The 72,089-nt window shown below is 37.3% G+C and overlaps 2 protein-coding genes across 2 annotated transcripts; both read right to left on the bottom strand.

Moving 5' to 3' along the window:
* Nucleotides 1-16,614: 16,614 nt before the first annotated feature.
* LOC102806871 (mitochondrial S-adenosylmethionine carrier protein-like) lies at nt 16,615-38,016 on the bottom strand. The gene is made up of 10 exons (XM_085501633.1): nt 37,821-38,016; nt 34,667-34,823; nt 25,352-25,458; nt 24,754-24,858; nt 24,424-24,471; nt 24,152-24,196; nt 23,237-23,306; nt 21,696-21,760; nt 21,174-21,247; nt 16,615-18,463 (listed from the first exon to the last, which is right to left on the bottom strand). The coding sequence occupies exons 1-10, from the start codon at nt 37,893-37,895 to the stop codon at nt 18,367-18,369; spliced, it is 843 nt and encodes a 280-aa protein (XP_085357759.1). The 5' UTR covers nt 37,896-38,016; the 3' UTR covers nt 16,615-18,366.
* Nucleotides 38,017-44,454: 6,438 nt separating this feature from the next.
* Nucleotides 44,455-53,993, bottom strand: LOC100376589 (membrane progestin receptor gamma-B-like). The gene is made up of 2 exons (XM_002738816.4): nt 53,803-53,993; nt 44,455-45,857 (listed from the first exon to the last, which is right to left on the bottom strand). The coding sequence occupies exon 2, from the start codon at nt 45,822-45,824 to the stop codon at nt 44,784-44,786; it is 1,041 nt and encodes a 346-aa protein (XP_002738862.4). The 5' UTR covers nt 45,825-45,857; nt 53,803-53,993; the 3' UTR covers nt 44,455-44,783.
* Between the last annotated feature and the right edge of the window lie 18,096 nt (nt 53,994-72,089).

The raw sequence follows: 72,089 nt of genomic DNA, 5'->3' as shown, positions 1-72,089 counted from the left end.
CGCAACAGTGGTTCAGCATTGGTGGCTAAGTTACTAGGAGGAAGTAAACATAGGTTGGCAGCAGCAGTGACTACATTATCAGATGATTGCATGGGCGCAGCAGCGGTGGCAAGACGTAACAGTGGTTCAGTATCGGTGGCTAAGTTATTAGGAGGAGGTAAACATAGGTTGGCAGTAGCAGTGGCTACATCATCGGATGAGTGCATAGGAGTAGCATCAGTGGCATTATGTAATGGTTGTCTAGCAACAGTGGCTATGTCATTGTGCGGTGGTAAACATAAGTGGGCAACAACGGTGGCAGAATAAATTTCTTTAACTGTAGTAATGTTAATGTCATTGGATGGGGAAATAAAGTGGGCAGCATAGTCTAGACTGGGGAGTCGGTCATGCTTTGGATGGTGTGGGCAGTCTTTAGCCGGGCGAGATGATTGAATGGAGCGAATTTTTAAACATGGACGACAGATGTGCTTTTCCAGCTCACCACTGTAATTCTTGTGGTCTTTGACCATTGAACACTTGCCTTCCTGATATGCAGCACAATATCGGACTGTGGCAGATTTGGGTTTCTTTGTGAGCTTGCTATGTAAACTTCTTGCCCTTTCTTTTTCAAGTATATCATCCCTTGACCTTCGACCTCGCTCAATGGCATGCAAAACTTCAGCATGGAATTAGCGAATTTCATCCCAGGCAAAGGTTTCAGAAAGGTGTAAAAGTTCCATCAAGTGCTCTGTGCGTTCTTGTTTATGTTTCTTATTTTCGATGTAGCTGATTATATACAATTCACCTCTTTTTAAAGCTGCCAGGCTGAATTGAGCATAAGGAATTTCATCTAACAGCTCATCTCATCTCATCTTGACTGGATGTATTCGTTGTGCTGGAAGAGTCACTGCTGCTGTCTGATTATGAGTTATGATCGTTTTGGAGATGGAGTCGTTATATTCAGAACGGGTGGTTTTATCTTGGATGGATTTGGTGGGAGCACCGGTTGATGTTAACGCTGATTTCAAATTGCTGTTTGTTAGTAGCATTTGTCGTTGTAATTGGATTTCCAGTTCTAGATTGTCATTTTCATGTCGTATAGAATCAAGCATTACCTTCTGTTCTCGGATGGTGGACCGAGAGGTGTGTTTGTTGGTTTTGAGGGCCGACATTCGTGGAGTCAAATCACGAGATTCTGACGCCGCCATGTTTTTTCGTGGTCGTTCCTCAGAGCTGGCGGTCTTTTCAAAATCGAAGATAAAAGAACTTTCACTGTTGAGTCGGCAAAATCTTCCTGTCGGACCATTGTTAAGAACGCAGTTCTGACTGACTGCTTATACCATTTATTTAACCACGCATTTTCAACGTAAAACTGCAACAAGAAATATAACAATACAATGAAATACAATATAGGAAAATCGAAATTACATCGGATAACAAAACGTATCAAAGTATACAAAATCAGTCTATCGCGATGATAATACCATAGTGTATATAATATGTTGATTAAAATAACGTCTATGACACCAAACCAAATATACTCCCTCACAGTACTAAACAGTAACCACAAAATACTGACTAATGTCAAAATAAGCTCAGTAGATGTAAGGAAATCATATGGCTAAATATTACCAATAGCACGACAATACTGTACACATACGCTGGTAATAGCAAGTACACAATGTCAGATTAATACTACAAATGTCTAACAAAATGCTGTGCATAGATCTACAAAATCACTATAATAGGAAATACGAATAGAACATGCTCGGTGGCTAGCTACTATTTATACCACAGGGAGACCAGGAACTATAATCAACTGTAATACGCAGTCTCTATGAGCGTGCGGGGGGGGGTGTATCGGCTGGTATCTAGTGTAAGAAATAGACAAGGGATGAAGGCTCCAGCCAGCTCACATTTTTTAAACTCGAAAAAACAGACGTAAAGAATGAAAAATGTAGGTAGGGCTTTGGCGAAATTTGAAGAAGCAACTAATATTCTTCAACCTGGTATTTTTTTTAAATTTTATTTTTCATTCTGGAGCCTTCATCCCTTGTCTATTTCTTACACTAGATACCAGCCGATACCCCCCCCCCCCGCGCTCATAGAGACTGCGTATTACAGTTGATTATAGTTCCTGGGCTCCCTGTGTTTATACAGGCATAGGAAATACGTGTACTTTTGACAAATGCGTCATACCACGGGCGCTTGCAACAGGATTTATGGTTAAGGGAGATAGGCTTGGGTAGGGTTATATACTAGTATAGAAATAAAGACAGGGTATGAAACGTCCGTACTTGGAATCGCTGTACACCAAACGAATACGGCTGGTTTGTGAATAAACTCGCACACTACACTCACCAAAAAAGCAACCCACTTGACTATCAGACTCTTATATATCCAATTTTGTCATACGTTTGTAATAATTTGTCTGTAAATTCGCAAAAAATGATAATTTCTGGCGCTATGGAGCGTCGCGGCGTGAAAAACACAACTACTCCCTGACAAGCTCCGCCCATCGAACGCTCATTGGTAGAAAGGGCTCAATGGGGGATATCACCCTATATAATCAAAAGGTGACTCGTTTCGTTGACAGTGGTTGGTGCTCTCTCCGCTTCGTCGCAAGTCTGGCATCTCGCCGTTGATGCTTAATGATGTCAATGTCATTGAATTCTTCGCCCAGGTCAATTTCACCGACATATTGATTTTTGCCGCCCTTATTTTCAAGCTGCAAATCTTCTTGTATGCTAATTTCATCCATTATTATATTGTCGTACATCCACCTAAACACATCTGGGTTGAATCCAGGCCTTTGATTGATGACATTTTTATACATCATTAACAATCTCGTGGACGGCAGAATCAAGTACTTGTTGTCAATGATATCCTAGTAACCTTTGAACTCCTGCACCAAAGTTGAATTGCAAACTGGATTACTGCCCTGTCCCAACTACGTTCTTTGGGTTGCACTTTACTATTATTGATTATTGAAGTCAATAACGAAAGCATGTTTGAATCATCGTTCGGTGCTATTATGTTTAACACATCCCTTACATTAATTTCCGAAAAGACACATTTCTTCCTATCAGGGCTAGGCTCATCTAAAGTTTTTGGCTGGTAGCTCTTCTGATAGCAGAACTTTGCTGACAGCTTCGACAAAAATCGGAAGCAGAAGCCTATGATAGTATGCGACAACACTTTATATCACGCACACTTTGAACAGTTTTACCATTTACTGGATTAGATTCAATTAATAGGTTGTGTGTGGCAATAATATTACATGGTTTGGTCACACCAGTGCATAGTTTTATCCTGTCTAAGAAGAGTACTAGAATATCTAAGTTATATTCTGTAGAAAACATGGCTGTTGGAAACCCGTCATACAGTCTACCGATCGACGACTCATAGAACGATCATACGGCTACAAATTACACTGTGAAAGTAAGAATGGCTCGGAATAACAGACAATACACTAGTTCTACTAACCTCAGTTCCCGAGTACGTAAAAACATGGTAAAAGATACAAATACGTGTAGTTTCGATCTCGCGCTGCATTCACTGTTTATAAACAAACCGCCATAACGAATCTCACTGAAGTCTCTTCGAAATCTCGTTAAAGTCACGTCCGTACAAGGTCACGCAAAACTACGCGAGAGTTGAGCGAGAGTTAGCTTAAAATAAATTTAGAACTGTGTTCGTTACAACCATTGTGTGAGCTTATGGTAACTGAGCAGGTGGAACAACTACGCATAGGACGGGCTGCCGTCGCCGTAAATGGACTTCTAGAACAGAAAAAATATAAAGCAGCCGGGAAAACAAAAATACTGAAACAGACTGAGAATCTGCTGCCACTAGGTGGCGCTATATACTGGTGGCTACGACAGCGAAAACTTAACATGCAAGTCTATATGTGCAGCAATTAACCAAATTTATACTGAAAACAAATTTAACACAATTAAACAATAATGAACGATCAGCCAACCCATTGTCACACGCACTGTAATATTCCCGTAATTGGTATAGTACAGGTGTGATGGTTCAAATACCAAAATGGCAACAGTAACATAAAGACTTCACTGGCGGCGATGATAACATACGAACACGGAGCCAACAGATGAGGTTTCAACTGGTACTGGTATTATTATACTCTGCAAACATCAATTACAATAACGCGGTAAAACTCCAAACCTCCGATAACTAGATACTTAAACTCCAACATAATTCAACGAGATCTCCGATCTGAACTCAGTGCTGAACAACTCCCCTATATATACCCACACTGTCTATAAATAGACCATTACATCAGCATACATAATGAGTCTGGAATTTACTACAAAATTTCTAGAATGTTCCATTACCTTCTATTGCCTCCTACAGTGTTCTATTACCTATTCAACCAGTTTCTAAAAAAACTAGAATATTCCACCCAGACACAGTACGGTTCTAGAACATTCTCAGTGACACGGAAGTGGTAAACAAGTCGTATGCGACACACATAATGGGAGAATGCTATATATATACCGTCGCCTCGTACATATATGTCGCATAAAGTGTGCTTGAGTCCAGTATGGGTTGTCGGGGAGTTTATTATTGTTATTATTTTGTAGCGTTGTCAATACCAGTGGATTTGCTGCATCTAAAAAGCGGGAAAATTTGGAGAAAAATCCACAGTGAACGGAATAGTTTCACAGTCACTGGCCGTGAATCTGAATAATTTAAAATGTCTTTCTGGAAATTGTTTCCACAATCTCATACAGGCCCCTTTATACTTTTTTCGTTATCCGTTATGTGAGCTTTTTAATTCCTGGTGATTCGTTCTCAGCTAATTCCTCGTTCTTCGTTATTGGGTGTAATGAATTCCCGGTGATACGTTCTCGCAACTTTTAATTTCGCGTTATGCGTTCTTTGACTTTCCCGTTCTCTGTATTGTACGCTGAATTGCGCCACCTATAGTTTAAAATCGGTACACCTGAGCATTTTTTATACACTCGTGTACTTGTAGTATGAGAGAGTTCTTCCCATTGGTCAATTCTTCGAAGTGTATGGTGATCTTTTGCCAATCAAATCTACTGTTCTTTAATGATTACAGAAAGTCTCCGAAGTATTAGGGCAGCCAATTTGCAAACTCGCTAGCAAATTGGCTAACTGCCTGGGTTTTGACTAAACAGTTGGCTTTCGAATTTCGCTGGCGCCGTCTTGTTATTATATGAGTGGTAGGCGAATGTACCGGCGACTGACTAATTATGCCGACCCTACTTTAGGCCACTTTTTATTATCCAAGAAACGTTCCGAGCGCCTGTGGTTTACTGGTGTGTCTAGGAAATACTTGAGGTTTCATGTACGTCTTTTAATGCTGACACGCTTTATTACATGATAAATTGTAGTTTTCTTCTAAATTGTCCTATTGTTTATTGATTCCTTATTACGTCATAGTTTTCCAATGGAACATTAAAAGGTTCACAACTTTTAATAATGTATAGTAGATAAGGAAAAAATGTCAAAGCGTTTTTCCTCTGTTCTACAGGGACGTATATTATTAGAATTAATTTTGAATTATTCATTTGAGAACAATTTTTAATGTGCAAATTATTTTCATACTTATGAACTCCCTTCCCCTCATATTTACTAATTTCTAAATTTAAGTTAAAGTCATTATTTGGCTATATATGCAATTTACAAACCTGATTAGTTTTAGGTTAAAATATGTTGATATTAATTCCCTGAGTCGGGTTTTAATCTCATTTAAATGAAACTTGCTACATGGATGATCTGTTACATTGCACAGACCTTATTAGTTTTACACTGAAATCTGTTCATATTAATTCTCTGTTTTGCATAATTAGTTTTAAGCTTTTCCATCAATATCTTAAGTACAAGTAATTTTGAATTAATTTTTAATTTTTCTCCATTACTCAGCACACAAGAGTTTTTCTAAGCTTTCTTTGATATTATATTTATTTGACAAACTATTTTTCATCATCTTTACCTAATTTAGTTGTTTATTTTGTATCGGTCTGCCAGATCATTTGGGAACACAATTAAAGAAAGTTTGAAAAGATCATATAATTGGTCAGTCTGTTACTTCACCAGTCCGTCATCGTTTTATCCACCAGCCACAAACCAAACTTCATTTTGAGACAGTCCAAAGCTCCAACCATTACCAGTTGTACCACGAGAAAAGAAGATCAAGAGAAAATGAGAAATTGGGCTGTTGACAATGGGAAAGTAGCTAGACAAAGATCCGACAAGAAAACACAAAGTATAAGGCCACTGAATCTATACGAGAAGGAGATACCAATTGGTGAAATGTCATGAATTTGTTTTTGCGTATCTGTTAACCGACTTAATTAACTGATTATTAGCTGAATTGCTGTGTTACGTCTGTCATCGTTTAGGTCTATTTGAAGTTTTGGACGGAACTTGGCTCAGTGATTTGGAACTAATTACAAGATACCGTCGCTATTCTGACATCCGTAGTTATTAATGTAGTGAACAATTAATCAAAAGATATGACGTATTCAGTACTTAGTGTGATTGGCTTTATGATTGAAGTTTACGCCTTAGAGTATTTTTACTGCTCTGTAATTGGTTAGAGTTTTGAAAATGAATAAAGAGAGTTTGAGTTGGTCTTGGCGAATACTCCACGACAGACGCAGTCGAGGCCAGTCCTGGGCAGTCGAGAGTCTGAGAGAGTCCAGGGGCGAGCCTTGAGGCAGTCCAGTCTTGGGCGAGTCTTGGTTCAGCCTTGTGTGAGTCTTGGGGACTTTTCCCCAGGGCGCTGTGTCTTATAGAGTGCTCCAAAAGACCGACTAAGACGAGAGTTGAAACGTATTTCGTTGTGTGTGCCTTATTTGACTGTAAAGTTAAAGTGACTTTCCCGATCCCGTACCTCAAGGGGACGAGATAGAGAGACGAGACGAGATTCCCCCCTGACAAGTGTGGAGAACCCGAGAGAGGAGATTTTCCCCCGTGATACGTGAGTGGAGATCCCGGGCAGGTGTTTAACACACATTGACATCCTGTGAAGAGAAGTGAAATGACGAAGAGGTGTCTTTCTTGTGAACTGAACTAACAGCTCCATGGCAGAGACGACTCAGAAACCGCGCGTGACGACTAACACCGTTACCAGTATGGCACCGATGAACGACGCTGAAGAGATGAAGACCTCTGAACCTCTTATGAAGGACGAGTACCGGATAGGACTGTATAATTAAGAATTGAGCGACATTAAAGACAAGAAGATGATAAAGAACGACCCGGACTAACGCGACAAGAGAAGAGACGCTTATAGACTTTGATTAGAACTTTAGCTATCTGTGTATTGCTTAGAGAACCGCTGGTTGGACACTGTAACTGACACTGTATAACTCAGGACGTTGAACCCTTTTCCAGAATCCTAACCCTATTGTTCAGTAATGTAATGTATTGTTTGCCTTTTCTATCTTTTTTCTTACCTTTTTTTGTGATGTTGAATTGTATGTATGTGAGCGCCCAGATCTTTGTTTTAAACTGATATTTAGTGACGTTCGAGGTCCTTTATAACGATTTAAGCGCGCTTCAGTGGAGGAGTATTTGCAACACAGTGTTTTGAGTTGTGTGATGTTTTATGGAGTTTTAATGAGTTTATGAGTACGGAATATGATGGGGAAAGTAATGCCCCAATGAGTTTTTTTTAAGAGTTTTGAGATTTGTCGAGTACAGAGATATCGACGTTTTAAGAGTTGTTTTTGTTTACGTGTTGTTCCGGAATACTTCTGATGCTTTTTGAAGTGAGAGCGCCTTTGTAACGTTTTTTAATGTCTTTTTGGGATGAGAGTTTGGTGCGCTTATATATGTATTGTTTGATAACGCAAGCTTTTGTTCATGATTGACAGGATTATATGTAACTCAGTAGTTTCTATCGTTTTGCCTTTCCCGTCTTCTTGCCAGAGGAGTAATGTGTTATGAAAGCGAATTTGTCTTTGCATTCTGTTTCCACGCCGTATGGCTTTTGTTTAGATTAACGACTTTTGAGTTCAGTTGAAGTTTATAAGCGTATGTGACAGGAGTTTGATCAATAGCTTTTTATTCATTGTTTATTAGTTACCGCTTTGCAATGCTTTAACCGAGAGACGCATCCCTGGTAATCACGTGATCATGCTGTCGACTGCAGCGATTGGCTGATCGCTTGGTTACACCGCCACGCCTTAGTTTTTTTGACTTTTTGATATAGAGTTTGTAACCTTAGTAACGGAGACAGTGCAGCGAAGGGTCACCTCAGCGAACCGTTTTGAGAAAAGTGAGTCGTTTGGTAGCCTTTCCCTTGTTTTTGATTTATAACCATTGATATTTGTGAATTTATAACCATTGTATTTAGACTTTATAATCATTGTACTTAATTAGTGTGTTTTACTCTTTTTGATTTATTCCTTTTCTTAGTATTGTATTTAACCCGTATGACGATGAGTGGCTGACGGTATCTTTGATTTGTGAATGTGCAATGCCGAGAGGCATATCTCAGTTTGGGTGAAGGGATGTGTCATGAATTTGTTTTTGCGTATCTGTTAACCGACTTAATTAACTGATTATTAGCTGAATTGCTGTGTTACGTCTGTCATCGTTTAGGTCTATTTGAAGTTTTGAACGGAACTTGGCTCAGTGATTTGGAACTAATTACAAGATACCGTCGCTATTCTGACATCCGTAGTTATTAATGTAGTGAACGATTAATCAAAAGATATGACGTATTCAGTACTTAGTGTGATTGGCTTTATGATTGAAGTTTACGCCTTAGAGTATTTTTACTGCTCTGTAATTGGTTAGAGTTTTGAAAATGAATAAAGAGAGTTTGAGTTGGTCTTGGCGAATACTCCACGACAGACGCAGTCGAGGCCAGTCCTGGGCAGTCGAGAGTCTGAGAGAGTCCAGGGGCGAGCCTTGAGGCAGTCCAGTCTTGGGCGAGTCTTGGTTCAGCCTTGTGTGAGTCTTGGGGACTTTTCCCCAGGGCGCTGTGTCTTATAGAGTGCTCCAAAAGACCGACTAAGACGAGAGTTGAAACGTATTTCGTTGTGTGTGCCTTATTTGACTGTAAAGTTAAAGTGACTTTCCCGATCCCGTACCTCAAGGGGACGAGATAGAGAGACGAGACGAGATTCCCCCCTGACAAGTGTGGAGAACCCGAGAGAGGAGATTTTCCCCCGTGATAGAAACATTGCATAGAGAGAGACATGATTTGTCAGATGGGTCAGCTGTTGAGAAGAACGCATCTGAGAAAACTGATGAGCAAAGAGAAGAATATAGTAGTGATGAAAACTAGTGAAATTGAGTAAGTTGATAACACGAAAGAAGTGACATTTCATGAATTGCTGAACAAAGAGAAGCAATGTGTGCAAGATAGGTTGGCTCCTGAACAGAAAGCAACTAGAGAAACTGTTGCACAAAGGGACGACTACAGTAATGACGAGAACAGCAGTTTAGAAACCGAGGAGATAGATAGTTTCAAACAGAAAGATCAGTTAAGAAATGTATGTCTAACTACTATGTCTGACCAGCAATCAAAGTTAATGTCAAATATCTTTTATAAATGCTTTTATATTCAACAACAATCCCTGGTGATTGGTGAATAGGTAATTGGAATTCCTGGTGATTGGTGAATAGGTAATTGGAATTCCTGGTGATTGGTGAATAGGTAATTGGAATTCCTGGTGATTGGTGAATAGGTAATTGGAATTCCTGGTGATTGGTGAATAGGTAATTGGAATTCCTGGTGATTGGTGATTTCCCTCTTTTAATCTTGGTGATTGGTGATTGGGAGAGGGTATAAATGGGCCTGCTCATATGGCAAACTAAGAAAGAAACTAGTTTTAATCGATCAAATATTATTGTATTGAACTCATTTACATTGCGAATGAATGAGTGACTTGTGTGTGGTGTGGTGTGGAGTAGCATTGCAGTGATCGCCCGAGCGAACGGCACAACGTAACTGGTACGCCGTATCGGTGTTCGTCGCGGCCTTGCACTACGCTACGCTAGATCGTTACAGTGGTCCAGCTGGATCGACTGTTCGTAGGGGTGCGTACTCGGGGTATATGTACGTAATTGTATCGTTACCCCATCCAACTAGTGTTTTCAAACCATCAAGGTAGATGTTATTGGCAACTGTCCTGTCTGTGTAATACTGTAGTTGTTTTAAATTCCCTGGGAGGGCGGTGATTAAGAATACTGAGCTGGATAAATCATCCTCGGTCAACCTCAGCGATAGGGCGAACTAATCAGGATGCCGCCAGGACCACCCCAGGACAGTGGCATCAGTCACGGAATCAGCGTGCTTACTAGATGGAACGCTTCGACCGAACGCGCGATATTGAAATCCGCTGTTATCCTTTGGGCGGACATCCGGGCATTTTCACCGCCTGGCAATCATCGCGGTGAAAACAAAGGCCAAAAACTCGCAGAAAACGGTACTTTGGGATGGTTGTTGAAACTCCCCTGAACAGTGTAACACGATTAGCCCTGCGCGTGTAACATATATAAATTTGGTTGTTCAGGATTACTTCTAAGTTAAGTTTGTGTTGTTTTCTCGAATTTTCACCGGCTCGACCGGCGTTCCACAGCAGCGCGCACAGAGCCCATAGAAATGCATGGTACAGTTGTGCGAGTCTTAGCAACGTGGAACGTCTGTGACGTAGCTCCGCCCCCGAGGATAGGTAATGGACCGTTTTATTTGATGCCGATTTTGGTACTAAATACTTGTTATCTAACAATTTCTCTTCTTTTTCAATAGTTTCTTCGTTATTCGTTTTCGAAAACAACATTGTATTCATATCCATGGCACAATGTAATACATTATCGCGATTAATCTGCTGCAATGACATAAAAAAATCCACTGGTGTTGATAATGCTATAATATAATAACATATATTTACTTAGCTTTGAGAGAGTTAATAAACAAATCGGGTATTAAACAATAATCACCAAAATAATCAACCAATAGTAATGTTAAATGAAATCAAAGCATTAAAAAAAATAAAAGGAGACAATCTTTTGGGAAATTTTTGAGACGTTACTACTGTCAAAGCAATTTCAAAATGTTTGTGAAAGGAAATTGTCTATAGGCGAAGTATTTGATGTATTAAAACGTGTGAAAGAAAACATAGGCCCAGGAAATGTTATAAAGCATATTGACCGATAGTGTGGAAATTGATGGTTGATTCTTTTAATTGTGCATTTGAACGGGTGAATTTTCTATAACGCAGAAACAAAGTATGATTTAATTGAGAGACGGGGCTATCTCTGAAAAATCGGTCTTTAATTCATTAATGAATGTAGATGTGAAACAAAATGCCAGGCAAAACGCATGGGAATAGTTCTTCCTGGGCGGATAACCCTTACACAGAATTTCTACAAGACAATAATATTCATGTCTATGTTAGACTGATAGACGATTTACCAAGGAAGCAGATATAAAGGCTATACTATTGGTCATTCTTATCTTATTCAACGTTTTGAATAAATTTAAAATCTGGCATAATTTTTAAACTTGCATTAAAACAGTTCATAACAACATCGGTGCTGTGTAACGAATACAGGTTTTAGCACTGGATATTTTAAATCACAAAGAGATGTACGATAAGATCCCCTCCCCATCTCACCAATGCTATTTTATTTTTTAAAATATTATTAATAGCTAATAGGACCAACAAAAATATTTCAGGCATTACTGTTTTGGGAGCAGAAATCAAAGTCGCTGCTTTTGCAGATGATATGACATTGATGAGTAATGTCAAATAACTGCAATGGTCCAAAAACAGTACCAGGTACTGAAAACGAAAATAGGTTACCATCATTGGTATTAGCTGGCCTCGTCCAGAGACTGGAAGTGACTGCAGTTGGTTGTGGCACAGGCGCGGTAATTCTTACTACATTAGATTATGTGTCTTCATAAAATAATAGACTGTCCCGTTCTATTTAAATAAATGAACAAGTTAATGGTTTAAATGTAACACTTGCAATTAAATTAGGCCATATCCCTTTCTTGTACGACCCACATAAATCAAAACGATGTTGAAATCCAACTTTTACCAACACATAATAATGCCTTCATCATTTAGAGAGAAAAAAAATAGATTTAATATTCATCGTGGGCGATTTTTAAAAACGCGTTGTATCACATTTTGTGTACATTGTTAAACTTTCATTAGTTGAAATCATGCTATATTACTGCCATATTCCAGGCAAAATGTTTGTAAACAGTACATTTCATGTTTCACTCTGAGGTAGTAAAAGACATTAATAAATTATTTATGTATTTAGAGAAACAAACAATACTTAGAAAAATGGTTCTAAAATATACTTGCACGTTTTTGTACTGCCTCCTGTAAAAACAAAAAGTATTTTTCAAAAATGTTAAAATGTTCTTCATTTCATATTAAGTTTACAATGAGATTTTATAGAATATTGTGCTTTTCATACCGTAACGTATCATTGATGAGTCTAGTGGTGAGATTTTGACGATTAAGGATGATAATGACATGTATTTGTCTGTTCGATGTTTAAATTAGGTCTAATCATTAGATTATTATGTAGTATCAAAATAGTCCTATATTTAGGTCAAATACTGTGTGACTTGCACTTCGATATTGTTTGGGATGGGCCAACATATATTACTTCCACCAATATTAAAATTGCTGTTCAGTGTATTATAATTATCTTAATTAATTTGTTTAGGTTTAATGTAATTAGTCGATAATTGTCCACATGCCTAACACTGGATATATATTTACCTTATTCTCAAGTGTTATGCAATACAATAAATACATCTACATCCTGAAATTCAACAAATAAAATGTACATAAATAACATTGTAAGAAATGAGTTGGGAAAATGTCCACAATGCAATGATTGAAAAAGAAGTGATCACAGTGATGCTGAACAGGTGATAGAATGAAAAGGGATTGATTTTGATGATCAGTAAACGTGGCTCGGACGGGGTGGACAGGCACTGTTAAACCATAGTGCATTTGCATTAAATGTCATCATTTCGCGTTCTCGTACATTGCGTCTTATCACATAATAACGTAATCGCAGTCCGATGAAGCCAAACACACTATCAGGGGGAAATTCTTCTACTGGGGTTCTCCACACTTGTCAGGGGGGAATCTCGTCTCGTCTCTCTATCGCGTCCCCTTGAGGTATGGGATCGGGAAAGTCACTTGAGCCTTACAGTCAAATAAGACACACACAACGAAATACGTTTCAACTTTCGTCTTAGTCGATCAGTCGAGCACTCTATAAGACACAGCGCCCTGGGGAAAAATCCCAAGACTATCGCAAGGCTGACCCAAGACTCGCCCGAGACTGCGTCAAGGCTCGCCCCAAGTCTCTCCAGGACTGCCCTGCGTCTGTTCTGGAGTACTCGCCAAGACCAACTCAAACTCTCTTTATTCATTTTCAAAACTTTAAAAAATTACAAAACAGTAAACAAATTCTAGGGCGTAATCTTCAATCATAAAGCCAATCAAACTAAGTACTGAATACGTCATATCTTTTGATTAATCGTTCACTACATTAATAACTACGGATACCAACTGTCAGAAATCGTAGTCAGAATAGCGACGGTTATCTCGTAATTAGTTCCAAATCACTGAGCCAAGTTCCGTCCAAAACTTCAAATAGGCTAATTCGCTAATAATCAACTAATTAAGTCGGTCAACAGATACGCGTAAACAAATTCATGACAACACCATGAATGAATTTATATACATTGTCATATTTCAGTTGTTAAACACTTAAACACTCAAAAGCAAAATATAAAAACATGTACAAACTGGAACGAATCTTAGGTGACATACAATACAATGAGCCTACCTTACTCGGTACGTTGTGTCGAGATATTCATGACACAGCGCGTATTATATCTTGTTCATATGTGACAATCCTATAAACTCGAAATGTCATGAATGCGAAATATTTTAAAACTAAAATACTTAATTACTAATTCTGTCAATTAATACTCGTTTCTGTGGACGTCGATTGTGTAAAATTGTGAGTTAGTGCACGTAACATACTTTGGTACAATACTAATACTCCAAAAAATAAAATAGTTTCACGTGCATACACATTCATAATAGTAACATTAAATCGAAAGAATACATAATATAACGAATTGAGCTGAAATGCAGAGGATATGAAGACAGTAGTTACTTTTCAGTGGTGTGTGTTAATTTCTAAATTAAAATTATACAAATGTGCAAAACGGGAATATATACATTTCATTTTCTCATATATTTCTTTCATCATGGGTGCGACAGAATGTAACATTACTATTTGTGTGAGACGTTATACTATAGAAAAATATTTGCATGTAAAGATCCATTATTATGATTATGGTTCCACTTATGTTTGAATGAATTTCTTGAAAATGGAAAGAAACTAAGATCACTGAATATTTTTTTCTGATTTACAGGACTGTAAAGCTAGTCAAGAATGCACACATAACATGCGTTGCGTAACACAGAATGGAGAAACGATCGTTGCAGAAAAATGTATATTCTCGATTATTATAATTATGCCATAGGCATGCATGGTCTAGTAGTAGTTTTTGTCCATGTGAATCTGTTGGCGAGGGCGCAATAACTATCGCCGATCATATCATTCTGACATGTGCCACCAACGTGGCAACATCTTTCCTGCAATACAGGGCAATGATAACCGTCAAATTAGTTTAACAATAGAACACTCACGACTCAAATGTATGGATTATTGGTATTTTATTGATTAAAATGATTCGTGTTATTCACGCTTATAGGTAAAACGGGGTACAACTGCGCCACCATGTGATGCGAAAACAGTGCATGGAATCGGAGTAGAGTTAACTCACGATATTCTGGGTATTGTAAGTCTTTGAGTTACTTTTAGTTAGGTTTGCTCTATAGAGACTTGGTTAAACTTAGCTATGAATATAATAACCCAGTTAGGTCACTATACAAACTTTAGAAGCTGTTTAGCCAGCAACTTTTTCCTGCACTGAAATTACTACTTTAGACAAAAGTCTCTTACATTACGAGTACCCCCAATGGCATACAGGAGGTTACCCTGGGACATGATTCAATCATACAAATAAAATATTCAACCTAGCAGGATATTATACCTTTAAATGGTCGATCCAAAACTCAAAGTCACATGACCTTAACTTTAGGTCATGATTGGATGCGAGAAAAAAATATATATATAATTACCAAGACAATAATCTATTGCTATCATTTTATGCGCTTTCACAATTAGTCGGAATTTTACGCCAACAAAAAATAGGCCTGTATGCCTTGACATTGTAACAAATAGTATAGTTCTAATATTCTGTTTTTTTTTTAATTTTACTTTGCAATATAATTGTCAGCTGAGAGCTAATCAAGATAATCAAATAAACACAATATGTTGAACAATTATAATTATTTTCTAGTATACAGTGCATCTTGTTGTACAGCCCACACATTTTTTTTAATTTTAACAAAATTATCTTATTCTACTGAATCTTCTTTCAGATACAGTGATATTGTACAGAGCCGTCCGTAGATGACATCTTTTCGGAAGCTCACTTCTTCGAAATAATCAAGTGTTAATGGTTATATTCTATGTTCAATTTCAACTTAGTTATCCGTTGTGTAATTTGTAAAATTAATTAAGACATGCTTAAAACTATTAAAACACTAAGTTACCAATCTGTACCAGGTGACAGATCTGTGGTCAAATACAACCAATATAATATAGTATAATATAATATAACCTAGAAAGACATTATTATAAATGAATGTGCTAATGGTGCTGAAGGTATGAAGAAGAAATATTAACTGCATTTACTATATTAAAAGCACATCTCTAATTCATGTAAACCAAAAATTGTATTTATTGCATGGGAACTCATTAAAATGTCTTATTTTGACCACAGACTTGCTTTTGTCTGAGATATTACAGTTATGCATATTAATGAGGTCAAATGACCATACATGGACATGTGATGTGTTAGTTATTTCTCTTGTCAAATGCCTTTATTATATCACTAATTGCATGTCATTATCTGCAGCCTTGCTTAATACATTAGTTATGAATATTAGGTCACATGACTACATATGGTCATTTTATATGTTAGGCATCTCTTGTAGCATTAGTTGCATGTCCTTGTCTGCAACAGTGCTATATTACACTTATGTATATTAATGAGGTCACATGTAAACAAGGTGGATAATTAATATAAATCGTATATTAATCAGATCTGAGAATTATTCAAAAATATCTATGTACCAATTTTTATTGAAATTTGACAAGTGGTACTCAAAATAACTGTAGAACACTTATAAATTGGTTAATTTATGTAAGTTAATTAGGTAATCAGTATGCACATAATTTAACCCTGAACTAAATATGTATATGGCTTATTCCAGAGCACCTATGTACCAAGTTTCATTGAAATCTGGTAAATGGTACTTGAGATAACAGTCATACCCCCCCCCCCCCCCCACACACACACAGATAAACTAACTAAAAAGACTGTCATTGTGTTCTTCGCACAGAGGAGTCAATAATGTGACTTGAGGCATCGTAGCATTGTGTGGTCACAATGGACAGTCACAGACTAAAGAAACAATAACCACACTGAGTAAATTTCGAATAATTATAAATATTACATATATTTATTGTGTGTAGCTGCAACTTTTATTAGTAGGTTGCAAAAATTGTTAGCCGACACTGGTGCTTTGAAAATATTCTTAAGTGGTGCAATGTTATGTTTTTACGAAACAAGCATGATATTCACTGACACAAATATGTGTACACGAACATGTAAAAAAATAAAATAGAAATCCCCTAATGCATGCATACCACTTAGCCGTTCACACATACATAGAAGAATGTATCACATTGAAAATACTCATACCTATCTACATTGGAAGCTGAGTCACATAGACAAAGTGTTATATTGATAATGTGCAGGACATAACAGCTAAATTTTCAAAGCACTGTCAAGAGAAATTGACATCACCAAATTAACATGTTTCAATTAAGATACAGAACAGCACAAATATATCAGATATGACATTGAAAAGAATGGGCAGTTTATACTCACAAAGAAATTTATTTATCTCATTAAACTCGGGCAGGAAAAAATACAGGATTGATTTGAACGATACTTCAATGTTAACAATATATATAATGTGACCTGAACAAATTTGTTGAATGAATGAATGCATGCATGCATGGCTTGGAAATCTTGTGAGCTAGCTTTTTCAGCGAAAAACAAAATATTGGAAACAACAAAAATTCATCTCTACATCGAGGCCACCATGTAATGATACTCACGTTTTCTGCCAAAATGCAGCAATCCGCCCAGACAAATGACAATGTAAACAATAACAAAAGCAATAAGGTCTTATTATTGCAATGCAGATAACTTTCATATTATGTCTAACCATTATACAGAAAAAAACATTGCCCTCTCACTCATAGCTTATCAGAAGAGAAACTTGTCCTGGTAGATTGAAGAATGAAAACCCATATTTATATATTTAGTCCAAAAGAGTTATATCAATGTAGTCCCAAAACATTGATGTTGTTCAATTTGATGTTTTGATGTAGTCTCAAAACATTATAGTGATGTAGTTCCAAAGTATTATATAAATGTACCAATGTACTCCCAAATCATTATATCAATGTACTCCCAAATCATTATATCAATGTACTCCCAAATCATTATATCAATGTACTCCCAAATCATTATATCAATGTACTCCCAAATCATTATATAAATGTACTCCCAAATCATTATATCAATGTACATTACGCAAGTGTAACTATTTCACATGAAGTCTGGGTGTACATTTGACTAAATAGAGCTGTGATGTGATCAGTCGTTACTGTCAATGTACTGTAACGGGCTGAGCATTTTTGTTTGAATCTCGAAAAAAATATGACATGTACCTGTAACTCCATATGCATGATCATGACACAAAGTTTGAATAGAATCACCATGTTCATCTGCAAGGAGCAGTCAAGTATAAGAATTTTAAAATTTGTTCTGACTAAAATGGTCACCATACTTGATCAATGGTAATGAATCATACCTGGTCAGTATTTGAATGTAATCGGTCCAAGCATGTTTGAGAAATGACATTGGAAGCATTGGCAGATGGATGAACAAACAATCTGAACCCAATTTCAGACAACCTCGAGATAGTGTATGTGACGTCACATTGTGGTGAATTTTGACTAATTTGGAGATTTTTTTAAGATATATCCTAGGTTAAAAAAGTTCAGATAAAAACTACTATATATAAAAGATATTGCAGCCACAAGTGTCAACAATATAAGCTCCTTGTTCTTTATCATCACAGGCATACTAATAATACTACACCGATAATGCTACGATAATATAATTTTAGATTTTTCATATATTCCAAAAAAGATGCATGCACCAAGACTCATCCATAATGTTCGTGCAAGAACTCCAGCAAATAGTCTGCAAATGAATATAAAATGAAAAAAAGGCTATCAGCAAATATGTCACTTTATTACTGTTATAACGAGAATAATACGCTAGGCAATTTTGCAGTTTACATCGCTGTTGTGCTAACAATATTGCTACACATGGAGCAGTATAGCTTATCAATTAATCAAGCTAAAACAAAATATTGCAACAATGTATTCCAAGAGTAAGAGGTGCCACAATTTCACAATCCCTATTCCATTATCAATTCAGGGAAAGCAAACTGTTGAGTTTGCTGAAGTCAATATATTTTGCAAATCGCAGATCAGATGGATTGCACTCCTTTCCACAAACTGTTGCAAGTGTACACCCAACCTACGTGTACAAGCTAACTTATTAACACCACACTGAAAGGACTATGCCATCAAAGTTTACTCTTGCATACAGACTAAATATACGTGCCGTAATGTACGAATGTACTTATTAGCTTCTGGCCAAATATTAAAAGACAAGATGCGAACAAATCTTGAAAAGTGAGAAATGATAATTTCCTTGATGTTCGATAAAACTAGTCTTATGTACATTTATTATTACATGTTTCTGGCAAACAATTTCTTACTTTTACTCGAATGTGTAATCTGTGTAGTGTTTCTGCAGTTCAAGAATTTGAGTCCACTAGTGATTTAATACTTGAATAGCGATTTGGGCATATTTAGTGTAATATAAAGCGCCGCTCAGTCTTGGGTAATGAAACATTGTTGCAATATTTAGTTTTAGCTTGATTAATTGATAAGCACTCTGCTCAATGTACTCAGCAAAACAGAAATATAAATAGCAAACATTGCCGTGCGTGCGATGACATAATTAACCTACTAAAGACTTATCTACGTCTTTCATCCCAACCACCTCTCCCTTCATACAATACAAGTCATTGTCAATGACACGTCCCCGTTCCGTTCATATTTGAGTGACATATACATTCAAAGCAGATCATGACCGAAATGCACCTGCATATGTACAACACATTGTACTAAATCTGAACAAAATCCATCCATGCAAGACTGAGATCCGGTTCCGGAATTGTGAAAATACATGATTTTGATGCATTTTCGGCCTTAAAATGGCCATCATTCAGCTATTGTTAAGCGGATCATGAAACAAATGCACATATCTATTTGTGACAAGATGTACCATATGTGTGTGAAGTTTGAACTTGATCAATCCAGACATGTCTTGGATACAGATCCAGAACTGAATTCTTTAACAAAATGGTCGCCAGCCGGCCATTTTGAACTTGATCCGAAAAAAAAGAAGACGTGCATCAAGGTCCTACTATGTTTAATGTATGTACCAAATTTGAACAAAATCCGTCCATGCATAACTGAGATCCGGGTCCGGAATGGTGAAAATGTGCGATTTCAATACATTTTCGGCCTTAAAGCGGCCCCCATTTGGCTATCGTTAATGAGATCATGAAACAAATGCACATATATATTCGTGACATGATGTACCTTGTGTGTGTGAAGTTTGAACTTGATCAATCCAGACATGTCTTGGATACGGATCCAGAACTGAATTCTTTAAAACAAAATGGCCGCCAGTCGGCCATTTCGAACTTGATCCGAAAAAAAAAATGACGTGCATCAAGGTCCTATTATGTTTAATGTATGTACCAAATTTGAACGAAATCCGTCCATGCAAAACTGAGATCCGGGTCCGGAATGGTGAAAATGTGCGATTTCAATGCATTTTCGGCCTTAAAGCGGCCCCCATTTGGCTATCGTTAATGAGATCATGAAACAAATGCACATACATATTTGTGACATGATGTACCTTGTGTGTGTGAAGTTTTAACTTGATCAATCCAGACATGTCTCGGATACGGATCCAGAACTGAATTCTTTAAAACAAAATGGCCGCCAGACGGCCAATTCGAACTTGACTCGAAAAAAAAAATGACGTGCATCAAGGTCCTATTATGTTTAATGTATGAACCAAATTTGAATGAAATCCGTCCATGCATAACTGAGATCCGGGTCCAGAATGGTGAAAATGTGCCATTTCAATGCATTTTCGGCCTTAAAGCGGCCGCCATTTGGCTATCGTTAATCGGATCATGAAAAAAATGCATGTACATATGTCCCATATAATGTGTGATGTATGAGTGAAGTTTGAACTTAATCAGTCCATGCATGTTCGAGATACAGGTGATCACGGACGCACGCACGGACGCACACAGGGCAAAACATAAGTCCCCGTTTTCGAACTACGTCCGAACGGGGACTAATTATACATACATGTATCCTTCATTACCAAATCACTATGGTGAAAGGTGCACTTAAAGGGTGATTATTGTCGGACAGAGAGTCTTTCAATGTAATTTACATGTGTTGTGTACGTCACTATAAGTTCTATATCGACCAATAAGCGGTGCAATGACCACCAATCTTTAACATTTTCACTAATTAATTAAGTTCCCTCTTTTCATAACAAATTCACAAAATATCCCAGTTTATAGTCTGCACTTTTATTCAGATCTGGTAGGTCAAATGTATATTTGTTTTAACTATGTTTCAAGTGTACTTTTATAACAGTCTACATATGCAACAACTAATATTACATCTTGGATTCAATATTGATCACGATATACAATTACCATAAACAATTACAAAATCAATTATTTCATCACACACATACTGTGTACATATATTTGGAACAAATAAATACATAGTACTATACATACCCATGAACACCCTCCTTGTATCCTATATTATGAATTACTTGAAATATATTAGATGTAGCAGTTTTTGTACCATGCTAGAAAAAAACATGAAAAGATCAGTTTGTACTCATTTAGGGAATAAAAACGAGATACTTTGCCATGTAAAACCAAACAAGTAATAAACACAGCTACCAATCTGATTGTTTTGATAGATAATTAAATGCTAGCTAATCCTCCAGTAATCCACTGTTCAATACTTGTGACTAAGGACAATAACAGCAAGACACAATCCATCATCTTTACTAATCATACATTTTTTACATATTGCAACTGGATAACACTGGATTTCTTGATTTATTTTATTTATTTTATGTGGTGTGCTGTCCTGTTGATCCAGGACATACAGCAAGTCTAGAATAGAATTTGGAAATCCTGACAGAATTCTCAGCAGGTATAGAGCATGATGCAAAGCTCTTATGATGCCTGCACAGGGGTCAGTGAGAGGTTTTTCACAAACCATACATATTTTGGAAGAAAGCTCACCTTCGCTAACATAATTCTAGTTTTGGCAACATCTAGTGGTGTAGTAATGGCAGCTGCAACTCCTCCTGAAATAGAAAAATCGATAACTGTATTGCATTTTATCAATTAAATGACTGAACTGACTTTTAAAACTACCTTTCATAACAATCAGTCAATGATGTAAAAGAAAAGTTGAATATGAAAGTTGACCATTCAAATGACATCATGGATCAACATTTGACAATTATTTTATGTATTTTTCTAAAACTAAATTCTCGGTTATTTTCCAGAAAAATACATTTCCAATTCAGATTTGTGAGATGCCATTGTTTTTATTGGGTCACATGACAAATACCGGGTATTACAATATTGCATTCTACAGTTGAAACGCACCTTTCCTATACATCATGCTCTCCACCATAAAATACACAATGTGCAAGCCTATCTTTTTGATATAAAATCACAAAGTGTGAGTGCATCTTATACAAAAGCTTTTCTTTTAAATTCGATTGAAAATACTAAAAAATATGTAAATTAGATATACTATTTCATGCACATGCCATAAGGTCAGGAAAGCAAATTTACCAGCAAAATCAAGATAATGAAGAGAGTAGACACGAATGTCACAGTTGTATAAAAAAAGAATTTCAGAGTAAATCTTGCCTGTTTTTTTTTAGCATCTCAAATAAATGGTCGACACTAATATCTTGCTTGAAATACAAATGACACTATGGCCAGCAACTTGAGGAGTCAAAATGGTCGCTTCAATAAGATAATCCAGCAAGGGATCATGGGATATATATATTTTTTATAAATGTGTGGTATATTTTCGTTCAAGGATGTGATGTGTAGAAGAAAAGATTTTCAATGAATATGAGGTTATTACGAGGATACTGTAAAGTTTGAACAAAGACAGTACACCTGGAGTATCGACCGACTTGCAGCATTTAGTGTATACTCTGCAAATACTCGTAATAACCTTATTATTATACATCTTTTCCTCCCAGGAATACAAAATGGAATGCCAAAATCAAACCCTGGGGGCAGCTATGTTTTGTTTTTTATTATTAGAGCACACTTACGTGTGTAATCATTTCATATTTGGAATTTGTGTTTCCTAATATGGTAGGATGAAAATACCCAGTGCAATACCACAAAATTACGGCACACTGTAACTTATGGCGTTACGGTGACAGATGCATAATAAATGTTATTATTATTATTATTATTTTTAAATAATACTTTTTTTTAATTATTTTTAACCAGATTTTTCATTATATTCACTATACTGAAAACAATGAATGACTAAACAAAAACAAAGTTGTTTTGTTGGTCAGAATAACCTTGCTTTCAGCCATCTATGTCATTTCTACATCACAGGAACATTTAAGCCACTGAGAAAGTGACTTCTAGGAAAGGTGTACTTTGTATTCCTCACGATGTATAAGTGTAAAATTTTCCTGTGATCCACAATTGCAAAATGTCCTACATGATTGTTCTAATGCAATAAATTTGTTCAGTTACGTCATAACAAGATAATAAGACTGATGACATGTGATTACCTGAAAGAGCACCACATGTTGCCGATTCCCATGGATTCACTGCTCGTTGCTGTTTCCTTGACCAAAATTTCTAAAAATTAATGACACTGAATAAAACAGACTACATTTTGTATGAACATCATGATGTTCTTGACAAATGAGAAAAATTTTGCAAAAAAGGAATTAATGAAGTATTCCTGAGAGATAACTCATCGAGAAAGGGAGGGGGAAGAACTATACAAATATAGATTGTGATTTCAGAGAATGTATATCACATGATCGTACACGATTGCTGTGTTATTCAAGCCTCCATGTTCAATCTGGAAAGTGTTTTTGTCATATTTTTTTTTGCTTTTTTTTCCTGACACGTTTGGTTGGCGATCCGTTCTGCTAAAATTGCAATTGAATTCGTGTGTGTGTGTCTCTGCCTGTGTGTGTGATTTCCAGTGTTTTTCGTTTAGTAATTCTTCTGTGATTTTTTTGGCTTGGCCGATTTTCACTCAAATTTGGCAGGCAGGTCATACCTTCACTCTAGTCAGGTGGTAAAATATAAAAAAAATTCTGGCCCACCATTGCCATAGCAACAGCCCTAAAACTGATTTTTTAATAGCTTCGCGCCAAATGTATCTCCTCCTACAAATTTAGGATTAAAAACCTCAGACATAACTCATTCTATTCAACATGAGTGTGGGCACCAATTTACTATTTGTTTTTTTGAAATATTTCACCAGTAACGGCTTTTTAACTCTTTTTTTTGGCTGGACCCATACTTGGTAGGCACTTTAGTTGGGCGATAAAATCTGTATTCCTGGGCCACTGTTGCCATGACAACAGCAAAAAAACTGATTTTTGAATCTCCTTCTACAATGCCCTAAAATTTCTAAAAACCTCAAACCTAGCTCATGTTGGAAACTGAGTTTCCAATTTTATACTTACTTTTAAAATCTCCCAAATGGGCATTTGAATAAATGACAATGGAATCTGTGACAAATAAAACAAAAAAAAGTTAATTTAGAAAACATAAACAATCAAGGAATAAACAAAATACAAATATATGTAACTGAACTCCTTAGGCTGAGACATTACCGTGCAAATTAGTCAGGTGAATGAAAATCAGTTTGGATTACGAGAAATTTGGTCAATTGATGTTCGGTGAATTGAGGACACACATTTGCTAGACACTTGTACAAGAAACTATCATTTTTTACCTCTCGTATAACTGTACTTAAATATCCTCTATACAAACCACGAATTCCCTAATAAGAAAACAAACATTACAAAAGTGAGGCTTTGATATAATTATTAAGCAGTTGAAAATATTGTAAATTACTTCTTCCAACTTTGTTGACAGCAGAGCTACAAATGGACTTATTTGTTTGGCAAAAATACATATCGAAAAAAAAAAGTTTTTATCAGTAAAACAATTACTCCACAACAAAATTATGTGGCACCCTGTTTGAAGTGCTGAACATCATTTCCCAGTCCCTACTCAGTCGACCATTATTAAATAATTTGTAGTCACATGAGATTGAACCTACCTCTTGTCTTATCGTCATTCTAAAAACTTGAGAACTTGTAAATTTTGTATTAGCCTGGGCTCTTTGTTTGACCACTTCTACAGGAACCCCTACAACACATGATATCTATGTGGAGATAAAAAAAAACAGTAAATTGGATAATTTTCATTGATAGAAATGTTTGCGACTTCAGGATTTCATGGCATTTGTGAGGTCAAAAGTTCAGGAAAGTCACTAACACTCCATGTTGTGGAACTTTCACTACTACAAAATTCACTGAGTTTCGAAATCTGCAAAAATTTGTCTTTTGTGAAGCAGATTATGCATATTATTATCACAGTAATTGGTATCTGTGTTGGCGTCCTGTTCTGAGACCACCATGGAAAAGAGAATGCTGTTAGCTCATAATATGGTTAAAATAATTCACCCTGAAAAATAAGTAGAAATTAACTATCGAAAATCATATATCCATTTGATCAAAAATATACTTTCAGTCATCAATCAATAAAAATGGTTGCCATGGCAACTAAATGGTCGCAACTTCAAGGGCTATGGCAAGTCCTGAATGTTTAGCATGTGTCCATGCTTGGTATAGAATTATTTCACCTGAGTTACTCACCACTTCACCCGCTGATGCAGCTGCCATATGTACCAGAGGATGATAGGATTCCGGAACCAATCTTCCAACTTTCTTCAATCCTTCATAGGTACAAAAGTATATTGCAGCTGGTGACATTTGATGAAATTCAGGAATATGTAAACAGAGGAAAATATTAATAATGAGTCATGTGTCAATTTGCACAATTGATGTAATGTATTATTCAAAAAGCTAACTTGGGGAAATAAATAATGGACATATTTTTGGAAGATGGTCTTTTATATTTTTGGAAGATGGTCTTTTATATTTTTGCATATGAAAAAAAATGAATTGCATCTCTGATGAACATACAATGTAGTAAGATTTTTTTAATTTTTTTTAGTCTTTTGTGTAAAGTGATAAAATTTGTAATATAATTGATTTAAAATCATGTTTTTTATGATTTAATACCTATTGTAATTTCAATAGAATTTATTCAATTTTGAGAAACAAGTTTTATAAAATTCCTCATTACCGGGTAGACACTTTTCATGGAAAATTGGACAATTTAACATTATTAATATTTTTTATCCCATGAATAACCTGTGAATTGCACAGGAAGTTGATAACGCTGTAGACTAAAAGATCATATCTCGGTTTTCCTTTATCTGCCTTAGTTTTCTAGCCATGACAAAATAACTACAGACACGTTATCAACAACAAATTTTCGGTCTCAATCGCAGTTCAATTTTTAGCTCCCTTGTTATTGAAGATGACCGAGCAGAGCTTATGGGTTGACTGGACCTGTTGTTGATGTCCGTCATACGTAAACTTTTTTCAAATGAATTCTTCACCCAAATCATGAGTTAGATCACTTTGTTATTTACAGCACAGCTACCTGGGGTGGTCCTCTGTCAGATTACTTCATTTCTGAACTACCTGGGCCACTGTTTTCTATGTTATTTTTCAGAACACATTGTGTTGGGTCCTGAACTACCTGGGTCAATGTTTTCTATGGTATTTTTCAGAACACATTGTGTTGGGTACTGAACTACCTGGGTCAATGTTTTCTATGGTATTTTTCAGAACACATTGTGTTGGGTTCTGAACTACCTGGGCCAATGTTTTCTATGGTATTTTTCAGAACACATTGTGTTGGGTACTGAACTACCTGGGTCAATGTTTTCTATAATGGTATTTTTCAGAACACATTGTGTTGGGTTCTGAACTACCTGCGCCAATGTTTTCTATGGTATTTTTCAGAACACATTGTGTAGGGTTCTGAACTACCTGGGGCAATGTTTTCTATAATGGTATTTTTCAGAACACATTGTGTTGGGTTCTGAACTACCTGCGCCAATGTTTTCTATGGTATTTTTCAGAACACATTGTGTAGGGTTCTGAACTACCTGGGGCAATGTTTTCTATGGTATTTTTCAGAACACATTGTGTTGGGTTCTGAACTACCTGGGGCAATGTTTTCCATGGTACATTTCAGTACACATTGTGTAGGGTTCTGAACTACCTGGGGCAATGTTTTCTATGGTATTTTTCAGTACACATTGTGTTGGGTACTGAACTACCTGGGCCAATGTTTTCCATGGTACATTTCAGTACACATTGTGTTGGATACTGAACTACCTGGGCCAATGTTTTCCATGGTACATTTCAGAACACATTGTGTTGGGTACTGAACTACCTGGGCCAATGTTTTCCATGGTACATTTCAGAACACATTGTGTTGGGTACTGAACTACCTGGGCCAATGTTTTCCATGGTACATTTCAGAACACATTGTGTTGGATACTGAACTACCTGGGCCAATGTTTTCTATGGTATTTTTCAGAACACATTGTGTTGGGTACTGAACTACCTGGGTCAATGTTTTCTATAATGGTATTTTTCAGAACACATTGTGTTGGGTTCTGAACTACCTGCGCCAATGTTTTCTATGGTATTTTTCAGAACACATTGTGTAGGGTTCTGAACTACCTGGGGCAATGTTTTCTATAATGGTATTTTTCAGAACACATTGTGTTGGGTTCTGAACTACCTGCGCCAATGTTTTCTATGGTATTTTTCAGAACACATTGTGTAGGGTTCTGAACTACCTGGGGCAATGTTTTCTATGGTATTTTTCAGAACACATTGTGTTGGGTTCTGAACTACCTGGGGCAATGTTTTCCATGGTACATTTCAGTACACATTGTGTAGGGTTCTGAACTACCTGGGGCAATGTTTTCTATGGTATTTTTCAGTACACATTGTGTTGGGTACTGAACTACCTGGGCCAATGTTTTCCATGGTACATTTCAGTACACATTGTGTTGGATACTGAACTACCTGGGCCAATGTTTTCCATGGTACATTTCAGAACACATTGTGTTGGGTACTGAACTACCTGGGCCAATGTTTTCCATGGTACATTTCAGAACACATTGTGTTGGGTACTGAACTACCTGGGCCAATGTTTTCCATGGTACATTTCAGAACACATTGTGTTGGATACTGAACTACCTGGGCCAATGTTTTCCATGGTACATTTCAGAACACATTGTGTTGGGTACTGAACTACCTGGGCCAATGTTTTCCATGGTACATTTCAGAACACATTGTGTTGGGTACTGAACTACCTGGGCCAATGTTTTCCATGGTACATTTCAGAACACATTGTGTTGGATACTGAACTACCTGGGCCAATGTTTTCTATGGTATTTTTCAGAACACATTGTGTTGGGTACTGAACTACCTGGGTCAATGTTTTCTATAATGGTATTTTTCAGAACACATTGTGTTGGGTTCTGAACTACCTGCGCCAATGTTTTCTATGGTATTTTTCAGAACACATTGTGTAGGGTTCTGAACTACCTGGGGCAATGTTTTCTATAATGGTATTTTTCAGAACACATTGTGTTGGGTTCTGAACTACCTGCGCCAATGTTTTCTATGGTATTTTTCAGAACACATTGTGTAGGGTTCTGAACTACCTGGGGCAATGTTTTCTATGGTATTTTTCAGAACACATTGTGTTGGGTTCTGAACTACCTGGGGCAATGTTTTCCATGGTACATTTCAGTACACATTGTGTAGGGTTCTGAACTACCTGGGGCAATGTTTTCTATGGTATTTTTCAGTACACATTGTGTTGGGTACTGAACTACCTGGGCCAATGTTTTCCATGGTACATTTCAGTACACATTGTGTTGGATACTGAACTACCTGGGCCAATGTTTTCCATGGTACATTTCAGAACACATTGTGTTGGGTACTGAACTACCTGGGCCAATGTTTTCCATGGTACATTTCAGAACACATTGTGTTGGGTACTGAACTACCTGGGCCAATGTTTTCCATGGTACATTTCAGAACACATTGTGTTGGATACTGAACTACCTGGGCCAATGTTTTCCATGGTACATTTCAGAACACATTGTGTTGGGTACTGAACTACCTGGGCCAATGTTTTCCATGGTACATTTCAGAACACATTGTGTTGGGTACTGAACTACCTGGGCCAATGTTTTCCATGGTACATTTTAGGACACATTGTGTTGGGTACTGAACTACCTGGGCCAATGTTTTCCATGGTACATTTCAGTACACATTGTGTTGGGTACTGAACTACATGGGCCAATGTTTTCCATGGTATTTTTCAGTACACATTGTGTTGGGTACTAAACTACCTGGGCCAATGTTTTCCATGGTACATTACAGTACACATTGTGTTGGGTACTGAACTACCTGGGCCAATGTTTTCCATGGTACATTTCAGTACACATTGTGTTGGGTACTGAACTACCTGGGCCAATGTTTTCCATGGTACATTTCAGTACACATTGTGTTGGGTACTGAACTACCTGGGCCAATGTTTTCCATGGTACATTTCAGAACACATTGTGTTGGGTACTGAACTACATGGGCCAATGTTTTCCATGGTATTTTTCAGTACACATTGTGTTGGGTACTGAACTACCTGGGCCAATGTTTTCCATGGTACATTTCAGAACACATTGTGTTGGGTACTGAACTACCTGGGCCAATGTTTTCCATGGTACATTTCAGTACACATTGTGTTGGGTACTGAACTACCTGGGCCAATGTTTTCCATGGTAGATTTCAGTACACATTGTGTTGGGTACTGAACTACCTGGGCCAATGTTTTCCATGGTACATTTCAGTACACATTGTGTTGGGTACTGAACTACCTGGGCCAATGTTTTCCATGGTACATTTCAGTACACATTGTCTTGGGTACTGAACTACCTGGGCCAATGTTTTCCATGGTACATTTCAGAACACATTGTGTTGGGTACTGAACTACATGGGCCAATGTTTTCCATGGTATTTTTCAGTACACATTGTGTTGGGTACTGAACTACCTGGGCCAATGTTTTCCATGGTACATTTCAGTACACATTGTGTTGAGTTCTGAATTACATTGGCCAATGTTTTCCATGGTACATTTCAGAACACATTGTGTTGGGTTCTGAACTACCTGGGCCAATGTTTTCTATGTTATTTTTCAGAACACATTGTGTTTGGTTCTGAACTACCTGGGCCAATGTTTTCCATGGTACATTTCAGAACATATTGTGTTGGGTACTGAACTACCTGGGCCAATGTTTTCCATGGTACATTTCAGTACACATTGTGTTGGGTACTGAACTACATGGGCCAATGTTTTCCATGGTACATTTCAGAACACATTGTGTTGGGTACTGAACTACCTGGGCCAATGTTTTCCATGGTACATTTCAGAACACATTGTGTTGGGTTCTGAACTACCTGGGCCAATGTTTTCTATGGTATTTTTCAGTACACATTGTGTTGGGTACTGAACTACCTGGGCCAATGTTTTCCATGGTACATTTCAGTACACATTGTGTTGGGTACTGAACTACCTGGGCCAATGTTTTCCATGGTACATTTCAGAACACATTGTGTTGGGTACTGAACTACCTGGGCCAATGTTTTCCATGGTACATTTCAGAACACATTGTGTTGGGTACTGAACTACCTGGGCCAATGTTTTCCATGGTACATTTCAGAACACATTGTGTTGGGTTCTGAACTACCTGGGCCAATGTTTTCTATGGTATTTTTCAGTACACATTGTGTTGGGTACTGAACTACCTGGGCCAATGTTTTCCATGGTACATTTCAGAACACATTGTGTTGGGTACTGAACTACCTGGGCCAATGTTTTCCATGGTACATTTCAGAACACATTGTGTTGGGTTCTGAACTACCTGGGCCAATGTTTTCTATGGTATTTTTCAGAACACATTGTGTTGGGTACTGAACTACCTGGGCCAATGTTTTCCATGGTACATTTCAGTACACATTGTGTTGGGTACTGAACTACCTGGGCCAATGTTTTCCATGGTACATTTCAATACACATTGTGTTGGGTACTGAACTACCTGGGCCAATGTTTTCCATGGTACATTTCAGAACACATTGTGTTGGGTTCTGAACTACCTGGGCCAATGTTTTCTATGTTATTTTTCAGAACACATTGTGTTGGGTACTGAACTACCTGGGCCAATGTTTTCCATGGTACATTTCAGTACACATTGTGTTGGGTACTGAACTACCTGGGCCAATGTTTTCCATGGTACATTTCAGTACACATTGTGTTGGGTACTGAACTACCTTGGCCAATGTTTTCCATGGTACATTTCTGTACACATTGTGTTGGGTACTGAACTACCTGGGCCAATGTTTTCCATGGTACATTTCAGAACACATTGTGTTGGGTACTGAACTACCTTGGCCAATGTTTTCCATGGTATATTTCTGTACACATTGTTTTGGGTACTGAACTACCTGGGCCAATGTTTTCTATGGTATTTTTCAGAACACATTGTGTTGGGTACTGAACTACCTGGGCCAATGTTTTCCATGGTACATTTCAGTACACATTGTGTTGGGTACTGAACTACCTGGGCCAATGTTTTCCATGGTACATTTCTGTACACATTGTGTTAGGTACTGAACTACCTTGGCCAATGTTTTCCATGGTACATTTCAATACACATTGTGTTGGGTACTGAACTACCTGGGCCAATGTTTTCCATGGTACATTTCAGTACACATTGTGTTGGGTACTGAACTACCTGGGCCAATGTTTTCCATGGTACATTTCAGAACACATTGTGTTGGGTACTGAACTACCTGGGCCAATGTTTTCCATGGTACATTTCAGTACACATTGTGTTTGGTACTGAACTACCTGGGCCAATGTTTTCCATGGTACATTTCAATACACATTGTTTTGGGTACTGAACTACCTGGGCCATGTTTTCCATGGTACATTTCAGTACACATTGTGTTGGGTACTGAACTACCTGGGCCAATGTTTTCCATGGTACATTTCAATACACATTGTGTTGGGTACTGAACTACCTGGGCCAATGTTTTCCATGGTACATTTCAGTACACATTGTGTTTGGTACTGAACTACCTGGGCCAATGTTTTCCATGGTACATTTCAATACACATTGTTTTGGGTACTGAACTACCTGGGCCATGTTTTCCATGGTACATTTCAGTACACATTGTGTTGGGTACTGAACTACCTGGGCCAATGTTTTCCATGGTACATTTCAGTACACATTGTGTTGGGTACTGAACTACCTGGGCCAATGTTTTCCATGGTACATTTCAGAACACATTGTGTTGGGTACTGAACTACCTGGGCCAATGTTTTCCATGGTACATTTCAATACACATTGTGTTGGGTACTGAACTACCTGGGCCAATGTTTTCCATGGTACATTTCAATACACATTGTGTTGGGTACTGAACTACCTAGGCCAATGTTTTCCATGGTACATTTCAGAACACATTGTGTTGGGTACTGAACTACCTGGGCCAATGTTTTCCATGGTACATTTCAGTACACATTGTGTTGGGTACTGAACTACATGGGCCAATGTTTTCCATGGTATTTTTCAGTACACATTGTGTTGGGTACTGAACTACCTGGGCCAATGTTTTCCATGGTACATTTCAGAACACATTGTGTTGGGTACTGAACTACCTGGGCCGATGTTTTCCATGGTACATTTCAATACACATTGTGTTGGGTACTGAACTACCTGGGCCAATGTTTTCCATGGTACATTTCAATACACATTGTGTTGGGTACTGAACTACCAGGGCCAATGTTTTCCATGGTACATTTCAATACACATTGTGTTGGGTACTGAACTACATGGGCCAATGTTTTCCATGGTACATTTCAGTACACATTGTGTTGGGTACTGAACTACCTGGGCCAATGTTTTCCATGGTACATTTCAGTACACATTGTGTTGGGTACTGAACTACCTGGGCCAATGTTTTCCATGGTACATTTCAATACACATTGTGTTGGGTACTGAACTACCTGGGCTAATGTTTTCCATGGTACATTTCAATACACATTGTGTTGGGTACTGAACTACCTATGCCAATGTTTTCCATGGTACATTTCAGTACACATTGTGTTGGGTACTGAACTACCTGGGCCAATGTTTTCCATGGTACATTTCAGAACACATTGTGTTGGGTACTGAACTACCTGGGCCAATGTTTTCCATGGTACATTTCAGTACACATTGTGTTGGGTACTGAACTACCTGGGCCGATGTTTTCCATGGTACATTTCAGTACACATTGTGTTGGGTACTAATTACAGCTTATAATATTATAGATTAATTATATCTGCAAAATTGAGTAGCTCTCTTTCAGTCTCTATTCTATTTTGAGTTTTAAAAAATTGTCCTTGTTCACACATGTTTTTTTAGCACAGGCTAAAGTATTTGAACTCATCACCTGTGCTAAGGAGCTGTGTGTGACTGCTACTATTCTGTATATGATTTGAACATCTGTTATCAAGAGCTAATTCAATAGAATAAACTATTTAGCAAGGTTTTATGTTTTCCTCTCTGGACACCAGCAGAATATTTATTGTTGTACCTAACAAAGGAGTACAAAGGAAAGGTCAATCATATCAATATTGTTGCTTACATAGCAGCAGTAGTGTACACTTTTTCAAATAACGAAAAAAAAAAAAATTTATTAAATAGAGTCATATATTGATCTGATAGATTATTCAATATAGTCGCCACCATTTTGGCAATTTTCAAGCAAGATTTGTTGTGCTCTGAGACATCATAGGCTAGGTTAATCAGTATCCAACTTAGGAGGTTAAAATGAGAGAAAAGTAATCACTTACTTGTAGAGAGTCATAATTCATTGTGCAACTTTCAAGAGAATAAGCCTGTCTGTAAAAACTATGGATGCGCAAATAACCGCGATCGAAATTCAAGAATGTCTTTTTTCACATTCCCTTGTCCAAAGAAAAAAAGATGTCTGCACAAGGAATGGCTCGCCAATATTAGTAGATATTTCAAACCAAAGTCTTACAGCTTTAATTATGTTGTGTGTGAAAATCATTTCACACGATATGATTACCAAGAAAATCTGATGATCCTGAAACAATTTGGGTATACGCAAAAGCGACTGAAACCTGATGCTGTTTCTGTGAAATACCTTGCAGGGAGCGATACTGAAACTACCGAAACTAGTTTTCTTGATAGTCTGGTGAGATTTGATGACACCGGAAAGCACCATTATTTTCAGTTTTGCTTGTGCACGTTGGGTTGATTACTAATACATTTATGTCTATTGGTAGAGACTGGTTTATTTGTACCCCCACTGCATGACTGGATTTTAAAATTACTGTTGTTATTCATCAGACAATTATTTACTGTTTAATATGTTATATGGAGTCACTATTAAACACTGAGAAGGTGAAAAAGAAACTTCACATTTTTTTTTTATTGTGCTGTGCGTAAACATTTTGACAACTGACTCAGCGGGGAAACTGAGGCTCAAATTCATAATGAAAGTTCCAAGTGACCCATAGTAAAAATTACGAGAAGCGCACAGATGTATTAAATGAACTGACTATGGTAGACTTTCAAATGAACCTAGCCTAAAACATTGTTGAAGTGCCTGGATGTAGTATGTTACTGGTAGTATGTTAAGTCGTTGATCTTGTTCATTGTTTCTTATCTCCATGAATACTCTCCATGGGTGAATTTGAGATATGGTTAAAAGTCAACCACAGCCACGAGAATATAGAGAAAAAAATAACACGGATATAATTATATTGGAAATAGTTATTAAAATCGATACAGCCCATAATTTTTGTCACCTTGACTAACACAATTGTATTAAAATCTAAATCTCCCTTGGAAAAGTTGTAAGCAGAAATTTTCATATGTTCCTTTTCAGTAGAGACATATTCCTGACATGGGTCCCATGCAACAATAATGACATATTCTCATCCGTATTGCATCTTACCATATGGAGCTGACCCTACAGCAACAGGTCCCAGACCAGAATACATTCCTCGAAATCCTCCAGACTTGGAAAAACCAGCTGCACTTTGTAAACGAGTTTTCATAGTGTCTATGGGAAAGAGTGCGAGGTCAGCTACTGTACCAGCCATACCACCAGCCTGAAAATAAATGATTGCAATAAAGCTTGGATTATTAATACAAGGTAGCAAGAATGGTGTTATGACATTTTTGAATAAAGAAGTCTATTAGCACATTCAAAATCTTCATTTACCATATACTGTCTGAAAGCCTGGATATAGAAAACCAACATACTTCGTACTCATTTGTTTCATAAGCGTCACATGACAGACTGTTTTCCAGACCTTGTCAAAATGACTAAATCGACTTCCAGAAAACACTGCAGTATTTCTGGCTGAAATTTACGGGACACGCTCAGTGTTACTAAGTCCATGTAAATGTGTACAGACTGTTTTTGAAAAATGCAAGTGCATGTTGCTAGTGATATGGTATTATTATACATCTGTCTCCGTATAACGCCATAAATTAATAATAATAATAATAATAACTTTATTTAATTAAGCGCAACAATTCCAACATATGAAGATCAAAGGCGCTGATACAATAAACAATCAGTCAAATATTAAAAGCACATTTAAATAAGTGCGTTTTCAGTCTGGATTTAAAAATGTCTACTGAAGGACTAGAACGAACAGACAGAGGTAATTCATTAAAAAGTTTAGGACCTAAATTTTCAAAAGCACGGTCTTTGTATAACACCTTGGACTTTTTACTACACATCTGACGAGTTTTAATAAGAAACTTTGATTCAGATCTTAAACTACGACTCGGTACATAAAATTTGATTAATTCACATAGATAATTTGGGGCAAAACCATACAAAGATTTATACACTAGTAAAAGTAATTTGAAATTGATTCTTTGTACAACTGGTAACCAATGAAGTTTAATAAAAATGTCTGTAATGTGGTCATATTTTCGAGCACGAGTGACAAGGCGGGCTGCTGCATTTTGTACACGAATAAGAGGTTTTATTTTAGTTACAGGGAGACCAGACAATAATGAATTACAGCTGTCTAAGCGAGAAGATATGAAAGCATGTACCAACTTTTCAGTATCAGATTGGGATAATGATTTACGAATACGATTAATATTTCTTAGATGGGAATATCCAGATCTACAAATAGTAGAAATGTGTGTTTCCATAGATAGCTGCGAATCAAACAAGACACCTAAGTTTCTAGCACTTGACGAAGCACTAACCAATTCTTCACCAATTGCGATACTAGACAAAGGACACGAGTCTTGTGAGAATCTCCGAGACGACATGCACACAAATTCAGTTTTCAACACATTCAAAAGTAGGAAATTACAAGACATCCAATCGCTAACATCTTGAATACATGTCTGAAGTATCACCCGGGCGCGAATTTTATCATCTTCAGAAACCGATAAATAAATCTGTGTGTCATCGGCGTAAAAATGATATTTTACGCCGTGACGTCGCAATAACTCGCCCAATGGACGCATGTACATTGAGAACAATAATGGCCCTAAAACGGGGCCCTGTGGAACACCGGTTTCTAATATAGACGTCATATCAGAAAATACATTTCCAATTTTCACTTTTTGAATGCGGTTACTCAAATACGACTCAAACCATTTGATGATGAGACCATTTAAACCAAAATTTGATCTCAACCTATCGATGAGAATCCTGTGATTCACAGTATCAAAAGCGGCTGAAAGATCCAAAAGTACGAGAGCAACTGAATACTTAGAATTATCAATACTGCATAGTACATCGTTAGCAACCCGCAAAAGAGCCGTTTCAGTGCTATGTGCGGTCCGATACGCTGATTGAAACTCTTCATACAACGAATAACTCTCTAAATGTTGTTTCACTCTGGATGCAACATCATGTTCAAGGACTTTAGATATAAAAGACAAATTAGAAATCGGTCGATAATTTTTCAGCATGTTTGAATCCAACGATGCTTTCTTGAGCAGAGGTTTAATCAGCGCACATTTCATTTTCTCAGGAACACTTCCAGTGCGAAGTGATTCATTTATGATATCTGTTATAGGTGAAAGCAGGATAGAAAGGATCTTTTCATCTTTTAATATATTAGTGGGTAAACAGTCCAAATCACACGAAGCCGACGACGATTTTTTTATAATTTTAATTATAGCGTTCCGTAATTTTGCAGTATTTTACAGAGTAATTTCATCCTAGGAATGCGAATTCAAAATATAGAATGATTACGCCCAAAGCGTCCTCTAATAATAAAAACAAATGGCTGCCATCAGGGTTTGACCGGACTCCACACAAAGAAGTTTGCTGATTCTGTTCTAAACTTTTTGGATTTCGGCATTCCCATGATGTATCATTGGAAGGAAAAGATGTATAATAATAAGGTTATTACGAGAATACTTCAAAGTATGCACTCAGACAGTATGCCGCGCATCGACCACTGCTGGGTGTCGGTTGATGCTCCAGCTATACTGTCTGAGTCCATATCCTCATATTAACACTTACACATCACACAGAGGATGACACTGGTACAAGAACAAAATAAAAATTACAAAACAGAAAGTGTGAAAAAAAAAATTAAATGAAATGATGTCATGTTGCAAATATTTTCATGCTATTGAATGCTGAATACTTAAACACAGCGCTAATACTAAAATTACTATCAGTACACATAAATGGTATGTGGGAGGAGTCTTCAATTGCCATGTTATATATGACTGCTTAGATCTCCAATTCTTGAACATCAGTTTTTTTGTATTTAGTAAACTGGACATGCATTTTTTTTTCTTAAACACATTTAGTGTGAAATTAGTTTTTTCTTCATTGTTCTTATTTGAGAGTGTGTTTGTAATTTTCTTAAATGTTCACCCCCCCCCCTAAATTTTCAAATGGCCTACCCCTGAGTTGGTCTACGAGTGACAGACCAAGACACCTAAACGCTTAATTAATAGGACAATATTAAATAAAAACAAATATATATCGACGAGTTTATACACACCGACACACGCCCTGCATTAAACAACATAATGGTCCAAGTACGGCCGATAAGATCTGGCGGGGAAAATAAAAATATTTGCTAAGATAAAAGGGGCGAGGGACCTACCACAAGTGCAACGCCGATCGTCGGAGTGTCGTTTTCGAAATCCTGTATCTCCAACGTTATCCCTTCCTGTTCCATTTTCTAAATTGATATTGGGAAGTTGGACATAAGTATACTATTTTTTAAATCGTATTAAATGTTGTATTACGCGCTGTCAACAGCATGGCCACGTTTCACTCTGCTTCCGGGTCATTTAACATGCGCCCTCAATAGACCAACTTGTATAAAAACGAATGATACCATTTATCAAACTGCAGCTTTCAAAGCGAGCCCTATTGACAGGTTTCGTTATAATTTTCGATGACGTCGAATAAATGAAATTGTATTAATCTTCCACAATCACGCGTGAATTAGCATTTCGAAATATAATAATAATAATAACTTTATTGACATTAATCATTTTGAGTAGAACATAGTTACATTAAACATTTTGTTTTTTAATATCTTACTTTTGTTGCTATAAACTGATGGAAACACTGTATTTCTAAGGATGCAATAAATTATCTTTATTATTATTAGTCAAATCTATAACTAATTAACAATACATATGTGCAAGAGCCACTCTCCACGCAAGATGGCGCTTCTTTAGCCTGCCTGCGCTAAGAGCTCTGGGATGGAGAGAGGTATGAGAGCGTGAAAACAGAGTATGTACACCGCGCCGTATGTAAATATATACCGGTAACACACATGCTAATTCACAGGTAACTGTGCCATGAACGCCAGGCCATATCAGCACCAAGGAAATGTTGGTCTGGCACATTTCTTCAATGAATATGACGCCTCCACTCTTTTGCTCTGGTATTTTACAATAATTTGAACAAAAAAGGCTTTCAACTGAAATGAAACACCTGTAATAAATGCCTGTATAGTTTGCACTTTTGGAATTAGCACCTTAAACTGAACAAATATATTTGTTTTGGCAAATTTCCCAACCGGAAAACATTTCCCCATTGTCTTCTTGATCTACATGTACATTTCTTGACCCAAAATATCCTTCTGCAGGACATTTAAAGTGCGACGCTACGACTGCCGCCCTTTAAATCACAACTTTCTTTGAGCATTTTTGTGTTGAATGAGGTCAGTCATGTCAGTGATATTCCCGGGAGATATATGGCCCTGGAACACGATTTGTTAACACAAATGGGACGCAAGAAAGAAAGAAAAAAAAATGCACCCAAAATGGACATACTAAATTAGAATGAGATGGCATGAATGCTTAATTTTGATAAATTTTTAGCACTAAAATGGCTGCCATCTTGAATTGCATCATGAAACAAATGCATGTGCTTATATATACGATATGCTGTGTGAAGTATGTATGTGTAAAATTTGATGTGGCCACCAGTCAGCCATTTTTAATATGATCTGTGAGAAAAAAATGACGTGCATCAAAAAACTGATTAGATTCAATGGACAATCCGGACTATGTCCGAACAGGGATTAAAAAAAACAAAACAAGCAACACAATTATTGTATCTATAGCTAAGCATTGAATTTATTTTTGCCTTAAAAATACATAATTCCATTGATTTATTTAAAAAAAATAGTCTTGTACCATTATTTCATAATTCAATGCAAGTCATCAATGTAAAAATGATATCTTGGATTGCAGAATATATACTACTTTCTTGTGTCAATTGTTGCAACACAGTGCCCTCCAGTGGCAAAATAGTTTGAATAAACTAAAACAGTGATAATTGATAAGGAAATGTGGTGCTGTGCCATGACCTTTCTTGTTAAAAGAACTTTGTAACAAATTAAATTTAAGTTATTAACTGTTTTACACAAAAACATAAATCACAATGTCAAAGTTGCCTAGATATTACAAACTATGGTAAATACAGTGAACCCTGTCATTTTTATTTTAAGGAATTTTCACAATTTACGATTTTTGCCCTTATTGCAAAAAGTTGTCGCATTAAAACAGTCAACAGTACCTAAACCGTCGCTAATACAGGTCCATGCCACATTTAACAGTTAATACCCAGTTTATTTCTACAAATGTGATGTGATGAATGGCACTTTAATCGTAGGATGATGCATTACAAATTTTATAACCTGGATGCAGCTTCTGTGGCCCAAGTTCGTATGGTGAGGCACCCTAGCTTGTGAGAGTGCATTATCTGCACAACAAAGTAATTATTTTGAACTAGATTCACTGCCAGAACCCAGATCAAAACATGCGACATCTTGAATGTGGTGAAATGTTGGCTATAAATATCTTCCTATGCTAAACAGCTAGTTACAGATGGCGTGATAGACGTTTTGTTAAAGCAAACCCTACAACATACTGACAAGACCAAAATGAATTACTGGTAGTTATCATCTCCAGCAATGACATGAGCCCTCAACTGTCTGAGACAAGTTTCTATTGTGTTGCTTCAAATCTTTAAAAAGGGAATGTGATATGGAAAATTAATGCATGGCTTGATCATCAGGTATCTCGTAGCATCACAAGCCCAGGCAATATGTATATACACTACACACAAAAAACACATAATAGTGATATTTTCTGAATTGCAGTAGATCTGAACATTAATGGTAAATTTACAGATTGCTATGTTGGTCCATCTCAAATATAAAAGTAAAAAAAAAAATTTTTTTTTTTTTTGCAAAATAAACAAAAACAAAACAATACAGTGTCATGAAACTAATATCAACATCTCTGTCAACATTATTTGATACAGTGAGAGTACTGTGGAATACTTTATTTTCGCTGGAATTAATTTTCGCTGGAATTAATTTTCGCTGAAAAGGCTTTTTGGATGTTTTGTATGGAATTTATTTTCACTGATTTTTGATGAGTTTAATGTGAAATATAGGAAAAAAAGTATATTCGCTGGATTTTATTTTCACGGAATCATCCCTTCAGCGAAAATAGCGAAAATAAATTCCAAGCGAAAATAAAGTATTCTACAGTACTATCAATTTTAAACATTTTCGATTTCTAGGAGCATTCTGACATAAAACAAAATGTGATGAACTTGTTTAATTCGGCATCTGAACTCGGTCATTAATACCAGCTTTTGAATATCACAAAATTGTTTTCATTACTCCATAATGAACTAAATGTAAATATAGGGGAAAAACATATTCTCATCAGATTTTATTTTCAACAATTTACATATTTAGCAAAAAATAAACTCTAAATAAAAATACTGTAATCCAAAGTATTTACATCATATTGAGGTCACATTATGAAAATAAAATCTCCAACTGAAAACCTTCATTTTTTCCCCTGTTATCATTGTTAGAAAATTGTCAATCATATCTTTATAAATCTTTAACCAAATTAATGTATAATTTCTCACTGTCTCCATCAAATTTTTTTAAAAAATAATGACAAATAATTATGAAGGTGATTTCTGTGTAAATTTACATAAGTTAACTTTGGCATACAAAGAGTAAAGCGTAAATTCTCTTGAACAGCACCTTTGATGGTAAAGTGATGTGTGCGAATTATGACACTTATTATATATGCCCTGCTGAGCACTAATAACGTTCATAATAACATAAATATCATACATCCAAATTGAAGTAAATGCATGTTCAACAAAAAATTGACGTAATAGTTACATGGAAAAATTTACATATATAGATTTCATTATTACACCAGCCAATTGTATACAACTATTCTTTCAGTTTATAAAAATGAATTTACACTTATTTATAATAACTAATTACATTTTTTGATAAAGCTGTTGTATTTTAGATGGTACTCATACATTTCGGATATATATAGCCGAGATAAAGTGCGTATACTTTTGTATTCACTGTAAATCTGTTTTTCAGAAAAAAATCATCCAATAACATGCCAAAAATTACATTTTGAAAGTAGCATCCATTAACAACAAGCAGCCTATCAGCTGAGATAGCTCCGCTGTTAGCAATGCACATTTCAATTAAAGAACTGAAGACATCATTAGAAAATGAACAATATGTATAGTATCAAAGCAATCGGACTTACAGTTTTTAACAAGAAGTTGAAAATATCACTTTTTACCAAAAATGACAAAAATATTCACCAAAATTAGAGAATTGAAAATATCATCACAAAATGAACAAATCTGAGCGAGGTCCACATGTAGTACCTATATATGTAATATCAAAGCAATCGGACTTGCGGTTTTTAACAAGAAGTCAAAAATATCACTTTTTACCAAAAATGACAAAAATATTCACCAAAATTAGAGAATTGATGATATCATTACAAAATGAACAAATTTGAGAGTGGTCCACATGTAGTACCTATGTATGTAATATCAAAGCAATTGAACTTTTGGTTTTTAACAAGAAGTCGAAAATATCACTTTTTACCAAAAATGACAAAGATATTCACCAAAATTAGAGAATTGAAAATATCATCACGAAATGAACAAATCTGAGAGAGGTCCACATGTAGTACCTATGTATGTAATATCAAAGCAATTGCACTTGCGGTTTTTAACAAGAAGTCGAAAATATCACTTTTTACCAAAAATGACAAAAATATTCACCAAAATTAGAGAATTGAAAATATCATCACGAAATGAACAAATCTGAGAGAGGTCCACATGTAGTACCTATGTATGTAATATCAAAGCAATTGCACTTGCGGTTTTTAACAAGAAGTCGAAAATATCACTTTTTACCAAAAATGACAAAAATATTCACCAAAATTAGAGAATTGAAGATATCAACATGAAATGAACAAACCTAAGAGAAGTCTACCCAAGGTACATATACACCAAGTATCAAAGCATTCAGGCTTGTAGTTTTCAAGAAGAAGTCGAAAAAGTAAAACATTTACACAGACAATGACGGACGATGACGACGGACAATCACTCATATGATAAGCTCCGCTCGACAAAGTCGACAGCGGAGCTAATAAAAAAAAAATAAAACTCTAGTTATAAATCTATTAAAAATGATGCAAAACAATGCATGTTTTTTCACCTTAAATTACAAGATATTTCTGTGCCAAAGGAGAGAATGTTAAAACTGCCTACTTGTACATTTATTTTCTTTATATTTATGAGTTAAAAATGCACAATATAAAAACGTTTCAGAGGAATACATCAAAGATAATTTATAGCAAGCCATTAGAATACAATACTCTTTGAGATTTTGATATTAATCCTTGGCATACATTTTTTTCTTAGACACACCATATCCATAACAATATTACCATATACAAATTTTCGGTTGGATGTGCATCTTTTTCATGAAGTACAGATTTTACATCAAAAACAAAAGCATAATAAATTTCAACTCGATAAAAGAATCTTAAAAATTATAATTCCACTTCAGTATCATGCGTCATGTAATACAAAATTGTTTCTTTAAAAAAATACTTACAAACATGAATCATTTATTACTTTTATACATATAAAATACTTCTAAAGAATGTTAATTTCTTGGTCTGCATGTTCACATTAGCCACTATAATATTCCACACTGAAAAAAATGCATACTCTATATATTGTTTTTTTTTTCAAAAAATTCTTTTACAAATGTTAAAAAATAAATATATGAAAGCTCTGATAGATAGTATAGAAGGAACACAGGGTGTTTTCCATTAGTTATTTCAGTTTTGACAGGAAACCAAGCAGATGAACCATGAATATATAAATGCTAATACATGTAGTATGAAAGCAATACAATGACCATGAGGTGATAAGCATTGACATTTCACACAGTCACAAAATTGTTAAAATTTGGCAAGTGCTAGCTTGGTTCTACTATAGAATAAGTAATTGGCGGTAAATACAAACAGTTCATCATAGAATATACACACACACACATATTTTGTATTATTATAATAAGACTACTTGTCGTGACTTGTTTTTTTCATACAAGAACTACCATAATCTTTTTAGCAATTGTTTCAAACTGATCAATATATACTATGATTTATTTAGTGAATGATTTCCCACAAAAATATCTCATGCCAGCCTTCAAAGCTGATACGTTTGATTTTGACTACTACTACTAATAACGTTTTGTCCTGGCAGATTAATTTTCAAGTTATCTGCCAAATTTAATTTTCTTTGAAAAGCCAGAAGATGCTCAAATATAAATAACATACTAGTAGTTAGATTCTTGACTTCTCAGATACCGACAGCAGTCATGTTGAATCATATATTGTTCATATATATGTCAATTCCTGGCATTGCACCAAGGAATCATGGGATACGATTGTTTATACTATTAATCTGTCTTGTTTTCCATTGTAATTTTAACCCAGCCTATGAGGTTAGGCTTAAATGGAGGTACTGTAAAACATGTCTTTTTCAGACTTTAATATCAATTCAAAATGGCCGCCAAACAAAGAAATAAACAATGACAAGAGAGATTCGCTAAATCAACATTTCGCTATTACGTCATTTTACCACAATTCGCTAAAATTGCATGCCGCTTTTTCAACATGTTTTACAGTATCTCTTTGAGCAAAGTTCAACCATTTTTTGGGGTTTTATTTTTTGTGTGTGAAAGGATTAAACTCTAAAATTATAATTACTGGTATATGCAAAATGAAAAAAAAAATTTTTTACGTAATAAAACTCCAAGGTTGGTTATTATTGATAAAGTCATGAAGCCCTGTAGGCATAGAGGTTTCTTTCATGGTTTTTCTCACCTCGTATGTGTACATCATGAATGAATTGCTGATTAATTGGAAGTGATGTCACCATTCTTTTGTATTCAAATAAGATATGATGCATTCTGAGAGTCAAACAGCAACCTTCATTCATATGCAGGGCTTCATTTCAGACATAGCAACGACTCTACAGCAGAATGCAATTTTAAATTCAATCATTCAATGACCTAAAAAACATTGCCTTTGAACCTGTACTATGGTCTTATTTCACACATCTAAAAAAAAAAAGTAAAAAAAAACAAAAAAACAGAAGCTTTTAAAATATCGAGGCATTATGGAGGCAATAAAAATGTTAGCACTACAAAGCTAACATGATAACCATGATAACATCACAAACTTTTTTTGTTGTTATTATTATTTAAAGCGAAGAGTTGTGCACTACTAGCAATTCTGTATAAAGCAGAGCCAGTCATTTCCTTGAACACAAGGGGATACTTGCGGAAGTAAGAAAAGATGGCAACAATAATCAGATTCATTATTATGACAATGCCGAATAAACCCAAGGATGAGAAAAACGTAGGCATAGCATCATGCTGCTCGAAGAATTCTCTGCGGTTTTCCATGTCTAGCATCAGTGCATTGAGTTGGGTGTTGGTTGCCAAGGCGCCACAAATGTGAAATAGCTGGTGGCTGTGGCCAATGACATCGAACATTCCTGGAGCAATGCATTCTGGGAAGTGTGACGCAAAGAAGCTAGCTGTGATGAAGGCAAGGAAGAACTGGCGTGCATGAAGCTCGTACGACTCATCCCAGCAATCGTTAGAGTGACACGAAGTCAAACGTATGACCAGAGGAATACTATCGAATACGTAGGGGTAGGCAAAGGCAGACAACCGCAAAATCTTTTTGAGTATCTCACGGTTGCCGAATCTTGAAGTACAAGCCATGGTTGTGCAGACTACGCTGTTGAAAGCAGCAATATAGTGGAACAGGCTGTAATACCAGCCTCCGATCATTTCATTTGGAAAGACATATTGTCTATAAGCAATGGCTGCCCCAACGCTATAAAGACTGATTGCTGCATAGTCAAAATAGAAACAGACATGACGTGCATGTTCGGAAATGCAATTGAAAAGGTGTGCTGTACAACTACCTAACAAGTAGCAGCATACAGAAACCATGAAAGCGAATAGCGGCCATGTGTAATTTTCGTTGAAGATTCCTTCGGCTGACAGGTTGATGAGCCTCCAGAGGAAATACAGAAAGGGACAAAAGTGTGTCCAAAAGTTGATAGTCTCGTTGGTTTGCTGGAACATGCTCTTCAAGCAACACAAAAACGTACTTCTTGAGCATCGGTATTTGTTGACTATATACGGCTCTTGGAAGTCGCTTGGCATCTGGTTCACACGTAATAACTTCAGAGTCCACATGATTTCTTAGTGACATGAACAGCACAAAGATATCTGAAAGATACAAGTTGAGTACAATCAGTAATTATACCCTTACGAAAATCAGGAACAGTATCCATATGAAACTTTATATACAAGATTATATTTCATTGCATATTGGTAAAAAGGTATGCTCCAGTGAAAATAAAATCCAGCGAATATACTTTTTTTTCCCCTATATTTCACATTCAACTCATCAATCAAAGAAAGCTTAGAAAGAACTCCCGTGTGCTGAGAGTATCGGAGACACATTAAAAATTAATTCAAAATTACTTGAACTTGAGATGTTGATGGAAACGCAGAAAATTAATTATGCAAATAAGGTAACGAACAGATTTAAGTGTAAAACTAATAAGGTCTGCACCAAGTTTCATTGAAATGTGATTAGAACCAAAAAAATATTAATTATTATGCTAATTAGAGAATTAATATGAACAGATTTTAATCAGAAATTAATCAGGCTGTCTATTGTCCTAGACCATTTATGTACCAAGTTTTATTCAAATGTGATGATCAATACTTGAGATATACAGTATTAATTAATTATGTTAATTAGGTGATTAAGAAGCATAAATATTTACCAAAAACTAATATGGTGTATAGTCCTAGGTTCATTGAAATGTGACAGGTACTCTTGAAAAGTTTCGTTGAAATCCAATGAGTGGTTTTTAGACATCAGTGCAACAGCCATAGAACAGCAAAAAATTAACTAATTATGCAAATTAGGTAATTAATAGGCACAATTATTTATCCCAAAATTAATCAGGTCTCTGCGTTGTCCTAGAATATCTACGTCGCAAGTCTCATTGAAATGTGACGATTAGTACTTGAGATATCAGGTGAAAAGCTGAAAATTAACTAATTATGCTAATAAGGTGATTAATATGCACAAATATTTACCCAAAACTAATTAGGTCTCTGCACAGTCCTCAAGTAACTATGTACCAAGTTTCATTGAAACATGATCAATTTTACTCGAAATATCAAAACCTGAAAATTAATTAATTATGCAAATTAGGTAATTAATATGTACTGATATTACCCTAAAAACTATCAGGTCTGTGCAGTGTCATACATGTATGACATCTATGTACCAAGTTTTATTGAAATGTTATGATTAGTACTCGAGATATCAGTGGAAAAGCCGAAAATGTATTAATCATTATGTAAATTAGGTAATTAATAATATTAACAGATTTTTTCCCCAAACTAATCAAATCTGCGCATTAGTTCAGAGCATCCATGTGCCAAGTTTCATTGAAATCCAATGAGTGGTTCTTCAAAAATCAGTGGAACAGTCATAGAACAGCTTAAAATCAGTTAATTATCATGCAAATTAGGTAATTAATATTCATAGATTTTTACCCAAAACTAATCAAACCTGCATATTGGTTCAGAACATCCATGTGCCAAGTTTCATCAAAATCCAATGAGTGGTTCTTCAAATATCAGTGGACCAGTCTTGGAACAGCTTGAAATCAGTTAATTATCATTCAAATTAGGTAATTAATATTCATAGATTTTTACCCAAAACTAATCAAATCTGTGCACTAGTTCAGAGCATCCATGTGCGAAGTTTCATCAAAATCCAATGAGTGGTTCTTCAGATATCAGTGGAACAGTCTTGGAACAGCTAAAAATCAGCTAATTATCATGCAAATTAGGTAATTAATATTCATAGATTTTTACCAAAACCTAATCAGCTCTGCGCATTATCCCAGAGCATCTACGTACCAAGTTTCACCGAAATTTGATTAGTGGTTCTTGAGATAACGGTGGAACAAAAAAAGTGACATACATACATACATACAGACATACATACAGACATACAGACAGACAGACAGACAGGGTAACTGCAAAGACTCCCTTTTGTGCTTCGCACACGGGAGTCAAAAATCAGTGAAAATAAATTCCATACAAAACAACCCAAAAGTCTTTTCAGCAAAAATTAATTCCAGCTAAAATAAAGTATTTTACAGTACGCTAAATTTCCAATAAATTTCTTTAACTGATTTGCATACCAAATTCTTACAAGAATGCAGCACTTGTTCGTAATAACTAATAGTAATTTTAATTTTTCTGAGAAGAACATGTTTATTTTGTTTTAGAAAGTTTGTGCTTTATGTTATTATTAAAGATGGGAACATTGCCATATCGTAGATGACAGCTGAATTGATCTAACTTAAAAGTGAATGGGTATAATTTTCAAGACATTTGGCCTAGTTATTTTTGCAGCATGTTTGAAATTTAATCTAAATTTTTAAAGCAAACCTTAATTAGAAAGCCACATGGGTAGGAATTTCTAGTACTGTGGAATACTTTATTTTCGCTGGAATTAATTTTCACTGAAAAGGCTTTTTGGGCATTTTGCTTGGAATTTATTTTCACTGATTTTTGATGAGTTTAATGTAAAATATAGGAAAAAAAGTATATTCGCTGGATTTTATTTTCACGGAATCATGCCTTCAGCGAAAATAAATTCCAAGCGAAAATAAAGTATTCTACAGTAATTTATAAGAAAACTTGAAGTCACTTGATTCTTGTAAGAAAATAACAAGGATACTATAGTGTATGGTTTTTCAAATCCTTGACTGATTGTTTTCATAGGTTATGAAACCCGCAAACAGTCGTATACATTTCAACTTTAGTTTCACTCTGAAATTGATACTGTATTGTGATGGAGGCTAATGATGATAATACTATTGTTGAAGCTTACTGTTGTATTTGCTACTATTGTAAACATGACGATTGAAATAAATGTAGCTTCGCTCACAAAATAAAATACAACACAATAATGATCAGTTCAAAAAAGGTAGTGGTTAAAATAAAGCAATGTCACAATATATTAGGAACAGTCATGACCAACATGCAGACTATAAATAGATTCTAAAAATATGTGCCAAAAGTTAAAAGAATCACAAAATGGACAAATCTGACAAAAGTACACCAAGACACTTGCATATCAAGTATCAAAGCAACTGAGCTGGTAGCTTTCAAGACAAAATTGAAAATATATTTTACCAAAAAATGCCAAAAATATTTATTAAAAATCAATAAATCTGACAGAGGTCAATCCAAGCTGGCTATGTATTAGGTATTAAAGCGGCTGAGCTGGTAATTTTCAAGAAGAAGTAGAAAATTTAATTTTTGACAGAAGAGTGACAATCCCCTACAGGCGCGGTGAAAAAATATGCAAAACATGTTGAGGCAAATGCCGATGGGAAAAACATTTGCACACTTGTAGTAGCCAGATTCACCAGAAATTTTGACAGAAATTACCAAAAGCAATTAGAATACTCTGGAATTTGGATGACATGGCAATGCTTCAGTTTGGGGCGGTACTCAAAAGTCAAAACCCGGATCTGTCCGGGACAATTCAATGGTTAATGACATCAAAGGTTAATGACAATTTCCAATTAATTTATTTATACAGTGCACTTCCAACTCTATACTGAATCCATATTTATAGTTTATTTTTTTTAACTGGTACTACACTTAAAAAAGAACACAATATTTGACAAAAATAAACAGACTGCATTTATATCATTTCAAAGCACGTCCTAAATTCCCTTACAGCTCTTCTACATTTCTGATGAATTTGAGTAATTCGGGACTTAAATGTCACCTTTTCAAATTGTTAATTTTTTTCAGAACTTGCATGCAATTGAGCTCTTTTCTTTAAATGTAAAATTTGAGTTGGAAAATTGTCAATGCATATTAGTGTTAATGCATTTTATACCCTAATAAGACACTTGTTCAAAACCAAAGGGAACTTGTCGATGCATTAATAAATGCATTAATTATCTACTGGGTTTTAATTCTCAATTTTCACTGATAAGTAAAACCTGCTAAATTAAATCTTAGTGAACATTTTAAATAACATAGAACTCATTGTTTCTCTGCCAAATTTGTGAAGTTAAAACGCAGAAAAAGATTCAAAATTGTGAAATTAAATGCTAAGAAGAATGGATGGTTTGACATTTAACAGAACAATTGGAAACCACACAACAGACAACCAGCACAAATTTGTACTAAAACTAGCATTTTGTGGGCTGATATTTTCAAAATAACAAGAATATTCACTAAAACTAGGAAATTGAAGTTATCATAAAATCGACAAAGGAATGAATTACCGGTAAATCAACCTGACAAAGCTGGTTTTAAAAAAGACATAGCTATTTTTTATCAAAAATAAATTTTCACTAAAATTAAAGAACAGACGGTATCATCACACAATGAATAATCTGGTAGAAGTCTGTCCAAAGTATCAAATCATTTAGGCTAGCAGAAAATAAAATTATATATAAAGATATCTGAAAAAGTTCCACTCAAGGTACCTACACATGTACATATAAAATATGAAAGGAATTGGGCTAGCTATTTCCAATAAAAATGTTTATCAAAAATATTCATTGAAGCTAAAACTCATCGGCACGAAATTAACAAATGTGATAGAAAACTACCTAAGGTACATTTGTATATAGTAAGTACAAAACCCAGACAGATGATGGTTTTGAAGTAGTTGAAAATGTAAAGTTACTACAGTCAGTAATAGCCTTGCTTTGTCAACACAAAATCATATTACTGGAATGAACATTAATCCACCAATTACAATACAGAAGTAACAAGCATTCATGATTGAGAATGTACAGTCCCTACTCTGTATTTAATGAAAAAGTTGATTACTAGCAGTGATCCAGGATTATGGGGCTTGCTGGCAATGTTCTTTATTGAGCAGAAAATATTTGGTTAATCGGTAAAAAAAAAAATTTGTGCAATCAAATTCAAGTACCGGTACATTTGTATGTAAAATCAATATACATGTACTGAGTTTGAGAGAAATCATGCAAGCCATGCATTATCCTGAAACAAAGTTTGAATGAAATTGTCCTTCATCTTTATACATATTTACAGATGGATTTTAGGATTTAAACAAAATGGTCGTCAATTTGACAAAACACAAAATAACACAACCTATGGTATTACTAACAAAGATAATACTTGTGTGCAAACTATCAACCAAATCAGGCAATATACATGCATTAGTAGGGAATTAGCTCAGACACAAATAAAGACAAAATGGCCACTAATCTGCCATTTTTGTTTGAATCTAAAAAATATATTATGTGCACCTGTTACCCAATATGTATAATCTTGATGAAAAGTTTGAATGAAATCAACCAGTTCATCTCAGAGTCCACGTAACCTTTTGAGCACCATCTTTTTTCTGCAAAAAATTGAGTGTTTTTTTTAAATATTAATGCTATTTTGGGACCAAATATATATAATTACCAATTGCCTGCAAGCCTTGATTGAAATTTTGGGGCTCAAAAAATTTATGAAAATTTGACAAATTTGAAGACCAAAATGACACACTTTGTGATTGGCAGAGTTGTGCTTGATTCAGTCAAAACTATTTCACAATTAACCATGATTTGGAATTGTGATCGATGGTCTGTGTGTTAAGTTTGAATGTGATTGATCAACACATGGCCTCAGGCGCATGCACCGACGGATGGTCAACAGGCAGAACCTAAATTAATTTTAATAGTCCCCAATTTCCGACTTTTCCTATTAAAAATGAAATGACAGATTGTAAAAAAAAATTGGATTGATAAGATTGTCATATACTGGTGTAGACAGGTACAGCCTGGTACAAGGATTCACTGTATCATAGAGACTAGGTCAAACTGTAATGGAAAATCACCAACATGCCTAACAACAAAAGTATGAAGTGACGTCTAACCACTGTCTCATGATGATATAATCAGATGAACACATTACCATGACAACAATACACAAAAACTCAATACTAATCATGATGTCATGAATAATCATTTTGGGGTCAAAGGAGATTTCAATTAATGTGCCCAAAAATCATTTATTCCATTTTAGTTTGCACATACAAACTTCTATTTAGGGGGCCGGGATGTTGCTAAAAAAAATAAAATTAATTTTGCTGTGCATGTGTTTTAACTATCCACATCCCCATTAGTACACTTTTAATTTTAGTCGTAGACCTGAACCCGACCACTAACTAGAACTACCAGTAACCCATATAGCACGTTAATTCACAATTTCTATTAATTAATTTGTGCACCCAATTTATTATAAAAACTAATCAATAAATGTATTCTATTAATTTGCATAAGTTCAAAAAATCTTTGCGGTAAATACTTGTCAGCTGACGTCAGCCTAAGAGAAAATATCTTGGGATTATCGGTATATACAATTCTATACTGCATTTTCTCTTTTAGAAGTGCATACAGAGGATAGTACCACACAAATTTTCAAAGTGGCATGGCAACTTTAAAGTTGTATTGCCGACAAAATTTTGTTTGAAGCCCTTTACATTTTGATTAAAGCGAAAATAGCTGTGATTTTGAAAAATATTTTGTTTAAATATAACTACACAAGATGACCGAAACTTACTGAAATATTGTTACAGACAACTACATGGAGAATGTCACGCTACACATGAAATGCGATGTGTTGCCATTTTCGCTGAAATCGGTCACATGATGGGAACTGTAGGAAATTATGATGCATGACACACACTTTTTGGGGAATTGGCACAGAAAATCTACGGTGGGAGGCCGACAGAGAGTCCCAAGCTGGCGACTTATTTGACATTTGACCTAGGGCACCCACCTTGCCATCTCAGGGTGTCATCAAGTTACCAGACAGCACACAGGATATTTTGATTGACGTTCAAAGATCGGCTATATTACAAAATAAATATTCAAATCATTTTACATTAGGTCCCCACTTTTGAATTTATAGAACTATTTTACTTGCATTACCAGGCAAACTTTGAACATCAAACTGTACATACTGTGTTTAGTGGGCCTTATTAATATCACTATATTAATGTACCAATGATGTAGCACAACTAGTCATGTCACAGGAAAACGTTATGCACCAGTAGCATGTCATATCGGCTTAGAGGACCCACTGCACCAAAATCAAGAAAACATGCAGAAATGCCCAAGATTGTGTGAGGTAACAGACAAGAAGCTTTTCACAAATCTTAAATAAAATTTTAAATAAAAAATCTGACAAGTAAAAATAAAATAATAGTAACAATATGTATTGTTAAAATTATAGATTCAGGTCCATTGTACCATGGAAATACAAACCACTGTATTGTACTGAAAATTCAAAAAATTATATCCATCCATAGAGCTAAAAATATCTTACCTCCATGATCCATCACACCATGGACGTTAGTACATCCATGATCACACAAATAAAACAAGTCACTACATAAAATACGCGTAAAAGATAAAAAAAAAAATACTACTAAAGGTAACAGAGATTTAATAGATTTAATAAAACTGGCGAGACAAATGAGTGGAGAGTTTATTATTAAGAACCTTAGCAACACCAAAACAAGACAAGACGAAACACAATGCTAGTAATATATTGTACATATACAACCACCTTTAACAAGAAGGTGTGCCCGGTTACGGTATTTAAAAATACACAATGCAAATAAAAAAAAAATCCTTTGGTCTAACAACAATACAAAGTTAGTTGTCCGCTCTATACTCTACAGAGCGGAGCACAAAATAAAAAAAAAAAGGTTTTCACCACAGACCCGTCTCAAGGGTGTGCGGTTTTACGCAAGCACTGATCCTGGTTTTGGTATTGTCATGCAAATTCAAATAGAAGGTCGTTACCAGCACGGAACTGTGAATTCAAAAGCGTAAATAAACAACGAGGGGGTAAGCTCTAGTTGCTGTATTCGATTTTGACACTTCGTCTGTTTGTCCAAGTCGTGTTGTTGTCATTTAATATAATTTTTATTGTTTGTAGAACTAGCATTTCAAAGTCGAGATGACCGACATCAAGGTCAAACTAAAACTTGGGCATCACACTACTGACCGGGTGCGGTTACCGTGACAAAAAATAAAATAAAGACTGAAACAGAAACGATAATTCAAAAACGTGTACTCACTCGTCACGATTTTAATAGTTTGTGTCGCCAGGCAGCAGTTGTCCTCTGCTTGTGGCCAAAGCGACTCGCGTCCCAGGTGGTAAAAGGTTTCTTGATTAGAGAAGCAATTTTGATGCGACACCTATCTTCCTTTAGAAGATCGTCTGAATAACGTGGTATAGTGGGTAGGCGCGGTTGCAGGCTTAAACAAACCGTACCCCCTAACCTCGCAGTTTTTAGTTCAACTTAAAAATGGCGTTAGACCTGGATATTTCAGTGGTCTGCGATGTTCGAGAAGAGTCTCAATACACGCCTTCATATGCAGGTTACGTATCTTTGTGAATATGGTTACACTGAGGGCGCACCACCATGAAAAGTTTGTTGACCCCTTGCTAAATCTTCCTAATCATTCGAATGAGAGGATGTTTATGCCCGTTTTCTATATTGTAAAATTGTTTTTTAGTGTGTCCCACTATCCACGGAGCTGCGGAAATTTTAACAGTTTCCAGCCAAGACTGTCTGAGTAAGAAACAGCAAGGAAAAAAAAGTGCCCACGAACATGTATCTATACATTAATACCTCAATAAATAACAATGAGCCTCAATAAATAACAATTCAAAACAATAAGACTATGCCGAGTTCTGAGATTCCATGGTAAATGACGGCCAAACATGTTTCCTGACAACTTAATTTTTTTTTTCGAATATTCAATGGCAAATAAATTGTTTCATTTGGTTGTTATATTTATTTTGTTGTTCGACCGTATTAATCGACGGTCAGTCTTATTCTAGATTGAGTGTATCAATTGTTTGTTTTAACTATGTTTGAGTTTTAAATATATTATACATTATATTTTTTTTTCAATAAGTTACAATCTATTGATCAATTGCAAATGTCAGTGCCTGTACTGTTACACGAGAAAATTATTCCATAACTTCCAAAAAATCTTGTTGTGCCCTTTATGGTTGAAAGTAGTAATTCATACTTTTTATTGTATCTCACCTCTGCTATAGCTATGATAAAATTTGGCATACTTTTTTTAAGCTTGCTGTTGTAAATGATTTTTTTTAATATACATTATATTGTCATTAGCGCAAACCTATTTTCAGTTTTAAAGTTAGATTATTGAAACTTGAAATAAAGATAATTATCATAGTGCAAGCGTTTCTCATGCTTCGGGTATAGATAAATTCAATCTAATTAAAATTCTATGTAAGAACGGGGCTCCATTTTTTATGACCCTTTATATTATATTTATTTGAATTTTAGTTTGAATATGTCGATTTTTTGCTTTTTCTTGCCGTTAATCAGTCCTTAGAAAATCGTGTCCCGGTCGCCTAGGAGCGGCGATAATAAACAAATAATTAAAAAAAAATGGAGCCTATACCTACATCGGATTTTAATCAGATTGAGATAAATTTAGCATATTACAAATTTAAATATTTTAAATTGACTTGGTCGTCATTTACTATCGTGACTCGGTCGTCATTTGCTATCGTGACTTGGACGTCATTTACTATCGTGACTTGGCCGTCATTTACTATCGTGACTTGGCCGTCATTTACTATCGTGACTTGGTCGTCATTTACTATCGTGACTTGGTCGTCATTTACTATCGTGACTTGGACGTCATTTACTATCGTGACTTAGTCGTCATTTACTATCGTGACTTGGACGTCATTTGCTATCGTGACTTGGACGTCATTTACTATCGTGACTTGGCCGTCATTTACTATCGTGACTTGGCCGTCATTTACTATCGTGACTTGGTCGTCATTTACTATCGTGACTTGGTCGTCATTTACTATCGTGACTTGGACGTCATTTACTATCGTGACTTAGTCGTCATTTACTATCGTGACTTGGACGTCATTTACTATCGTGGCTTGGCCGTCATTTACTATCGTGATTTGGTCGTCATTTACTATCGTGACTTGGACGTCATTTACTATCGTGACTTGGCCGTCATTTACTATCGTGACTTGGCCGTCATTTACTATCGTGACTTGGTCGTCATTTACTATCGTGACTTGGCCGTCATTTACTATCATGACTTGGTCGTCATTTACTATCGTGACTTGGCCGTCATTTACTATCGTGACTTGGCCGTCATTTACTATCGTGACTTGGCCGTCATTTACTATCGTGACTTGGCCGTCATTTACTATCGTGACTTGGCCGTCATTTACTATCGTGACGTGGCCGTCATTTACTATCGTGACTTGGCCGTCATTTACTATCGTGACTTGGCCGTCATTTACTATCGTGACTTGGCCGTCATTTACTATCGTGACTTGGCCGTCATTTACTATCGTGACTTGGCCGTCATTTACTATCGTGACTTGGACGTCATTTACTATCGTGACTTGGCCGTCATTTACTATCGTGACTTGGACGTCATTTACTATCGTGACTTGGCCGTCATTTACTATCGTGACTTGGCCGTCATTTACTATCGTGACTTGGCCGTCATTTACTATCAAGACTTGGCCGTCATTTACTATCGTGACTTGGCCGTCATTTACTATCGTAACTTGGCCGTCATTTACTATCGTGACTTGGACGTCATTTACTATCGTGACTTGGCCGTCATTTACTATCGTGACTTGGCCGTCATTTACTATCGTGACTTGGTCGTCATTTACTATCGTGACTTGGCCGTCATTTACTATCATGACTTGGTCGTCATTTACTATCGTGACTTGGCCGTCATTTACTATCGTGGCTTGGCCGTCATTTACTATCGTGACGTGGCCGTCATTTACTATCGTAACTTGGCCGTCATTTACTATCGTGACTTGGCCGTCATTTACTATCGTGACTTGGCCGTCATTTACTATCGTGACGTGGCCGTCATTTACTATCGTGACGTGGCCGTCATTTACTATCGTGACTTGGCCGTCATTTACTATCGTGACTTGCCCGTCATTTACTATCGTGACTTGCCCGTCATTTACTATCGTGACTTGGACGTCATTTACTATCGTGACTTGGACGTCATTTACTATCGTGACTTGGCCGTCATTTACTATCGTGACTTGGCCGTCATTTACTATCGTGACTTGGACGTCATTTACTATCGTGACTTGGCCGTCATTTACTATCGTGACTTGGCCGTCATTTACTATCAACACTTGGCCGTCATTTACTATCGTGACTTGGCCGTCATTTACTATCGTAACTTGGTCGTCATTTACTATCGTGACTTGGCCGTCATTTACTATCGTGACTTGGCCGTCATTTACTATCGTGACTTGGACGTCATTTACTATCGTGACTTGGCCGTCATTTACTATCGTGACTTGGCCGTCATTTACTATCGTGACTTGGACGTCATTTACTATCGTGACTTGGCCGTCATTTACTATCGTGACTTGGCCGTCATTTATTATCGTGACTTGGCCGTCATTTACTATCAAGACTTGGCCGTCATTTACTATCGTGACTTGGCCGTCATTTACTATCGTAACTTGGTCGTCATTTACTATCGTGACTTGGCCGTCATTTACTATCGTGACTTGGCCGTCATTTACTATCGTGACTTGGCCGTCATTTACTATCGTGACTTGGCCGTCATTTACTATTGTGACTTGGCCGTCATTTACTATCGTGACTTGGCCGTCATTTACTATCATGACTTGACCGTCATTTACTATCGTAACTTGGCCGTCATTTACTATCGTGACTTAGTCGTCATTTACTATCGTGACTTGGCCGTCATTTACTATCGTGACGTGGCCGTCATTTACTATCGTGACTTGGCCGTCATTTACTATCGTGACTTGGCCGTCATTTACTATCGTGACTTGGCTGTCATTTACTATCGTGACTTGGCCGTCATTTACTATCGTGACTTGGCCGTCATTTACTATCGTGACTTGGCCGTCATTTACTATCGTGACGTAGCCGTCATTTACTATCAAAACTTGGCCGTCATTTACTATCGTGACTTGGCCGTCATTTACTATCGTGACTTGGACGTCATTTACTATCGTGACTTGGTCGTCATTTACTATCGTGACTTGTCCGTCATTTACTATCGTGACTTGGCCGTCATTTACTATCGTGACTTGGCCGTCATTTACTATCGTGACTTGGCCGTCATTTACTATCGTGACTTGGTCGTCATTTACTATCATGACTTGACCGTCATTTACTATCGTAACTTGGCCGTCATTTACTATCGTGACTTAGTCGTCATTTACTATCGTGACTTGGCTGTCATTTACTATCGTGACTTGGCCGTCATTTACTATCGTGACTTGGCCGTCATTTACTATCGTGACTTGGCCGTCATTTACTATCGTGACGTAGCCGTCATTTACTATCAAAACTTGGCCGTCATTTACTATCGTGACTTGGCCGTCATTTACTATCGTGACTTGGACGTCATTTACTTTCGTAACTTGGCCGTCATTTACTATCGTAACTTGGCCGTCATTTACTATCGTGACTTAGTCGTCATTTACTATCGTGACTTGGCTGTCATTTACTATCGTGACTTGGCCGTCATTTACTATCGTGACTTGGCCGTCATTTACTATCGTGACTTGGCCGTCATTTACTATCGTGACGTAGCCGTCATTTACTATCAAAACTTGGCCGTCATTTACTATCGTGACTTGGCCGTCATTTACTATCGTGACTTGGCCGTCATTTACTATCGTAACTTGGTCGTCATTTACTATCGTGACTTGGCCGTCATTTACTATCGTGACTTGGCCGTCATTTACTATCGTGACTTGGCCGTCATTTACTATCGTGACTTGGCCGTCATTTACTATCGTGACTTGGCCGTCATTTACTATCATGACTTGGACGTCATTTACTATCGTGACTTGGTCGTCATTTACTATCGTGACTTGTCCGTCATTTACTATCGTGACTTGGCCGTCATTTACTATCATGACTTGGCCGTCATTTACTATCGTGACTTGGCCGTCATTTACTATCGTGACTTGGTCGTCATTTACTATCATGACTTGACCGTCATTTACTATCGTAACTTGGCCGTCATTTACTATCGTGACTTAGTCGTCATTTACTATCGTGACTTGGTCGTCATTTACTATCGTGACGTGGCCGTCATTTACTATCGTGACTTGGTCGTCATTTACTATCGTGACTTGGCCGTCATTTACTATCGTGACTTGGCTGTCATTTACTATCGTGACTTGGCCGTCATTTACTATCGTGACTTGGCCGTCATTTACTATCGTGACGTAGCCGTCATTTACTATCAAAACTTGGCCGTCATTTACTATCGTGACTTGGCCGTCATTTACTATCGTGACTTGGACGTCATTTACTATCGTAACTTGGCCGTCATTTACTATCAAGACTTGGCCATCATTTACTATCATGACTTGGCCGCCATTTACTATCGTGACTTAGCCGTCATTTACTATCGTGACTTGGCCGCCATTTACTATCGTGACTTGGCCATCATTTACTATCATAACTTGACCGTCATTTACTATCGTGACTTGACCGTCATTTACTATCGTGACTTGGCCGTCATTTACTATCATGACTTGGCCGTCATTTACTATCGTGACTTGGCCGTCATTTACTATCGTGACTTGGTCGTCATTTACTATCATGACTTGACCGTCATTTACTATCGTAACTTGGCCGTCATTTACTATCGTGACTTAGTCGTCATTTACTATCGTGACTTGGCCGTCATTTACTATCGTGATGTAGCCGTCATTTACTATCGTAACTTGGCCGTCATTTACTATCGTGTCTTGGCCGTCATTTACTATCGTGACTTGGACGTCATTTACTATCGTGACTTGGCCGTCATTTACTATCAAGACTTGGCCATCATTTACTATCGTGACTTGGTCGTCATTTACTATCGTGACTTGTCCGTCATTTACTATCGTAACTTGGCCGTCATTTACTATCATGACTTGGCCGTCATTTACTATCGTGACTTAGCCGTCATTTACTATCGTGACTTGGCCGCCATTTACTATCGTGACTTGGCCGTCATTTACTATCATAACTTGACCGTCATTTACTATCGTGACTTGACCGTCATTTACTATCGTGACTTGGCCGTCATTTACTATCATGAATTGACCGTCATTTACTATCGTAACTTGGCCGTCATTTACTATCGTAACTTGGCCGTCATTTACTATCGTGACTTGGCCGTCATTTACTATCGTGACTTGGCCATCATTTACTATCATAACTTGACCGTCATTTACTATCGTGACTTGACCGTCATTTACTATCGTGACTTGGCCATCATTTACTATCATAACTTGACCGTCATTTACTATCGTGACTTGACCGTCATTTACTATCGTGACTTGGCCGTCATTTACTATCATGACTTGGCCGTCATTTACTATCGTGACTTGGCCGTCATTTACTATCGTGACTTGGTCGTCATTTACTATCATGACTTGACCGTCATTTACTATCGTAACTTGGCCGTCATTTACTATCGTGACTTAGTCGTCATTTACTATCGTGACTTGGCCGTCATTTACTATCGTGATGTAGCCGTCATTTACTATCGTAACTTGGCCGTCATTTACTATCGTGTCTTGGCCGTCATTTACTATCGTGACTTGGACGTCATTTACTATCGTGACTTGGCCGTCATTTACTATCAAGACTTGGCCATCATTTACTATCGTGACTTGGTCGTCATTTACTATCGTGACTTGTCCGTCATTTACTATCGTAACTTGGCCGTCATTTACTATCATGACTTGGCCGTCATTTACTATCGTGACTTAGCCGTCATTTACTATCGTGACTTGGCCGCCATTTACTATCGTGACTTGGCCGTCATTTACTATCATAACTTGACCGTCATTTACTATCGTGACTTGACCGTCATTTACTATCGTGACTTGGCCGTCATTTACTATCATGAATTGACCGTCATTTACTATCGTAACTTGGCCGTCATTTACTATCGTAACTTGGCCGTCATTTACTATCGTGACTTGGCCGTCATTTACTATCGTGACTTGGCCATCATTTACTATCATAACTTGACCGTCATTTACTATCGTGACTTGACCGTCATTTACTATCGTGACTTGGCCGTCATTTACTATCATGACTTGACCGTCATTTACTATCATAACTTGACCGTCATTTACTATCGTGACTTGACCGTCATTTACTATCGTGACTTGGCCGTCATTTACTATCATGACTTGACCGTCATTTACTATCGTGATTTGGCCGTCATTTACTATCGTGACGTAGCCGTCATTTAGTATCAAAACTTGACCGTCATTTACTATCGTGTCTTGGCCGTCATTTACTATCGTGACTTGGACGTCATTTACTATCGTGACTTGGCCGTCATTTACTATCAAGACTTGGCCATCATTTACTATCGTGACTTGGTCGTCATTTACTATCGTGACTTGTCCGTCATTTACTATCGTGACTTGGGCGTTATTTACTATCATGACTTGGCCGTCATTTACTATCGTGACTTAGCCGTCATTTACTATCGTGACTTGGCCGCCATTTACTATCGTGACTTGGCCGTCATTTACTATCATAACTTGACCGTCATTTACTATCGTGACTTGGCCGTCATTTACTATCATGAATTGACCGTCATTTACTATCGTAACTTGGCCGTCATTTACTATCGTGACTTGGCCGTCATTTACTATCGTGACTTGGCCGTCATTTACTATCGTGACTTGGACGTCATTTACTATCGTGACTTGGCCGTCATTTACTATCAAGACTTGGCCATCATTTACTATCGTGACTTGGTCGTCATTTACTATCGTGACTTGTCCGTCATTTACTATCGTGACTTGGCCGTCATTTACTATCATGACTTGGCCGTCATTTACTATCGTGACTTAGCCGTCATTTACTATCGTAACTTGGCCGTCATTTACTATCGTGACTTGGCCGTCATTTACTATCAAGACTTGGCCGTCATTTACTATCGTGACTTGGTCGTCATTTACTATCGTAACTTGACCGTCATTTACTATCGTGACTTGGCCATCATTTACTATCATGACTTGGCCGTCATTTACTATCGTGACTTGGCCGTCATTTACTATCATGACTTGACCGTCATTTACTATCGTAACTTGGCCGTCATTTACTATCGTGACTTAGTCGTCATTTACTATCGTGACTTGGCCGTCATTTACTATCGTGACTTGACCGTAATTTACTATCGTGACTTGGCCGTCATTTACTATTGTAACTTGGTCGTCATTTACTACCGTGACTTGGTCGTCATTTACTATCGTGACTTGGTCGTCATTTACTATCGTGACTTGGCCATCATTTACTATCGTGACTTAGCCGTCATTTACTATCGTGACTTGGCCGCCATTTACTATCGTGACTTGGCCGTCATTTACTATCGTAACTTGATCGTCATTTACTATCGTTACTTGGCCGTCATTTACTATCGTGACTTAGTCGTCATTTACCATCGTGACTTGGTCGTCATTTACTATCGTGACTTGACCGTCATTTACTATTGTAACTTGGTCGTCATTTACTATCGTGACTTGATCGTCATTTACTATCGTGACTTGGCCGTCATTTACTATCGTGACTTGGCCGTCATTTACTATCGTGACTTGGTCGTCATTTACTATCGTGACTTGGCCGTCATTTACTATCGTGACTTGGTCGTCATTTACTATCGTGACTTAGTCGTCATTTACTATCGTGACTTGGCCGTCATTTACTATCGTGACTTGGCCGTCATTTACTATCGTGACTTGGCCGTCATTTACTATCGTGACTTGGCCGTCATTTACTATCGTGACTTGGCCGTCATTTACTATCGTGACTTGGCCGTCATTTACTATCGTGACTTGGTCGTCATTTACTATCGTGGCTTGGCCGTCATTTACTATCAAGACTTGGCCGTCATTTACTATCGTGACTTGGCCGTCATTTACTATCGTGACTTGGCCGTCATTTACTATCGTGGCTTGGCCGTCATTTACTATCGTGACTTGGCCGTCATTTACTATCGTGACTTGGCCGTCATTTACTATCATGACTTGGACGTCATTTACTATCGTGACTTGGTCGTCATTTACTATCGTGACTTGGTCGTCATTTACTATCGTCACTTGACCGTCAATTAATATCGTGACTTGGCCGTCATTTACTATCGTGACTTGGCCGTCATTTACTATCATGAATTGACCGTCATTTACTATCGTAACTTGGCCGTCATTTACTATCGTGACTTAGTCGTCGTTTACTATCGTGACTTGGCCGTCATTTACTATCGTGACTTGGCCGTCATTTACTATCAAGACTTGGCCGTCATTTACTATCGTGACTTGGTCGTCATTTACTATCGTAACTTGACCGTCATTTACTATCGTGACTTGGCCGTCATTAACTATCATGACTTGGCCGTCATTTACTATCGTGACTTGGATCGTGACTTAGTCGTCATTTACTATCGTGACTTGGCCGTCATTTACTATCGTGACTTGACCGTAATTTACTATCGTGACTTGGCCGTCATTTACTATCGTGACTTGGCCATCATTTACTATCGTGACTTAGCCATCATTTACTATCGTGACTTGGCCGCCATTTACTATCGTGACTTGGCCGTCATTTACTATCGTGACTTGGCCGTCATTTACTATCAAAACTTGGCCGTCATTTACTATCGTGACTTGGCCGTCATTTACTATCGTGACTTGGCCGTCATTTACTATCGTAACTTGGTCGTCATTTACTATCGTGACTTGGCCGTCATTTACTATCGTGACTTGGCCGTCATTTACTATCGTGACTTGGCCGTCATTTACTATCGTGACTTGGCCGTCATTTACTATCGTGACTTGGCCGTCATTTACTATCATGACTTGGACGTCATTTACTATCGTGACTTGGTCGTCATTTACTATCGTGACTTGTCCGTCATTTACTATCGTGACTTGGCCGTCATTTACTATCATGACTTGGCCGTCATTTACTATCGTGACTTGGCCGTCATTTACTATCGTGACTTGGTCGTCATTTACTATCATGACTTGACCGTCATTTACTATCGTAACTTGGCCGTCATTTACTATCGTGACTTAGTCGTCATTTACTATCGTGACTTGGTCGTCATTTACTATCGTGACGTGGCCGTCATTTACTATCGTGACTTGGTCGTCATTTACTATCGTGACTTGGCCGTCATTTACTATCGTGACTTGGCTGTCATTTACTATCGTGACTTGGCCGTCATTTACTATCGTGACTTGGCCGTCATTTACTATCGTGACGTAGCCGTCATTTACTATCAAAACTTGGCCGTCATTTACTATCGTGACTTGGCCGTCATTTACTATCGTGACTTGGACGTCATTTACTATCGTAACTTGGCCGTCATTTACTATCAAGACTTGGCCATCATTTACTATCATGACTTGGCCGCCATTTACTATCGTGACTTAGCCGTCATTTACTATCGTGACTTGGCCGCCATTTACTATCGTGACTTGGCCATCATTTACTATCATAACTTGACCGTCATTTACTATCGTGACTTGACCGTCATTTACTATCGTGACTTGGCCGTCATTTACTATCATGACTTGGCCGTCATTTACTATCGTGACTTGGCCGTCATTTACTATCGTGACTTGGTCGTCATTTACTATCATGACTTGACCGTCATTTACTATCGTAACTTGGCCGTCATTTACTATCGTGACTTAGTCGTCATTTACTATCGTGACTTGGCCGTCATTTACTATCGTGATGTAGCCGTCATTTACTATCGTAACTTGGCCGTCATTTACTATCGTGTCTTGGCCGTCATTTACTATCGTGACTTGGACGTCATTTACTATCGTGACTTGGCCGTCATTTACTATCAAGACTTGGCCATCATTTACTATCGTGACTTGGTCGTCATTTACTATCGTGACTTGTCCGTCATTTACTATCGTAACTTGGCCGTCATTTACTATCATGACTTGGCCGTCATTTACTATCGTGACTTAGCCGTCATTTACTATCGTGACTTGGCCGCCATTTACTATCGTGACTTGGCCGTCATTTACTATCATAACTTGACCGTCATTTACTATCGTGACTTGACCGTCATTTACTATCGTGACTTGGCCGTCATTTACTATCATGAATTGACCGTCATTTACTATCGTAACTTGGCCGTCATTTACTATCGTAACTTGGCCGTCATTTACTATCGTGACTTGGCCGTCATTTACTATCGTGACTTGGCCATCATTTACTATCATAACTTGACCGTCATTTACTATCGTGACTTGACCGTCATTTACTATCGTGACTTGGCCATCATTTACTATCATAACTTGACCGTCATTTACTATCGTGACTTGACCGTCATTTACTATCGTGACTTGGCCGTCATTTACTATCATGACTTGGCCGTCATTTACTATCGTGACTTGGCCGTCATTTACTATCGTGACTTGGTCGTCATTTACTATCATGACTTGACCGTCATTTACTATCGTAACTTGGCCGTCATTTACTATCGTGACTTAGTCGTCATTTACTATCGTGACTTGGCCGTCATTTACTATCGTGATGTAGCCGTCATTTACTATCGTAACTTGGCCGTCATTTACTATCGTGTCTTGGCCGTCATTTACTATCGTGACTTGGACGTCATTTACTATCGTGACTTGGCCGTCATTTACTATCAAGACTTGGCCATCATTTACTATCGTGACTTGGTCGTCATTTACTATCGTGACTTGTCCGTCATTTACTATCGTAACTTGGCCGTCATTTACTATCATGACTTGGCCGTCATTTACTATCGTGACTTAGCCGTCATTTACTATCGTGACTTGGCCGCCATTTACTATCGTGACTTGGCCGTCATTTACTATCATAACTTGACCGTCATTTACTATCGTGACTTGACCGTCATTTACTATCGTGACTTGGCCGTCATTTACTATCATGAATTGACCGTCATTTACTATCGTAACTTGGCCGTCATTTACTATCGTAACTTGGCCGTCATTTACTATCGTGACTTGGCCGTCATTTACTATCGTGACTTGGCCATCATTTACTATCATAACTTGACCGTCATTTACTATCGTGACTTGACCGTCATTTACTATCGTGACTTGGCCGTCATTTACTATCATGACTTGACCGTCATTTACTATCATAACTTGACCGTCATTTACTATCGTGACTTGACCGTCATTTACTATCGTGACTTGGCCGTCATTTACTATCATGACTTGACCGTCATTTACTATCGTGATTTGGCCGTCATTTACTATCGTGACGTAGCCGTCATTTAGTATCAAAACTTGACCGTCATTTACTATCGTGTCTTGGCCGTCATTTACTATCGTGACTTGGACGTCATTTACTATCGTGACTTGGCCGTCATTTACTATCAAGACTTGGCCATCATTTACTATCGTGACTTGGTCGTCATTTACTATCGTGACTTGTCCGTCATTTACTATCGTGACTTGGGCGTTATTTACTATCATGACTTGGCCGTCATTTACTATCGTGACTTAGCCGTCATTTACTATCGTGACTTGGCCGCCATTTACTATCGTGACTTGGCCGTCATTTACTATCATAACTTGACCGTCATTTACTATCGTGACTTGGCCGTCATTTACTATCATGAATTGACCGTCATTTACTATCGTAACTTGGCCGTCATTTACTATCGTGACTTGGCCGTCATTTACTATCGTGACTTGGCCGTCATTTACTATCGTGACTTGGACGTCATTTACTATCGTGACTTGGCCGTCATTTACTATCAAGACTTGGCCATCATTTACTATCGTGACTTGGTCGTCATTTACTATCGTGACTTGTCCGTCATTTACTATCGTGACTTGGCCGTCATTTACTATCATGACTTGGCCGTCATTTACTATCGTGACTTAGCCGTCATTTACTATCGTAACTTGGCCGTCATTTACTATCGTGACTTAGCCGTCATTTACTATCGTGACTTGGCCGCCATTTACTATCGTGACTTGGCCGTCATTTACTATCGTAACTTGATCGTCATTTACTATCGTAACTTGGCCGTCATTTACTATGGTGACTTAGTCGTCATTTACCATCGTGACTTGGTCGTCATTTACTATCGTGACTTGACCGTCATTTACTATCGTAACTTGGTCGTCATTTACTATCGTGACTTGGTCGTCATTTACTATCGTGACTTGGTCGTCATTTACTATCGTGACTTAGCCGTCATTTACTATCGTGACTTGGCCGCCATTTACTATCGTGACTTGGCCGTCATTTACTATCGTAACTTGATCGTCATTTACTATCGTAACTTGGCCGTCATTTACTATGGTGACTTAGTCGTCATTTACCATCGTGACTTGGTCGTCATTTACTATCGTGACTTGACCGTCATTTACTATCGTAACTTGGTCGTCATTTACTATCGTGACTTGGTCGTCATTTACTATCGTGACTTGGTCGTCATTTACTATCGTGACTTGGCCGTCATTTACTATCGTCACTTGGCCGTCATTTACTATCGTGACTTGTCCGTCATTTACTATCGTGACTTGTCCGTCATTTACTATCGTGACTTGGCCGTCATTTACTATCGTGACTTGGACGTCATTTACTATCGTGACTTGGTCGTCATTTACTATCGTGACTTGTCCGTCATTTACTATCGTGACTTGGCCGTCATTTACTATCATGACTTGGCCGTCATTTACTATCGTGACTTGGCCGTCATTTACTATCGTGACTTGGTCGTCATTTACTATCATGACTTGACCGTCATTTACTATCGTAACTTGGTCGTCATTTACTATCGTGACTTAGTCGTCATTTACTATCGTGACTTGGCCGTCATTTACTATCGTGACGTAGCCGTCATTTACTATCGTTACTTGGCCGTCATTTACTATCGTTACTTGGCCGTCATTTACTATCGTGACTTGGCCGTCATTTACTATCAAGACTTGGCCATCATTTACTATTGTGACTTGGTCGTCATTTACTATCGTGACTTGTCCGTCATTTACTATCGTGACTTGGCCGTCATTTACTATCGTGACTTAGCCGTCATTTACTATCGTGACTTGGCCGCCATTTACTATCGTGACTTGGCCGTCATTTACTATCATAACTTGACCGTCATTTACTATCGTGACTTGACCGTCATTTACTATCGTGACTTGGCCGTCATTTACTATCATGAATTGACCGTCATTTACTATCGTAACTTGGCCGTCATTTACTATCGTGACTTAGTCGTCATTTACTATCGTGACTTGGCCGTCATTTACTATCGTGACTTGGCCGTCATTTACTATCAAGACTTGGCCGTCATTTACTATCGTGACTTGGTCGTCATTTACTATCGTAACTTGACCGTCATTTACTATCGTGACTTGGCCGTCATTTACTATCATGACTTGGCCGTCATTTACTATCGTGACTTGGCCGTCATTTACTATCATGACTTGACCGTCATTTACTATCGTAACTTGGCCGTCATTTACTATCGTGACTTAGTCGTCATTTACTATCGTGACTTGACCGTCATTTACTATCGTGACTTGGCCGTCATTTACTATCGTGAATTGACCGTCATTTACTATCGTAGCTTGGCCGTCATTTACTATCGTGACTTAGTCGTCATTTACTATCGTGACTTGGCCGTCATTTACTATCGTGACTTGGCCGTCATTTACTATCAAGACTTGGCCGTCATTTACTATCGTGACTTAGTCGTCATTTACTATCGTGACTTGGCCGTCATTTACTATCGTGACTTGACCGTAATTTACTATCGTGACTTGGCCATCATTTACTATCGTGACTTAGCCGTCATTTACTATCGTGACTTGGCCGCCATTTACTATCGTGACTTGGCCGTCATTTACTATCGTAACTTGATCGTCATTTACTATCGTAACTTGGCCGTCATTTACTATCGTGACTTAGTCGTCATTTACCATCGTGACTTGGTCGTCATTTACTATCGTGACTTGACCGTCATTTACTATCGTAACTTGGTCGTCATTTACTATCGTGACTTGGTCGTCATTTACTATCGTGACTTGGTCGTCATTTACTATCGTGACTTGGCCGTCATTTACTATCGTCACTTGGCCGTCATTTACTATCGTGACTTGTCCGTCATTTACTATCGTGACTTGTCCGTCATTTACTATCGTGACTTGGCCGTCATTTACTATCGTGACTTGGACGTCATTTACTATCGTGACTTGGTCGTCATTTACTATCGTGACTTGTCCGTCATTTACTATCGTGACTTGGCCGTCATTTACTATCATGACTTGGCCGTCATTTACTATCGTGACTTGGCCGTCATTTACTATCGTGACTTGGTCGTCATTTACTATCATGACTTGACCGTCATTTACTATCGTAACTTGGCCGTCATTTACTATCGTGACTTAGTCGTCATTTACTATCGTGACTTGGCCGTCATTTACTATCGTGACGTAGCCGTCATTTACTATCGTTACTTGGCCGTCATTTACTATCGTGACTTGGCCGTCATTTACTATCGTGACTTGGACGTCATTTACTATCGTGACTTGGCCGTCATTTACTATCAAGACTTGGCCATCATTTACTATTGTGACTTGGTCGTCATTTACTATCGTGACTTGTCCGTCATTTACTATCGTGACTTGGCCGTCATTTACTATCGTGACTTAGCCGTCATTTACTATCGTGACTTGGCCGCCATTTACTATCGTGACTTGGCCGTCATTTACTATCATAACTTGACCGTCATTTACTATCGTGACTTGACCGTCATTTACTATCGTGACTTGGCCGTCATTTACTATCATGAATTGACCGTCATTTACTATCGTAACTTGGCCGTCATTTACTATCGTGACTTAGTCGTCATTTACTATCGTGACTTGGCCGTCATTTACTATCGTGACTTGGCCGTCATTTACTATCAAGACTTGGCCGTCATTTACTATCGTGACTTGGTCGTCATTTACTATCGTAACTTGACCGTCATTTACTATCGTGACTTGGCCGTCATTTACTATCATGACTTGGCCGTCATTTACTATCGTGACTTGGCCGTCATTTACTATCATGACTTGACCGTCATTTACTATCGTAACTTGGCCGTCATTTACTATCGTGACTTAGTCGTCATTTACTATCGTGACTTGGCCGTCATTTACTATCGTGACTTGACCGTAATTTACTATCGTGACTTGGCCGTCATTTACTATTGTAACTTGGTTGTCATTTACTACCGTGACTTGGTCGTCATTTACTATCGTGACTTGGTCGTCATTTACTATCGTGACTTGGCCATCATTTACTATCGTGACTTAGCCGTCATTTACTATCGTGACTTGGCCGCCATTTACTATCGTGACTTGGCCGTCATTTACTATCGTAACTTGATCGTCATTTACTATCGTAACTTGGCCGTCATTTACTATCGTGACTTAGTCGTCATTTACCATCGTGACTTGGTCGTCATTTACTATCGTGACTTGACCGTCATTTACTATTGTAACTTGGTCATCATTTACTATCGTGACTTGATCGTCATTTACTATCGTGACTTGGCCGTCATTTACTATCGTGACTTGGCCGTCATTTACTATCGTGACTTGGCCGTCATTTACTATCGTGACTTGGCCGTCATTTACTATCGTGACTTGGCCGTCATTTACTATCGTGACTTGGCCGTCATTTACTATCAAGACTTGGCCGTCATTTACTATCGTGACTTGGTCGTCATTTACTATCAAAACTTGGCCGTCATTTACTATTGTGACTTGGCCGTCATTTACTATTGTGACTTGTCCGTCATTTACTATCGTGACTTGGCCGTCATTTACTATCATGACTTGGCCGTCATTTACTATCGTGACTTAGCCGTCATTTACTATCGTGACTTGGCCGCCATTTACTATCGTGACTTGGCCGTCATTTACTATCATAACTTGACCGTCATTTACTATCGTGACTTGACCGTCATTTACTATCGTGACTTGGCCGTCATTTACTATCATGACTTGACCGTCATTTACTATCGTAACTTGGCCGTCATTTACTATCGTGACTTAGTCGTCATTTACTATCGTGACTTGGCCGTCATTTACTATCGTGACTTGACCGTAATTTACTATCGTGACTTGGCCGTCATTTACTATTGTAACTTGGTCGTCATTTACTACCGTGACTTGGTCGTCATTTACTATCGTGACTTGGTCGTCATTTACTATCGTGACTTGGCCATCATTTACTATCGTGACTTAGCCGTCATTTACTATCGTGACTTGGCCGCCATTTACTATCGTGACTTGGCCGTCATTTACTATCGTAACTTGATCGTCATTTACTATCGTAACTTGGCCGTCATTTACTATCGTGACTTAGTCGTCATTTACCATCGTGACTTGGTCGTCATTTACTATCGTGACTTGGCCGTCATTTACTATCGTAACTTGGTCGTCATTTACTATCGTGACTTGATCGTCATTTACTATCGTGACTTGGCCGTCATTTACTATCGTGACTTGGCTGTCATTTACTATCATGACTTGGTCGTCATTTACTATCGTGACTTGGCCGTCATTTACTATCGTGACTTGGCCGTCATTTACTATCGTGACTTAGTCGTCATTTACTATCGTGACTTGGTCGTCATTTACTATCGTGACTTGACCGTCATTTACTATCGTAACTTGGTCGTCATTTACTATCGTTACTTGGCCATCATTTACTATTGTGACTTGGCCGTCATTTACTTTCGTAACTTGGCCGTCATTTACTATCGTGACTTGATCGTCATTTACTATCGTGACTTGGCCGTCATTTACTATCGTGACTTGGCCGTCATTTACTATCGTGACTTGGCCGTCATTTACTATCGTGACTTGGCCGTCATTTACTATCGTGACTTGATCGTCATTTACTATCGTGCCTTGGCCGTCATTTACTATCGTGAATTGGCCGTCATTTACTATCGTGACTTGGCCGTCATTTACTATCGTGACTTGGCCGTCATTTACTATCGTGACTTGGCCGTCATGTGTACGTACACTACCAAAGACATATTTTATCTTCATGAATCAATAAAGCATAAAAATGGTTGTTATTAAATGGTTTTATGTTCATTTAAATTCATTACATGTCCGGCATAATATATTTAAAACTCAGTAGTTCAACAATATTGATTGAAAGCCGTCAAATGTACAAACTATTCATTGTGTTGTCCTGGTCATTTTGAACCATTGAGCTACTTCTTTTAGGAAGTTCCCTATTGTGAAATTGCAACT

This window comes from Saccoglossus kowalevskii, chromosome 7 (genome assembly GCF_978046115.1).
Source record: "Saccoglossus kowalevskii chromosome 7, keSacKowa6.1, whole genome shotgun sequence".
In the NCBI taxonomy this organism is placed as follows: Eukaryota; Metazoa; Hemichordata; class Enteropneusta; family Harrimaniidae; genus Saccoglossus; species Saccoglossus kowalevskii.
The sequence above is the reverse complement of the archived record's forward strand: the minus strand, read 5'-3'. Positions and strand labels throughout refer to the sequence as shown.

Coding starts and splice junctions, on each gene's coding strand:
- LOC102806871 (XM_085501633.1), bottom strand. CDS start 37,895: ATGGAACAGGAAGGGATAACGTTGGAGATACAGGATTTCGAAAACGAC. Junction 24,197..24,423: donor TAAGTACAGTTATACGAGAG/GTAAAAAATGAT, acceptor TATTTGTCACAG/ATTCCATTGTCATTTATTCA. Junction 21,761..23,236: donor AACATGTGGTGCTCTTTCAG/GTAATCACATGT, acceptor TTTCTATTTCAG/GAGGAGTTGCAGCTGCCATT.
- LOC100376589 (XM_002738816.4), bottom strand. CDS start 45,824: ATGTGGACTCTGAAGTTATTACGTGTGAACCAGATGCCAAGCGACTTC.